This window comes from Sus scrofa, chromosome 9 (assembly GCF_054392235.1).
Source record: "Sus scrofa isolate SSC_HxYL_T2T_F1_AM1 chromosome 9, Sscrofa_HxYL_maternal_Yorkshire_Landrace_v2.0, whole genome shotgun sequence".
NCBI classification, from domain to species: Eukaryota; Metazoa; Chordata; class Mammalia; order Artiodactyla; family Suidae; genus Sus; species Sus scrofa.
Genome location: NC_139391.1, coordinates 68,633,410 through 68,705,498, shown reverse-complemented (window position 1 = coordinate 68,705,498; position 72,089 = coordinate 68,633,410). Strand labels below are relative to the sequence as shown.

The window sequence follows — 72,089 nt, the reverse complement described above, 5'->3', positions numbered from 1 at the left end:
TTAGAAATAAGTCATGATTTTAAGAAAAACTGTTCAGGACAGAAGGAATCAAGAGAGGCTTTTTCACTCTCTGCCTAGGATCTCATTAGAAAAATAAAAGAGAAAGATTAGGCAATATAGCATAATTTAAGTCCAGGTTTGAATGCCCCTGAGTAAGAGAGGGGCTGGGGATGCAGGTGTCCTGGTTAGAAGAGGGAGAGGTTAGAACTCAGCCTCTCTTCTCCATCCAGGACAGATCCTGACCTCTCTCATTCACAGTTGCTAACCTTGCTTGCTCCTTCTCACAACTTCCTGGGGTGCTAGCCAAGCCTCTCCCCCATCACCTTGACCAGACCCGCCCCCTGAACTTTCCCCCCTCCCATAGGCAGACACTGGCTCCCAGACTCAAGCGCACAACGATTCTCTCCAAAGGCACCTGGGGAGGCCACTTCCAAGCAGCTCCCTTTAAGGATTTTTTTCTTAAAAAAAATCTTTTGGTTTTTTTTTTTCTCCTCTTTTCTTAAAAAAAAAAATAATATATATATAAATAGCTCTTCATTTAAAATACAGTTCCCCAGGTTGAGGTATGCAATGGCCTGTTGTCACGGCAGGCAGAATGAGTACAGTAGAGTGCCAGGTGGCGGCCACAGGGGATCTAACTGGAGACCGCCATGACGTAGTTCTTCGAGGGGCTGCTCCTGCCCAGCATCATTTGGTTCTTGCAGGTGAGGAGCCCATAGGAGGTGGCCACCGGGGCCTCCTCGTACAGGACACAGATGGAGCCATCCTCCCCGATGCGATAGGACACTTCATAGGGGTCCACCCACAGGGTCAGCTCGCTGGGCAGCAGCTGGTGCAGCTGGGGCTGACTGAGTCCAATCTGGCTAGCCACTTTACTGATGATGGGGTCCATTTTGTGGTTGATGCGAATGCAGCGGTAGCCAGAGCCCTTGGATGGCTTTTCAGGAAACCAGTGGTGTTTGTAGTGCTCTGTGGAGACAGAACAAGGGGGATATACCCTGGTTAGAGCAGCCGGGCCATGGATGCTACCACAAGGAGGGTAGGGGTGAAGGAAGAGGAGAGGAAGGGACGTAGTAATTCTAAGTAAGCAACATGGTTTCTCATGAGTTTCAGGACCCTCCTGATGCTGTAGCAGGAAAAAAAAAAAATTAGGGAATCTGGAAAGACCCCTCCTCCAGGACAGGGGTGTATGTGTATTGGAAGGGTGTAGCCAGTATATTGTCTTTGGCACATCCCCGGTTTAAGGAGGAGGGGTGTGACGGGCTGGCATGTCCAGGCAAGGCCTCTGGAGACCTATGAGCTGAAGTTTCAGCCCAAGAAGGCTGCCCTTACTGCTGGACCCACCGTGTGCCTCAGCGGCCCCCCTGCCTCCTTGAAAAGTAAGGGACCAGCAGCAGTGGCTAAGAGAGGCAAAACTAGGATGTTTTAAGGAGACATAGGCTGTTCCTTAGAAGGCAGGATCTGTGTGGGCACGACGGGAGATGGCTATCGCTGCCCAAGACCACAGGCCAACCTGCTAGAAACAGCTGGGAGATAGGTCTCTCCCCAGCCAGCGGCTGCTTATCTCTTGTCAGCCTCCTGCGTCTCAAGCCGCCTCACAGCCCCCAGCCCCAACACACGCCAAGTCTCCCTTGGTACCATAATTGATGGCAGATGGCTAAGGGGGGGCCAGAGAACACAAAGGGGGCCCGGATTCCAACTTGGAGTGAGTCAACAACAGACCCAGGCACAGTGCAGCCCCGCACCACTGGAAGGACCACGGCTGGGACTCCAGGTCGTTGAGAAGGTTCAGTTGCTCCTTCTAGTTCCATAAGGACCCCTCGGACCGCCCGGCTTTGCCACCTACAGCGTCCCTTACGGGTCTCGGGGTCCAGTGAAAGAAATGAGCCCTCACTCAGACCAGCAGGTACTCCTCTTCCTCGACATAAGCCAGGAACTTGGTATCGCACTCAGACTACGGTTTGTGCCCGCTACAGCGTGGAGGGGCACGCCCAACCAGAACCTCCAAGGACCGGGACCCGACCCGAGAGCGGGGCCAGAGAGGGGAGACCTGACCCAAGGGAATAAGGGTAGATACTGAGAACCGCCTGGGGAGATGGAGGGAAACAGATTCCCGGAGCTGCTGGAGTGGGGAACTCTACCGCAGGTTGGGAGGAAAGATGCCTCAGGCAGGGAGGGGGGCCGAGTTCCGGTGGCAGGGTTCGCCTGGCGCCAGGACCCTCTTCAAGTGCTCACCTGTCAGTGCCTCCTGGAGAGCCCCGCTGAAAACCTTGAGTCGCTGCTCGCTCACGCAGCCCCGGGTCCTGAGGAGGCTGGAGAGGAAACCTACAGCGGCAGCGATCTCCGGGAGCATATCTGTTCTCTTCCCGGTCCAGCGGGCCTGGCTCATGTCTTTCGCGGCTCAGGGAACGGTGGTGGCGGCGGGGAATCAGTGAGAGGCTCCGGTGGGACGTGCGAGCTTGAAAGCCTAGGGTAGCTCGGCTGCCTCTCCGGCTCTGCCCAAACTTTACCCGAGAGGTGCCTTTCATACTATTTCGAGAGGAGGGGGAACCTGCGGCGGAGCCCATTGGCCGTCGCCAGCGGATAGGGGCGGAGCCCCGAGTTCGCCCCGCCCACTCCGCTCCGCTCCCTTCTTCCCCCTCCCCACCCCGCGCGCCCTCAGTCTCGGCGCCGCCCCTACCCCCAGCGCCGCTGCCACGGAGCTGAGGTCATCAACAGCTGACGTCAGTGCTGGGAACCTGAGCCTGGGTGCTAGCCGGGAGAGGGGAACCGGGGAGGGGCCGAAGGAGAAGGACACTTCAAACTGGGAATGCCTCGACCTCTCCGCTTCTCCTATACTTCAGGACAGATTAAAGGCCACCTCCTCCAAGAAGCCTTCGCTGACATCACCTTCCCCACCCCTTTTCTGATGCCCACATTTTCAACCACACACTGTTAGAACGACTCACCCAGACGCTTTGTCACTATTTTACCGCTTTGCTGCCGCTTTGTTAACTAGTCAGAATGGGTCCTCTAGGTTCTCTGGAAATGAGTACTGAGTCTTCTGTTTATTTCCACAGTAATATCAATTTCTTCAAGTTCTGCTCTTCCTCTACAGCCTTCTCTCTTGCGTAGAAACATCCGCGTTTCACCTAGTCTTGGGTGGGTAGAGCTGGAAGGAGTGGTGCAAGATTTTTAGGTTTTCCTTTTTCACACCGGGGACCAGGCTCAAACTGGCACCATCACTGGCACACCTAGAGATCTGTTGAATAGGGATAACTCCTAACCTGTACCCCGGGGTCTGGCATACCTAGGCGCCCATAATATATGTTAAATGAGGAGTCCCGCTGTGGCGCAGTGGGATCTGTGGCCTCTTGGGAGTGCTGAGATGCAGGTTCTATCCCCTGCCTGGCACAGTGGGTTATGGATCTGACTCACCTGCTTAGGTCACAAGTGCAGTTGGCTGGGGAACTCCATATGCCTTGGGCTGGCCAAGAAAATAAAAGTGGAAAAAATATGTTAAATGAATCAAACTCAATGGCCTCTGTAAATTCTTGTTTTCCTTGAACTCTGGGCCCTACTGACCACCTTTATCTGGAGGCAGTCTCCCATCCTTTTCCTTACCTCAGGCTTCTCTGCTTCCTTCCCTGGCCCTCTCTGCCCTGGATCCGTTCCTCCTCCCTGTTCTCTCACTATGCCCACTCACTCCTCTTCCCCACCTAATCTCTCCACTTTCTTTCCTCAGAGCAATCCTACCCATGTCCATTTTGACATTTACTTTTGAAAATTGACTTTCCTACACATATAGTCTGTCCATCTGTTCTTTCATTCTGCCCCTCCTACCACCTGCTCTGTCTCTCCCCTTGAAAGTCCAGCTACCACATTAATGTCAGTCTAAGTCCACTGTCTTCTCCAAGGCCAGCTCTCTTCCAGATCTCCATTTCTATCAGAGATACCATCATTTCTCCAGGCACTCCACCCAGAAAACTCAGACTACTCTTGGCTTCACCTTGGATTTTGCTCCTCAGATCCAGTCCCAAAACTTGTTGCTTCTTGATCTGGATGATTGCAGTGGACTCTTTCAAATCCTATCCCCCAATCATCCTTCTCACTGTTAATAGACTCCCCTTCCTAAAGGTCTGTATTTACTTGCTCTTCTTTTGGCTCAGATCATTCTGAGACACCCTCCATTTGTCTACTGCATTAAATCTGGACTCTATTGCCTAATAGTTAAGTCCTTTCATAATTTGGCCCCATTCTACCTTTTTAGGTTTCTGACACTTTGTGCTCCCCAGTCATTCTCTTCAGTCTTCTCTAAGCATCTCAGAGCCTTCAGCATTTTGCCCATGATCCCTGTCTGGCCTGGAAATATGGTCCCCATTCCTTGTACGCCTGAAATGTCCCGGCTGTGCTGCACCAAAGCTCATGCCATTACCTCCTGCACACATCACCATCTCCTTCCCATCTTTCACCATCCCTTATACTCCTGAAGGCACAGCTTAATCTCGGCCCTCCACCTTGAAAAACTGTGCTGACCATTCTCTCACTACAGAATTAATGTTATCCATGGCATTCATTTGGCATCTGTAATCTACTGTTTGATTTTGTCAGTGATATTTTTAGAGGTTGACATCTTGTTTGCAGGCTGCTTGAAAACAGTTTACTATGCTCATATGGCCTACGTTTCCAGAACAGCTCAGGTTTCAAATATTCTGCTCCATTGCTTCACATAGCTCATCAAAATGGCCTGAATTAATAGTATTTTGGCATTGAACACATCTCTCAGGTGACCTCTTCCCTGGCTCCTCCCCAAAGCTGGCTAAGGCCAGAGGAAACTCTTACACCTGCTCATTGATAGGGAAACAGTGCATTACAGGAAACTGGTTAGTACTGGAAACAAGATAACCTAGAACGCATCAAACAAAGAGACCAGGTATCAACAAAGGAGAATTGACCAAAGTTAACCAACGAGGAGCTCAGGGGAATAGGTCAGGGTATAGACAGGTGTACAGGGTGGTTTAACATTGAAATCTGAAAATAATTAATCAATTCCTGGATGTGCGGATGACAGGGGTCTGGTGTTCCAGGCCTTGCTTTAGTCCATCATTGATGCAAAAGTCTTGTCAAGGACTATCACTTGTTTTTTGTTTTTTGTTTTTTTTTTTTAATCTTAAGAGATAGAACTCTGTCCTTTTGTAGGTTTTTGTGATAAGAAATAACTCCCTAGGTCACACTGCTTGTTCTCAATAGGGCCAGAACTGCGGACTTCAAACATCATATCTTTTTCTTTAGACCATGGAGTCTCTGTGGTATTGTTACAATGGCCTCTGGTCCTTCCTGGTCCCACAGAGCTGTTATTCTAGATGATGATGTAATGAACTAGGGGGAAACAGTCTTTATTTGGGGGACAGAAGCACAGAAGTCTTACCCTCCACACACTCCCATTACCCAGGAAGTGTCTTATTAGTCTCATCATTGGTGATTAGTTTGTAAACTTTGTATAGAACATTGATAAGAGCCAGAAAGCACTTTACATTTGTTCTCATCCTTTTTCTTTCTACATTCAAGCCTAGGGAGAGAAAGTTGAATTTATCCAACATTCAAAGTTCTGAGGTCACTCTACAGTGTAATTGTACCCAACTCAGGATTTAGGTTCTTAATCAGTTTCTTTACAGTCCAAATACATTATAATAAACCAAATTGAAATTTTCTGACACTACCTTTAAATTGCTAGGACCAGGATCCTTAGACGCTCAAAAGTTCAGGTTTCACATCTTCTTCCCTTTGTGTGTTGCCTGCTGTCTCCCTTTTCTTGGCATAGTCAAGGTGTAGTTTGAGCATCAGGATAAAGACAGTAGGTCCCTCCCTTCCTCTTCTCCTCTTCTTTCTGCTCCTCTTCATCCTTACTCATCTCTTCCCCTCCCCACAAGGGCCTTGAATTGAATTTTGAACATTAAAGGCCCTAACACTCTGTGTTGATCTGTGACTCCATCGATTGCCAAATGGGCAGGGGGTGGTGGTGGTGGGAGTGGATGCCAGTTTATGCCTCAACTGGACTAAAAACTTCTTTGGTGCCATGTGACCCCAGTTCACTGGCTTCCCTTGCCCATCTCACCTACTTGCATCATCTACCTGTGTAGATGACCCACAGCACCCCAAACTGTCCTCCTGAGACCAAATCCCCACCTAGAACTTGGTTCCCCTCCTCAGGCCTCATCAGCTCTGGCCTTGTCTGTGGGTTCATCACACACACCTTGCTCTCCCCTCCCCAGTCAGGAACAACCAGACCGTTGTATGTGACTAGTATTTCCCAGCATCCTGGTGGGTCTTCAGGAACCTGGCTTGGTTGTCAAGGTTACCTCTCAGTTTCCTGACCACATGGAGAAACCTAAGGTTGAGTAAAGCTCATCTGCTGGCAGAGGTTGGGTTATGATATTCTAGGAAAATGACATCAGCTCCCTCCTACACTGTGCAGTATGTAGTTTTAGTGGGTCTGCGTGTGAGTGTGCATGTGTGTGTGTATGTGTGTATCAGTGTGAGCAGGAAGGTAGAGTATATACATGTAAACATATATATATACACACACACCATATATATATTTGAATGTACATACTTAACTGTGTATGATGTTTGTGGATAGGAGGGAATATGGTTATATAGTTGCCTATGTTTGCAGGTATTCTTATGTACTTATATATTGAAGATTATCATTTGTGAAGTGTGGATGTTTTGGTGGAATGTGTATTTTGGCAGGGAGAGCACATTTTGGCAGGTCTGAGTGTGGCTGGTATAGATGCTAATTTGACCTTTCCTCTTTGCAGGCCTCATTGGTGACAGCTTTGCTCTGCTGCCCAGAGCTGATAAGAAACATCACACAAGGAAGACAGATGCCTCTTCCTCACTTTCTAATCAGAGTGGAAATGCTGCTACATATATTCATAATTCTTTGTAAGCATCATTGGGTAATGTCCAGGACAGCTGTTAGAGTTCCCTATTTCTCACAAAGTTGTACTCTTTAAGGTCAGCTCAAGGACAGCCAATCTGGGAGTTATTCTTTAGAATCAAGAACAAGAATCAAGGGCAGAAGAAGCTGACATTGTCCCCAGGAGCTGTTAATGAAGATGGTAAGAAAGTGGGGATGTTGGCTATTTTTACAGTTTCTGTCTTTAACCCCTCCCCCAGCCCCAAAGTGAACTGAAAACAGGGACAGAAACAGATAATGCAAAGTTGGTTGGGGTTAAGTGTAAAACTACCCATCTGGACTGAAGGAAGCCTTGGTCAAATGTAAATATGAAAAAGGCTTTCTAATCCCAGGTCACAACAATTTTCAAATCCCTAAAAACTATTTCTGAGAACATGCTGGAGAAGAGTAAGCCAGCCAAAAAGTAACCTATTCCTCCCCTTGCTTTGAAGATAGAAGCAAAAAGAAGATTTCACTGTATAAGAAAGCACCACAATTAGGCAATAGAAGAATTTCCTGATAGGAAAATGAGGAACTAGGATGTGCTAAAATGAGATGCCTGCTCCGGCCAGGACTCAGACACTCCAAGGCACAGGGTATCTTTACAATGAGGTATGAAAATAAACCTCTGAGCATGGGGGTGGGGGGTAAAGGCTGATAGTCCCAAGTGCATCTAACCTGCAAAGTATCAGAACCTCAGCAGCTCCCCACATGATTTCCAGGTGATGGACAGAAATAGCTGTGGCATGGAGTTCCCGTTGTGACTCAGTGGGTTATGAACCTGACTGGTATCTATGAGGATACAGGTTCGATCCTTGGCCTCGCTCAGTGGGTTAAGGATCTAGAATTACCATGAGCTGTTGTGTAGGTCAAAGATGCGGCTCAAATCCCATGTTGCTGTGGCTGTGGTGTAGGCTGGCAGCTGCAGCTCTGATTTGACTCCTACCTTGGGAAATTCCATATGCCACAGTAGTGACCCTAAAAGGCAAAAAAAAAAAAAAAAAGAAAAGAAAAAGAAAGAGAAATAGCCATGGCAGATGCAGGTTCCACTTGCTACCACTACGACCAAACCTGGGAGCTCACCAGACACCCAGTGGCTGAGAAAAGCTGGTCCTCTCTAAGCCTTACTGGGCTGACCCTCAGGCAAACTTGAAAGCCTGGGAGGGTCAGGGTTCTTCACAGCACATTGTCTCTGGATTTCTTCTCAATCCTGAATACAGTGTGTATAGCTCAGAAATCACAAGTTGGAAGCCTGGGAGGCAAACCTGACTCATTCACAGATGTGTATGTATTGTTTGGTCTGTATAATGTTTAATTATTTAAAAAAATAGTTGTCAACATTTAACTATTAGGAAGTGTCATATCAAAACCCTTCCCTAGAATCAAAATTTCTCTTTCTTTCTTTCTTTTTTTTTTTTTTTTTGTCTTTTTAGGGATGCATCCACAGCATATGGGGTTCCTAGGCTGGGGATCAATCAAATTGGAGCTGTAGCTGCCAGCCTACGCCACAGCCACAGCAATGCCAGATCCGAGCAGTGTCTGCAACCTAAACCACAGCTCAAGGCAACACTGGCTCCTTAACCCACTGATGGAGGCCAGGGATTGAACCCACATCCTCACGGATACTACTTGGGTTTGTTAACCACTGAGCCATGATGGGAATTCCCTCTCTTTCTTTTTTTGGCTGCACCCATGGAATGCAGAATTTCCCTGGCCAGGGATCGTACATGTGCCACAGCAGTGACAATCCAGATCCGTAACTGCTAGGTCACAGGGAACTCCTATAATTTCTCTTAAAAATATCAGAGTATCTGTTTACATTGGTTCCACATTCCTATTTAGCAATGACTGGTCGCGAAGACAGGGAGTGTGTCCTTTATTTCGCCCTAGTCCCCACTGACTCTACTACATTGCTGCTGAAACCAAGTGGTGGTTATCATTTACCACAACTGTATGCTGGGATTTATTATTATTATTATTATACTTAATCCTGATTTGCATTACCTGCCTTGACTCTGGAGGAATTTGAATTAGTATCTCCTGATACAGAGTAAACCTCATACAATCATTTCTAACCCTAACGTTCCTGCTGAGCTCCCAACAATTTTTGCTCGTAGTTGAGAAGTGGACATTTTTGAAATATTTTTTCTGGTATTCTAGTCTCAATATGTAACAAATCAAGATATTTTTCTCCCTTCTTTCCTGCTTCTGATTTCATTCTCTTTCACAATAGCGTTGCCATTATTTTTCTGGTTACCAAGTTCACAGGCAGGCAGACATCTTTAACCCTGCCCCAGCTAATTGGGTGCCAAGGCCTAGAGTGTCTACACATGCCACATCTTTCTGGTTTTTGCCTCTTGCCATGGTCATTGCCCTCGCTCCCCTAGTCCTTCTGTCCCTGCTAGGGTATTGCCATAGCCTATTGGTTATTGTGCCTTCAAGTCTGTCCTCACTTCAATCCATGCCAAAGACGACTTGCCAGAGTAATTTTCTTTGCACAACACCCCAATCATGTCACTTTTCAGCTTTGAAAAACTTCAGTGGCTTCCCATTGCCTATGGCACTAATTAAGAATCTCTTATCTGGTATTCAAATCCCTACACCCTGGGATTTAGGACAGTGATTCAAATCACCTGGGAGATTTGGTAAAAATTCAGATTAAGCAGCCTCTCCCTCAGATTCTGATTCAGTAGTTTGAGGTGGGGTATGTGCATCTATATTTGTAATGAGAACCCAGGCCATTCTGATGTAGGGGGCCATGGACCCATTCAGCATACCCTGTCTCAGGGGCACTAGAGTGCCAAACCCACCTGACATGTCTGCCCAGACATCACGAGCTGTGCCAACTCCATCATCCCCTACAAGGATCCCCCACCTGGGTTCCCCTCCCCTGCCGCAGCACAGGGCACATACTCTTGGCTGAACTGAATTGGTGGGGAGCAGGCGCATGTGACAGGTGGGAGGAGTGAGGCCTTTACCCTTAGGCAGCATTCTGAAGGCAGCCCCCACACCACCGCAGAGAGACCTTCCCTAGAGGGAGGCCTAGTTTAGAAGAGCAAGCAGCAGTCCCTCTCAACAGGAGGTGTCTTTCATATTGGACATGAGACACATTCAGACACACTTGCTTTTTTTGACTAACCTGGATTCTAATCCCGAATCTGCCACCTTATCAATGATAAGGTAAATATTTATATTCTCTTATCCTTGACGTTCTCATCTTTATAATGAGGACAGTAAGTTCTTCACAAAAGCGTAGTTGAGTAGTAAGTAGATGAGTATTGAGTCTATGAGTAGTAACATGTAGAAAATGTCGAGTGCAATGCCTAACTATCATAGATACTCAATAACCCACAGCTTGGTAATATTGACTGTGAGAAGGAGGGTTTTCAGAAATCATATACACAAAATTTGTAATATTGTGGATGAGGAAAAAGAGGCCATGAGATAGGGAAAGATGGCCAAAGTTACACAGCTACTTAGTGGCAGGATTACTACGAGAATCTCCATCTCACCCAGTCTAGTGCTCTTTCTGTTTCTTTCTACATCCCATCATTCATTCACTCACTCATTTATTCACTCACTCAGATGCTTCATTCTTTTACTCACTCATTTATTCCCTTAGGGAATATTTATTGAGTGCCCTTGGGTGCCAGGCTCTGGAGGAACAGTCGTGGGTTTTGGAGCGGAGGTATTGGAAGCTGAGGGCCGGATACCATCAGATGGGGTCAGGAGAGCCCAGAAGGAAGGATGAATTCAGCTGCTCAAGCAGATATTGATGTTTCCTCAGGTGATGGCAGGAGTTTGGGGGAGAGATAAAGACTGAGAGCTTTGCAGGAGCAAGATCTGGGGGGTCAATGAGAAAGAGTGACCAGAAGGACCAAAGACGATGGTATAGCAGAACAAAATGAACTTCAGAGAAGGTGATGGGGAGTGGCAGTGGGAAGAGGTAATGCAGAGCAAGGACGATGCTGCCCCACCACGTGAGCATGAAGGGCATGGTGGGTGACAGAGGAACAAGCTCCCTGTGAGAGGACTCTTGGGGATGGCCATTTCAGATAAGGTCAGGAGGCACAGAAAATGCATGGACGGGGTTGAGGATATGAGGAACTTTGCTGGACCCAGAGGGCCTGGAAGGGAGGTGGTGGGGGTCAGATTCGCAAAGAGCCCTTCCACAGCGGTGTGGGAGGGAGAGCTTCCGCCCCTCGAACAGCGACCAGTGTGAGGAGAAGCATCGAGGATGTAGTCTTGCCTGGGCCTTGAGAGACAACTGAACCCAGAGTCTCAGGGGGAAGGCTCAGCCTCTAGACATGAGAACCAGCATGTTGGGCGGGGCCAGGAACTGCCACTTTTGCTCTCAGGGGGCAGCCAGGAGACTGCAGGTAGCCCCTGTGGCTTGGAGGGTTGAGGCCTCCAGGTTCCTAGACTCAGGCTCTGTGGGCCTGCTTTGTGCTCCCCAAAGTCACCTCTTCATGCCCTCACATCATCCTGCACTACATTAGCTCATATAGATTCACTCTGCTGGAAGTGAGTGCTGCAAAGTGTTACTGATTCACCAGACTTGTGGGGTTCCTGTTGTGGCTCAGCAGGCTATGAACCTGACTAGTATCCATGAGGATGCGGGTTCGATCCCTGGCTTTGCTCAGTGGGTTAAGGATCCGGCGTTGCCATGAGCAGTGGTGCAGGTCACAGACAGATGGGGTTTGGAGCTGCAGCTCTGATTCATCCCCTAGCCCAGGAACTTCCATATGCTGCAGGTGTGGCCCTAAAAAGAAAAAAGAAAAAAAAATATTCAGCCAACTCGTAACTGAAACTGACAGTAGCCATCTAGGGAGGGGTCTGCTCCCCCAAAGACAGCTACCCTCTTGAGGGGTGCCTCTCAGCTACTGAGCCCCTCGCATCCATGGCACAGAGGAATACCCTGGTTTTCTCCCCTCCTTTGGCAGCCTGGGCCTGTGGTAGCAGTAGAGCAAAGGAAGGCAGGATGGCTGAGGGTGTATGAAAGAGAGAGAGTGAATAAGAGATGAAGCAGGAAATGGGGGAGGGGAGAGATGTGGACAGATGGCCAGACCAGTATTTGGCTGGAAAGGTCCCCAGTGATGTGTTTTGCTTCTGTGACTCCCTAGGTGTATCATAGGAGCAAAAGGATGGAAACTGTCTGTTAAAAGTCTATTATCCTGGAGGCCCCCCAAGAATGTGACCTCCCACACCTTCACCCTCTGGGCCTTCTCCAATGGTCCTAGAAGGTGTGACTGAAAGTGCCGGAAACTCAACAGGGGAACACATGGACTTGGGGACGGCAGCAGATCTGAAGCTGAATTTATTGCCTCTTTCCCAAACTTAGAGGACAGACAGGCTGTAAATGCTACTCATCCTCACTCCCAGGATAAACCCCCTTCATCTCCAGACAGAAAACAAGAGCAGAGGTCCTGAGACGGTTGGAACTTCCCCAGATGTTGTTTTGGCAGAGCCCGAATGAGGCTGGGCCTCCTGGGGTTGGGTGTCTGGGGCAGGCAGGAAGCTGGCAAAACAGCTGTGACAGCCAGAAACCCCCTTGGGGTGGGGGCTGATTGTGGAGAAAGACAGACAGACTCAAGGAAGAGGGATACAAGGAAGAATCTAGAGAAGGGGTACTGCAGTTTCCTACTCCAGCCTCCTGGCTCTGGGCCCTAGGGATTTCTCAGCCATGGGAGGCCAAGCACTTGATCCACCGGGTTCAGAGGAGGGAGCCTGGTAGCGAGATTGGAAGTCACCTCCCTGAGCCTCAGTTTGCTTATTTGTAACAAGAAAGTGTGGGCCAGGAGATCCACCTCGTCTCTTCCTTAATCTGTGGAAATCCCAGTGTTGTCATCTTGGAACCAAGGAATCTGAAGCTATTCTCAGTGGCACTTAGTATGATCCTCAATTGGGCTTTAATGAGACCCCATAATGACAGTGGGAGTAATCAGGTCAGGTTACTGGCTGGGAAAATAACAATCAACATCCTTTCCATGTTTCCTTCTATCCTCGGCTCAGGGCGTCTTTCCCTTCCCCTTGGCCCAGGAAACTCCCTTGAGGCCAGGGGTTGAGTCCTATTGAGTCAAAGAGTCAGGTGGCTGCCAGTGTTGTCAGCTGATTTCTCTAGCATTAGAGATGTGCGGAAGCAAGGTGGGTCCCAGGTGAAAGCTCCTGAGGGGAGTGGAATATTTTGAAATAGGTTTCAGAGGGATTTGAGAAAGTAGAGCCCCCAGATTTGAGCAGAATGGATGATGACTGTAGTAGGAATGGGTAAGCTCCTAGAAAAAGAACAACTTCCTGCTCCCCAGGATTTTGAAGAATCTACCGTAAGTAAGCATCCTTATTTAAAAAGCGTGTGTTGAGTTCCCATGGTGGCACAGTGGTAATGAACCTGACTAGTATCCATGAGGATTCAGGTTCAAACCCTGGCCTCATTCAGTGGGTTAAAGATCCAGTGTTGCCATGAGCTATGGTGTTGATCGCAGATGTAGCTTGGGTCTGGTGTTGCCGTGGCTGTGGTGTAGGCCAGCAGCTGCAGCTCCAATTCGACCCCTAGCCTGGGAACTTCCATATGCCATGGGTGCAGCCCTAAAAAGACAATAAATAAATAAATAAATAAATATAAAAAGCGTGTGTAAGTCTAGGAAGATCACCAACCACCCACCTCCAATCTGGCTTGGCTTAGGAGGACGGACTCTGCCTAAGAACTTAAACACACAGAAGCTTTGGGCCCATCTCACTGAAGTTGTAGAGTGGCACAGGTAGGGGTCAGAAAGAGCTGAATTGTTCTTCAAAAGAAAACAGGATGAATCTGTAAGAAAAAGAGCTAAAATTCACAGCTCACATAGCAAGTGCGTTCATGGATCAGCAAGTAGATTCCTAAACTGATCTGACTTAAGAAAAAGAGGAGCTCAAAGCCAGAACCATCCCTCCTCAGAATCTCGAATATTCTGAGGAGGGGCATAGGGTTTCCAGCAGATCTGAGAACGAAGCTTTGAACCAATCTTAGCCAGCCCCTAAGCAGACCTCCGCTGACACAGTTCACCTTTGGGAGCATGGCCTTGGGTGTTACCGTCATTACCTCTAATGAGGACAACCACCTCCAAAAGGAAGGTACCTGCCTGCCCACTGTGCAATCCACTTCTCATCGACTCAGCACGGTTCTCCTTGGCAGGGAGGGGGTTCCATGGGGACTTGCTGAGCCAGGGAGTGGGGAAAGAGAGGGAGGTGAGTACTGAGGAGGTGTGCCTTGTCTGACCCTCCCAGGCCTCACTGCCATTTATATGTGGGTCATAAATCAATCACTTCACCCCAGGGTCTGAACACCTTTTGTCCTCCTTGTCTTAAAGTGATCAAAGGAGGAAGACTTGGTGCCCAACCTCTGGGGTGGTGAATGGGGCTTCTTCATCGAGTTTGGGAGAAAGGGTTCCTGCCCTCAGGAAACTCCAACTTCGGGGAGGAGGAGGGACACCCACAGGGGACACACACGCAAAGCGCCAGCAAACAGAGAAATGTGGGCAGATGACTGTGGAAAAACACAGTCTCAAACTAATGAAGGGGGTTAGAATGGAGGCACCAGCAGTCAGCTGGTGTCCTGCAGGAAATAGCTTGTTGGGGCTGGGAGTTCTGAGCTGGGTTTGGAGGTGTTACTAGCAGGGGCAGAAGACAGTCTAGAACTGTACAAGGCATTCACAAGACTGCACACCCACTGACTTTGGCAGTTCTGGTTTCCCTCCCTGGTTTACCTGGAAAGGTCATCTCAAGCATGCTGCCCACTTGCTCACTGCAGGGCCTCAAAACAGCCCATCACAGTGTGGGAGAGCAGCGGGCAGACACCAGATGACTTTGTTTACAAAGCTTAAGCTTTTCCACAGGGTCAAAGGGCATTCCCAGAGTGGCTGAGTGAGATCACAGACAGGCAGGTTCTGGAAGCCAAGTTAGCATCTGGATATCGCTGCTCCCTTCCCAGAAGGGGCACCTGAACAGGCTTCTCCAGGGGACAAGCGACCACCATACTTTTGCACAGCTTACAAAGCTCTTTTTACACCAACAAGTAGAATGCCCATCTGATCCTTACAGCCACTCCATAAGGTAAAAATCTCGACTTCACAGGTAAGGAAACAGGCTGGAAGCAACTATGAGTCTTCTGTAAGGTCACCCAGGGGAGGCAAGGCTGTCCTTCCTATTACCCACACTGGCCTTGGCATCACAGTCTTCTGGCCTTGGACTTTAGGGATCCTGAACATTAAGGGACCATCTGAGTGCATCTATTAAAGGCCAAGAGACACCTGCATTTCCCTCTCGCTCTGATCATTTCAAGAGATACAAAGAGGGAGGATGCAGGGAGATAATCTCTGGGAAGGGCCGCCCACCTGGGCTCTCCAGCTCTTAGGTGAAGCCACGTCTTCTTTCCAAACTGGCTCACCTTTGCCCGGGCCGGGCCGGGGAATCATTTGTGGGATGAGAGCCCAGCCAAGGACGTCGGGCAGCTGTCGGCGGCCCTGCCTCCCGCCCCAGCGGACCCATCCGGAGTCTGTGCCCATATAAGGGCATCGCTTCCCGTAGGTATTGACGCGCCGAGGGCCACGTCAGCTGCAGGCGGGGAGGGGGTGGCCCTGTGACACGAAAACAAGTGACGCAAGGGAGGGCGGAGAGAAGGGGGGGCGGGTGGGGGAAGGAAGAGGGAAGAGGGGGCGGGCGGGGGCCGCCGCGGCTTAACCCCTTCCCAGACGGCCACCCCTGTCTCGCCTTTACGCTCTTTGTGTAAACGCGGGTGCAACACTGGGGGTCGCGTGCGTGATCGCTTTCTGTCCCCGTGTGGGCGCAGGTATCTATTCTGGGCGATCTTATCTTTGGACGTTCAAGTGTGTTTGCTGGCTGTTTTATCTCACGGGTGTCAAGGATGTGCATTTCACGTTACAGCCATGGTGTGTATTTTTACGTTGGAGACAGAGGAGGAACTTGGCTGGTGGATGTTTGAGAACAATCACATCTCTCCACGTTTCTTTGTTAAACAAACAAACAAGACTCTTGGCACTTGTGCTTCCAGAGAGCCACAGAAAGTCTAACTAGAGGCGCTGCTGTAAGGGACTGGCTTCTGTTTTTACCGAGCCGTCTCCCACCACTTCCCTAGCCAAGTCAAACAGAAAGAGGTGGGCCCCGAGGCGCTGAAGGGGAAGAAGCCTAAAAGAGGAGGGTCAGGGGTCTAGTGCCAGGCAGAGGCCAGGAAACAGAAAATGAAGAAATCCCCAGAGAAGCCCAGGACTGTCATTTCAACCAGGCTTCTTCATGGAGCCTCCAATGAATGGGAGCCTCCAATGGGTGTGGGGGGTGGAGGGGGGTGTCTCATTTCTGAGTCCAGCTTGATCAGGTGTGCATAGCCTGCCTCCTCTCACCTGGAGTTGAGAGGTAGGGATGGGCGAGGGGAGAAATGAGTACTAAAAGGTCTAAGACGCAGGAAGAAGGGGTACTTTGCAGAGGGTGTGAGGGCAACAGGACATGGATGGATGGGAGGGTGTTGGGAGCTTGGCTGCCCTGTGTGGGGGAGGAGCATAGGGGAAAGTCCCCAGGGCCTCCCAAACTGTCCCTTCCCACCCACTGTTCTCATCCACCCACTCTCCCTGCCCTACTTTAGACCCACTTCCTCTCTTTACTTCCCCTGGTGGAGAACTGCCTGGGTGAAAACCTCACTCTACCCCAAGCTCCGGGCCCAGTCAAAGAGTGGGAATCCCAGGTCTGGGGGGCAGATAGTGGCTCTCCCTTGTCAGGGAATCTGCTTAGGACCTGGCCACTTTGCCTTGGCTGTGAACCTTGTCTTGCCCCTGAGGCCTAGCTAGGCTGGGGGTTGGGAGTGATGGGGAGTAAAAGTGGTTTTAAACCTGGGAATTTAAAAGAATGCAGAACAGAGGCCTTTCTTCTTCAGGGGCCAGTGTTCTAGGACGGGACGATGATAAAAGTATTGAGGAATAAAAGCACGGGGTGTCCCACCTGGGCAGGGCTGACTGTGGCTAAGAGTGTGGTCTTGGCAATACAGGCTTTCCTCAAAAAAGAAGAAAAATCTCCAATTGACAACTTAACCAACCATCTAAAAGAATTAGAAAAAGAAGAACAAACAAAACCTAGAGTCAGCAGAAGGGTAAATATCAGAGAAAATCAGTATAATAGAAATTCAAAAAACAATAGAAAAAAATCAGTAAAACCAAGAGCTGGTTCTTTGAAAGGGTAAACAAAATTGACAAACCACTAGCCAAACTTACCAAGAAGAGGAGAGAAAGAACTCAGACAAAGAGTGTGGCCTTGGGAATCCCAACTCTGCCACTCCCTAGGAGTTTTCAGGCAACTTTCTGACCTCTCTGAACCTCAATTTTCTTGTTTAGAAAATAGAAATAAAAGTATTTATCTTGTTGGTTCTTTTGAAGATGAAAAGGGATCATGTTTCTAAAGCATTTTGTGCATTAATCTCTTCTGCAATCTGTATATACATTTGGCACAAGGTAAATAATAAATGGTAACTGTTATTACTGCTAGTAGCAGTAGCAGTAATAGAAGTTCTCTCCAGGACCTCACATGGAAAGTTAGTGAGGCTCATCAGATGTTCCAGGGTTGACTTTAGGGGTCCCCTGTCCCTCAGTTTTCTTCTGCCTCTAGAACCTCATCACCTCTGCCATTTCCTCCTCCGTTCAGATCTCAGCCTGGCCCCAGATTAAGGGCAGTGAGGGCCGAAGCAAAAGAGAGGTGTTTCTGTCCTGGCTGTGCTCTCTCCCAGGCCTCAGTTTCCTTATCACTAAAATGGGGAGAATACTTTCTGGCTGCTTTCCCCTTTTGTGAAAGTCAAGGGAATCAAAATTTGTGAAAAGTCTTTGAAACTGTCCTCATGGACCAGTTCTCCACTTAGTGAATTCTCTTTTCTCAGCCTCAGCGCCAATTCTTATTGCTCTCCCTGCTCCTAAGTGTTTTTTTTCATAGCTTCAGGGCATTTTACTTACAGCTCTCTTGATGGCTTTCCTTTCATCTTGTGACTCTCCTTTGCCTCATGGACCACTCCTCAGTGTGGGAAATATGTCCCTTTTTCATTTCATTTCATGACCACCGTGCCTAGCCTAGGAAGGGTATATATTCAGAGCTAAATAAGAGCTAGTTCCTTTTTGTCTGTTCTGGTGATGGCCTTAACAGAATTTGGGAAGCGGGCTCTGCTCTTTGGGAGGAAGGGGAAGAGAGGAGGACAGAAAGAGCAAAGGAGGGGAGCCAAGTCCTGGCACTGCTCAGACTCAAGGATTCCTGCTGTTCCCATCACCCCCGCCCCCCCATCAGCTGCATCTATGCAGGGTGACTGACTAGTTTTTTGGGCTGCCTAGTTTTAGGCAGGGTTGGGAGAAACCTCTGAGTACCTGGAGCCCACACCCACCAGGAGGAGTGCAAACATTCTGGCTAACAGGGAAATTCTTTGACAACTCTTTCCACTTCCTTCCAGCTAGAGCTCTAATCCAACTCCCCCTCCCCTAACCTCTCCCCCTTCCCCCCAACCCATTTCCTCTTCCGCTGCTGGTTCTTGGAAACAAAAAACAGCCGTCCTCTCTTTGACTGGCTTAAAAATAAGAGACTGGCTTTATCTTATCTTTACCCGTGGTCATCAAAGACCTGGATACAGTCAGGCCTCCCTCAGGCTAGGCCCCCTGCTCCTGGGCACAGGGCAGCCCCTAGGCCAGTCATAGCCTCACTGTTCTCCTTGGGCACTGAGCCACACCCTGGGTGAGTAGCCTAGTCCAGCTCAGCCCCCTAGTACCCTTGGCTGCTCCTGCCGCTATCCAGCCACCAGCCCTCATCAGCGTGGCCCCCTGCACACTCCCTTTTTACCACCATGACTTTGCATCAGCCGTGGGCCTTGCCCAGGGTTGGGAGGAAGCCGTCTCTGTAGAAGTCATGGTTTCCTGCTCTGTGAGATTTTGCATGACTTCCCCAGGCCAAACTGCCGTGTAAGGGAAAGACCGTGTGTCAGAAACCCTGGGTTTCTGGCCACTCAGAAAATTCTGTGAGCCTCAGTTTCCCTCATCTGAGAAATGAGGGTGAGGAAGCTACCTAGAGAGTAGGCACTGGGGTCACATGAGATGTGTGGAGTTTCTGCTGTGGCTCAGTGTGCGAAGAACCCAGTTAGTATCTGTGAGGATTTGGGTTTGATCCTGGCTACGCTCAGTGAGTTAAAGGATCTGGCGTTGCCACAAGCTGCGGTGTAGGTTGCATATGTGGCTCGGATCCCATGTTGCCCCTCAGCTGCGCAGCAGCTCTGATTCCACCCTGAGTCCCAGAACTTCCATATGCTGCAGGTGTGGCCCTAAAAAAAAGACCAAAAAAAAAAAAAAAAAGGATCAAATGAGATGTGGTTGGTTATGAAGGTGTGGTATTGTAAACGGTGCGACCACACACGTTGTTACATCTGCCTACCACCCCCACAGAGCCCAGGTCACCGTCAGGTACCATTTCCACAAGGGAGATGCCTTCCTTAGACCTCAAATCAAGCTTCTCCTTAGGCAGCCGAGGGCATCCATACCCCTGTGTGGTCAGGGCTTACTTACCTAGGTTGCACCCCAGAGGGATGTGCCTGTTGCTTGGGGTGTGGAAAGTATCCTTAAGTTTTTCTCCATGGTTTGTGTGCTTGACTTATCCGCTCCTGCCCTCTTCTCAGCATCACGAGAATTTAAGCTCGTTCCCTGTTGATCCACAGAGGGTACCCATTTAGTCCCCACAGCATAGAGTAACAAGTGGATTGAATTGAAGTGTGTACTTGGCAGAAGGCACACAGCCAGCTGGCTTCTTGGGGTAAAACTATTTCTAACACAATAGGGCCACACCCGAAGTATATGGAGGTTCCCAGGCTAGGGGTCGAATCAGAGCTACAGCTGCTGGCCTATGCCAGAGCCACAGCAACGCCAGATCCGAGCTGCATCTGTGACCTACACCACAGCTCACAGCAACACCGGATCCTTAACCCGCTGAGTGAGGCCAGGGATCAAACCTGAAACCTCATGGTTCCTAGTCAGATTCGTTTCCTTTGTGCCACGATGGGAACTCCTCTAACACCTAAGTCTTTAAAGACAAATCACTCTCTGGCTATAGATGGGTTCTGTGTATTTTCCTCTTATGAATCAAGCTAATTTGGGATTCACTGGGCATTCAAGAAGGAGCTGCCTGCAGGAGGAGCCCAGAGAACTGAGCAGAGCCAGGCCCTGGGGAGAGGGACTGGGAGAGTCCTTCCTGTTAGAGCAGGATAAAGGTCTCAGGTGCCATGGTTCCAGCTCTGCAGACTGCCCCTCCCATCCCACCTTACCTCTTGGAGCTCTGGCAGAGGGCAAGCACACCCAGCAGCTTTCCATCTGAAAGGTGGCTGGCACTTCCCACCATCTCTGGGCCACCTCTAGTTGCTGAGGCAGATGAGCCTCTGAGGTGTGAATCCCTGGCCGAATAAATTCCCTGCTATCTTGGAGCAGAAGGTTATGGAAGGCACAGGATAGCTTTATTGTTGGCTTAGCAAGCCGACCTAGAACTGAGATGGAGAGGCATTGTGAATTTCCTTCTAAAGGTCCAGAGAAATTTCTTTGGGGTTGAGTCTGTGACAAAGTTCCTCCTCCCCCAGCAAGCTTCCCAGGGTAGTCTGCTTAAAAGAGGCAGAACTGTGTAATGAGGGGGTCGGGGTTCAGGCTGCTGTGTCAGACTGCTTGGGTTCAAACCTTAGCTTGACCAACTTACCTAATATTCTTGGGCCTCAATTTCTTCATTTATAAAGTAGGAATTACAAGTGTTTCTATCACATAGGATTGTCTGTGACTAATAAGGTAAGACCCACATAACACTTATGACTCAATGAATACTGCTACTATGAGAAAAGACCTTACTTATGAAGCCTTCCAGGAGTTCCCATTGTGGATTAGCAGTAATGAAACTGACTAGCATCCATGAGGATTCGGGTTTGGCTCCTGGGTTAAAGATCCAACATCCATTGTGCAGACACAGCTCAGATCTGGCGTTGCTGTGGCAGTGGTGTAGGCCAGCAACTGCAGCTCCAATTTGACCCCTAGCATGGGAACTTCCATATGCTTCGGGTTTGGCTCTAAAAAGACCAAAAAAAAAAAAAAAAAAAAAAAAAGCTTCTAGGGAGTTCCCTTGTGGCACAGTGGGTTAAGGATCCAGTGTTGTCACTGCAGGACTTGGGTTGATCCCTGGCCTGGGAACTTCCACATACCATGGGTGTGGAAAAAAACAAAAACTTCTGTTTCATTATTTTTCTGATATTATAAGGTGAAGTCCTCCCTGATTCTGACACTTTTGAATCCAGCTAGCACCTATCTACATGTCTTTCTTTTGACCTCTGCACTCCAGCTTCAGTGAGAGGAGAAAGCTCCATCCCTTCCTCTGGACCAGATGGAGGATAACAGCCACTCTGGGGCACTGGGAGATGGAAGGTCTGAGAGTCTTTTCAGTGTAAGAAACCTGCCTGGCCGAGTGTCCCTGACTTGGTTACTTTAGTCCCTCACCTGCCCAGCGTTTTTTGTAATGATAGTGTTTACCTCCCAGAACTTTCACATTTATTGTGGTTTTTAATCTTCACAATGATCCTGCAGAATAGGTTGTAAAGATATTATCAGAGAGGCCCCCTGGGACCAGACCACCTACTTTCTGTTCCCCTGCTCCAGCTGGCTACTTAGGGGTGAGGAGGGTCCCATCAAGTTTGGCCCCAGGCTGCTCCACTGAAGAAGCCGCAAGGAGGCTCCATGGGGGCAGAGTTTAGGGTCCCAAGTGACAGGGTAACTTAATAACAGATTGATTCAATGGGTTTTTTGGGAGCAGACAGGGTGAAGGGACAGGCTCATCCTTTCCCCTCCTCAAATGCTCCCACTTAACCCCTGAGCTCCCATAGAAGGACAGGACACAATTGCTAGAACCCTTATTGAAAAGCTCAGTGCCCCTCTAGTCTGCAAGCAAGAAATTCCAGGTGCTGCAGGCGAGGTGGTGCTGGCCTGGATGTTCAGAGAACTGGCTGGGTCCAGGTTCACCTGGGGCTGACGCTATGTGGCCGTGACTCAGCCACATAATGTCTCCAGTCACCTGGGCAGGGGTGGGGTTCGTCCTCACTCAGAGAGTGGGAGACAGAGCCTGGCAGTCCCAGCCCCAGCCCTCCAACGTGGAGCCTGCAGTCGGGAGCCCTGTGAACTGCAGCCCCTGCCACCAACTTGCTGAGCCTCAGTCCCTTCTATTATCCAGTGAGGGTGTTGGACCAATCATTCCTAAGATCCCTGTGAGCCTGGACAGCCTGTGATGACCTTCTCTGTACAAAATTACCCCAATTCCTTTCATCTTCTGTTATTTGCCTTCAGTTTGTTGATCTAATTTATATCATTTGTATCTTTTTTTTTTTTTTTTGGTCTTTTTAGGGCTGTGCCTGAGGCATATGGAGGTTCCCAGGCTAGGGGTTTAATTGGAGCTGTGGCCACTGGTCTACACCACAGCCGCAGCAACTCAGGATCCGAGCCATGTCTGCGACCTATACCACAGCTCATGGCAACACCAGATCCTTAACCCACTGCGCAAGGCCAGGGAACGAACCCTCGTCCTTATGGATACTAGTTGGGTTTGTAACCCGCTGAGCCATAAGAGGAACGCCCTCCCTCTATCCATTTTTAATGGCCCAGCTGCTGTGGTCTCTCTGCTTCCGCATGGACTAGAAAGGGAGTTTCACTGCAACTGAGCACCAGGCCCAGACCTGTCAATGTTTAATGGCAGCAAGAATCTTATCTCAGTTACCGAGGTCATCTAGATTACCCTGATGCAGGGGCCTGGGTATAGAGAGGCAGCAGATGGTAGATTCTTCAGTGCCCCCTCTGCTAATCGGAGAGAAGAGAGATTATTTGAATGAAAAGTGTAAGAGAGCAGGAGCCAGGGTGGTATGAGAGACACACTCTAATGGAAACAGAAGACCCAGCTGCCCATTTGGTATGGCTCCAACCACATTCTCCTCCACGCTGCCTCTTCTCAGCCATCTCCATTAGCCAGTCCTTAGGGTCTTTGCACTGCCCACTTCCAGAGCCTTGCTGGGAGAGCAAAACCCAAGAGGGTGAGTGGATGAATTTCTGTAGGGCTTAAACACAGATTTCTTTGGGGTCCCTCCTGGTGTCTTCTGAACATCCGAATCTCTGCTTATTTTCAGGTTCAAAAGAGCAACTCTTGTTATCCTTGTGAAATATTGAAAACAGTTACGTAGGCATGTTGCAAAGGTCATACTTACCATACTTTTAGCAGAACCCTGCCATTAACCTATGAGCTGGGGGGCCCCCTGCCCTGGCTCCTGGCTCCAGAGGAACCTGTCCCTCCCCCAGTGTCCATGGAATGCCTGGAGCAGATAGTCGAGGTCTATTTGGGGAATAGAAAGTCACAGTTCAAACACAGCACCAGAGGCCACTCAGATGTTATTTACAGACCTTGTCTAATAACCCAGCCTCCAAAGTGGGAGGGAGGGGAATGGACTTACTGCCTTCTCCAATTTCTTGTGCTCTCTCACTTTTTCACACCCTGTCACCATTCCTCGCCTTCCCATCTTCTTTCTACCCAGCAGCACCTCGTGCCTCTGTAGCTGATGTGTCGCCTCCCGGCTGGGAACCCAGAAATCGTGTTGTCAGGACAGAAGCAGGTGCTTTGGAGTGGGGCAGAGGGCCCGCCACTAGTGGCAGGAGGATCAAGAGTGATTCCTACAAAACTTTCATTCAAAAAGATGCACACCCCCCAGTGTCCATAGCAGTGCTATTCACAATAGCCAAGACCTGGAAACAACCTAAATGTCCATGGACAGATGAATGGATTAAGAACATGTGGTACAAACACACAATGGAATAGTATTCAGCCATTAAAAAGAACAAAACAATGCCATGTGCAGCAATATGGCTGCAACTAGAGATTCTCATACTCAGTGAAGTTAAGTCAGAAAGAGAAAGGCAAACACCATGTGATACCACGTATATGTGTAATCTAAAATGTGGCACAGATGAACCTATCTTCAGAACAGAAACAGTCTCACAGACATGGAGAACAGACTTGTAGTTGTCAAGGGGGAAGGGGGAGGGAGTGGGATCGACTGGGAGCTTGGGGTTAGTTGATGCAAACTATCACAGTTAGAATGGATACACAATGAGGTCCTACTGTATGGCACAGGGAAGTGCACGCAGTCACTTGTGATAGAACAGGATGGAAGATAATGTGAGAAGAGTGTGTATATATGTATGACTGGGTCACTTTGCTGTACAGCAGACATTGGCAGAATATTGTAAAGCAACTATAATACAAAAATTCAAAAAAGGGCAGTTCCTAATCATAGGGTTGGTGAGGTGGGGAGGGGAGAAGAAGTTCCATTGAGTTGGATCGGGCTTCCTGTCTGGTGGGAGTTAAAGTGAAAGAAGGAAGGATACTTTTCTCAGAAGGCTGCTTGCATAGGTGGCAACTGTGGCTTAGATCTAATCCTTGACCTGGGAACTCCATATGCCTCAGGAATGGCCATAAAAAGAAAAAGAAAAAAAAAAAAAAAAAAAAAGGCAGGCTTCTGTGGGAGGGGGGTGAGAAACAGGGACAAGGAAGGGCGATTTTTTTTTTTTTCTTGGCTGCACTTACAGCATACAGAACTTCCTTGACCAGGGATCGAACCCATACCCTAGTGATAAGAAGAGCCACAGCAGTAACAACACTGGATCCTCAACCCGTTAAGCCACCAGGGAACCCCCGGAAGGGAGATTTCTTACTTATTTCACTCCCAATTCAAATGAGAAGAAAGCCATTTGAATGGATCAAAAAAAGGCCAGCATATCAAATGTTCACAAAGCTTGGACCCTTGATTCCTAGGTTGGGTTTTTGAAAGTTGTGAACACTGGGACATTCTGAATGACATTCCTGAGATGGGAGGTAGCAGAGTTGAAGGTATGATAGAGGTGGTTTCTCTGCTCTGAGAAACTCACGCTACCTGATGTGTGTTTCCACACTGATGAAGTCCCTCTTCCTGATCCCTTCATTGACTTCTCAGCACACGTGCTTGGCCTCTCCACCAGCATTTCATATCCTTTATCACCCAGATAGCCCTGGTCCTGAAATGCAGGTGATATGTTCAATAATTGTCCCTATCTTGAAATGTTATGAGCATTGAAAGAGGTGGTCCCTGTGGAAAGCTTGGAACAGCACTTAGTACACAGTGAATACTGAATAAATGTGAGCTGTTATTTTTCAGGGTAGTAGTAAGAGGAAATAGGCGGGCAACTTAGTTTCAACATCATGTTGCTGTGTAGCCTCCCATCCCTGTTTTTTTTTTTTTTTTTTTCATTTTGGTCTTTTTAGAGCCACACCTACGGCATATGGAAGTTCCAGGCTAGGGGTCAAATCGGAGCTGTAGCTGCCAGCTTACACCACAGCTCATGGCAACACTGGATCCTTAACCCACTGAGTGAGGCCAGGGATCAAACCTGTGTCCTCATGGATACTAGTTGGGTTCATTGCTGCTGAGTCATGATGGGAACTCCTCCCATCCTGTTTTAGACCTTCACATTAAAGAAAACTCCCACTGTTCAGCCTCTTCTGGGTCCTGGCAGACACCAGACATTGAATATAACTGTGTTCCATGTGCTTTCCTTTCATAAAGCCACAGGCTCTTGACTCATTGGGCACCTACCGTGCTCTAGGTACTGGCAGATGAAGGTAAATAAGGCAGGGTCTTGGATTTTCCCTTGTGGTGCAGCAGGTTAAGGATCCAATGTTGTCACTGCAGTTGCTTGGGTCACTGTTATGGTGCAGGTTCAATCCCTGGCCAGGGAACTTCCCCATGCCAACAATGTGCCCTCCCCCCCACCCCCGCCACCCAAAAAAGGCAGCGTCTGTACCTTCAGCAAAACTCCCAGTCTATTTAGGGAGGCAAGAAGGACAACTTTTTTTTTTTTGACTTTTGTCCTTTTAGGGCCACACGCATGGCGTATGGAGGTTCCCAAGCTAGGGGTCAAATCAGAGCTATAGCCACCAGCCTATACCACAGCCACAACAATGCAGGATCTGAGTCACATCTGAGACCTACACCACAGCTCATGGCAATGCCATATTCCTAACCCACTGAGCGAGGCCAGGGATCAAACCTGAAACCTCATCGTTCCTAGTCAGATTCGTTTCCACTGCACCATGATGGGAACTCCAAGAAGGACATCTTTGAAGAGTCTACTGGCAATGCAGCAGCCCACTTGGCCATCCAGTGCTCTTGGTGATGGGACTGGCCCCTAGTGCTCCTTAAAGCCCAGAGAAGGAGGAGAAAGGGGGCCTACTGGGTGGAAAGGGGCCTATAGGATGAATGGAGTCTTGGGAGGGAGGAAAAGGTGCAGCTTGTCTTGGCCCCATCACAACATGTCCCTACTCTGTGCACAATGATCCATTATTCAGGTTAGCAGGTGAAAGATGCATAGGTGGCTTAGATGGAATTCTGCGGCCTGCTCTGCATGTGGCCTCTGGGGGTCCCCTGAGGGCAGGAGTGAAAATACTGTCAGAGGATCACTATCTCCCCAGCCTCCTTTCCTCCCAAATGAGATCTTATCATGGAGGGCCTTGGATAAGGATTTACTCATTCGACAACTATTTATGAAGCACTTACCATGTATCAGGCATTTTTCTATGTATTAGAGATACGGTGACTAAAACAGACCAAAAAATCCATTCCTAGTGTGCATAAGGGGGTGGTGAAAGGTCAAATAATAAACAGGAGGAATAGTGGAATATGTATGTTAGTATTTAGTAAGTAATTAATTAGTTAGATTGGATTGTGGTAAGTGCTAAGGAGGAAAATAAAGCAGGGGAGGAGGTGAAATTTGAAGCCAGGTGGCTGGAATGTGGGAAAGTCACAAACCCACCCCAAGAAGGTCATTATCTGATGGGCGGCTCTCATTTGAGTATAAAGAAGAATCTGGGAGCTCCTGTTGTGGCTCAGCAGGTTAAGAACCCAACAAGTATCCCTGAGGATGTGGGTTTAGTGCCTGGCCTTGCTCAGTGGGTTATGGATCTGGTATCACCGCAAGCTTCAGTGTAGGTCACAGATGCAGCTCGGATCCAGAGTTGCTGTGGCTATGGTGTAGGCTGGCAGCTGTGGCTCTGATTCGACCCCTAGCTGGGGAACTGCCATGTGCCACAGGTGTGGCTCTAAAAAGAGAAAAAAGAAAAATGGAAAAGGAGAATCTGCGGGTGGACTTGCAGCTTGCAGGCCCTACCTCAGGTCCAGGCCCAGAAATGTGGTGCCATGGACCCACTCTGAGGAGTGTTGCTTTCTTGATTGCTTTCCTTCTTTTCTTCTCTTCTCTTCTCTTCTCTTCTCTTCTCTTCTCTTCTCTTCTCTTCTCTTCTCTTCTCTTCTTTCTCTTCTCTTCTCTTCTCTTCTCTTCTCTTCTCTTCTCTTCTCTTCTCTTCTCTTCTTTCTCTTCCCTTCCCTTCCCTTCTCTTTCTTTTCTTTTCTTTTCTTCTCCTCTCCTCTCCTCTCCTCTCCTCTCCTCTTCCTTCCTTCCTTCCTTCCTTCCTTCCTTCCTTTCTCTCTCTCTCTCTCTCTCTCTCTCTCTCTCTCTCTCTTTCTTTCTTTCTTTCTTTCTTTCTTTCTCTCTCTTGTCTTTTGTCTTTTTAGGGCTGCAGGCACCTGAAGTATATGGAGGTTCCCGGGCTAGGGGCCGAATTAGAGCTGTAGCTGCCAACCTACACCACAGCCACAGCAATGCAGAATCCGAGGCACATCTGTGACCTGCACCACAGCTCATGGCAACACCAGATCCTTAACCCAGTGAGCAAGGCCAGGGATCGGACCCACGTCCTCATGGATGCTAGTTGGATTCGTTAACCAGTGAGCCATGACAGGCACTTGGAAGTGTTGCTTTCTTAGGAAACCAAGTCCAAGAAGGAGGGAAGTGATTTTTTTTTTCTCCCTGAGGAAGGTGCCAGTGGGAATCCCAAGAAAACTGGACAAAGGGCAGCTTCAGCAGCATCACCCAGCCCTCTACCTTCAGGGCATACTCACATGCCTCGCCCTCTTCCTGGGGCCTAAGCTCCAACCCAGCCTCTCCAGAGGAAGGGAGGAGCTTGGAGTTCCCAGCCAAACTCTCTTTGGGACGATGGGGTGGGACACAGCTGGGTTGGGCTAGAAAAAGGGGAAAATCCAGTATGAGGTCAGAAACAGGGTTTGGGGTTCTGCTGAGTCAGGTCTGACTACCCAGGGCCAGTGAAGAGTGGCCCGAACTCAGCCGAGATGCTGCAATCACAACTCTCATCTCGGCAGGCTCAGGGAGCCCAGTTCTTGCGACAGAAGGAAAATAGACTCCAGCAAATCTTCTTGGAATGATCTGTTTATTCAACAGAGTACTTAGAACACTTACTCTATGCAAGTTCTAGATGCTGGTGATACAGAAGTGAGCAAAACAGGCAAAATTTCTGCCCTTTTAGAGCTTATCTTCTACTGGGGATAATAATAAATAAAATATGTATTTCCGTTGGTGTTAAAGAGGGAAGCAGGATAAAAAGTGTCAACAGGAGTTCCCGTCGTGGCGCAGTGGTTAACGAATCCGACTAGGAACCATGAGGTTGCGGGTTCGGTCCCTGCCCTTGCTCAGTGGGTTAACGATCCGGCGTTGCCGTGAGCTGTGGTGTAGGTTGCAGACGCGGCTCGGATCCCGCGTTGCTGTGGCTCTGGCGTAGGCCGGTGGCTATATCTCCGATTCAACCCCTGGCCTGGGAACCTCCATATGCCGCGGGAGCGGCCCAAGAAATAGCAACAACAAGAACAACAACAACAAAAAAGACAAAAGATTTAAAAAAAAAAAAGTGTCAACAGCCAGCATATTGTTGAAAGTTTAGGCTTCTGGAGAGGATGGCTTGTTTTTTGTTTTTTTTTGTTTGTTTGTTTGTTTGTTTTTGGCTGTTCCCCATGGCAGGTGGAATTTCCTTGGCTATGGATCCATCCCATGCCAGAGCTGTAACAAGAGACACAGCAGTGACAACACTGGATCCTTAACCTGCTGAGCCATGAGGAAACTCCTGGGAGGGTGGCTTTTACTGAAGACTTTAAGTAAGAAAGGGAGGCATAAGGCTTTCTGGAGAAATCGAATTCTAGGCAAGTGCAAAGGCACTGGGGCAGGGTGGGACAAGGCGGGTCTGAGTTACAGCATGTTGCTCAGTGTGGCTGAAGCTGGGAGCACAAGGGGAAAGGTGAGGAGATGGAATCAGAGGTAGCAGTGACCTTGTTGGCCACAATGGGGACTTAGGCTCTTACTCTTAGTGAGGTAGGGAAGCCAAAGGGGAATTGTGGCAGAGGAGCAACCTGATCTGACTCATATATACATTTTTTTTTTTGTCTTTTTAGGGCTGCACCTGTGGTGTATGGAGGTTCCCAGGCTAGGGGTTGAATTGGAGCTGTAGCTGCCAGCTTACACCACAGCCACAGCAACGTGGGATCTGAGCTGCTTCTGCAACCACAGCTCACTTCAATGCCACATCCTTAACCCACTGAACAAGGCGAGGGATTGAACCTGCATCCTCATGGATGCTAGTCAGATTTGTTTCTGCTGAGCCACGACGGGAACTCCTGATCTGACTCATATTTTTAAGGGATCCCCTGTGGCAGCCGTGTTGAAAATAGATGAGTGGGTCAAGGGTGGAGGCAGGGAGACCAGGTCAGAGGCCCGCAAAATATGACCATGGGAAATGATGGTAGTTTGGATTGGGTTGTTAGCAGTTGAAAGCTAAGAAGTGGCTGGATATTTTAAAGGAAGAGCCTTCAGGGTTTGCTGATAAACAAAATATGGGTTGTGAGAAAAAAAAAAGTATGTGCCTATGCTAGGAAATCCTTTATATGCAATATCATTAAAATTTCTCAATAAACATATAAGTGAGGTTCTATCATTATATTCTACTTTACAGATTAGGAAACTGACAGAAGGCTAAGTGACTTGAAAAATCCTGTGGCTAGCAAGTGGTAGAGCTGGTATTTAAATCCAGTCTTCCACCAAACAGACCTTAGCAGCTATACTGTAAAAATCTCATCCATTCACTCAACAGATTTCTAGGGCACATCTACCCTGCAGCAAGCATTAGCCTAAATTTTGGGGGTGCAAAAATGAATGAAAGACAGTTCTTGACCTTGAAGAATGTATGGTTTGGAGGAGGAGACAGATAGGAATAGAAATACAGCAGTGAGGTCACAGACACAGCTTGAATCTGGTGCTGGGGCATAGGCCTGGGAACCACCATACATTTTTAGGGTGCAGCCCTAAAAAGATAGAAAGAAAGGAAAGAAGACAGACAGAAAGAAAGATAGACAGACAGTAGTGAGGTAAGTTTGCAGAGTCCTAAGCCCTCCGAGGAGTGGGCAACTGTGCCCACTGGGCTGGAGACTGAGTAGGACTCTGCCAGAAGAGAGGATGCCGAAGCATTCCTGGCTGAGGGAACTGCATGTGCCAACAAGGGAAGTCTAAGGGGTCGGGAGCTGTCAGAGGTGTGCACTACAGTACTTTGCATTAGGAGGAGTTCAGGGAGTCCTGGGAAGCTGGGCAGGCAGGTGAACTGGAAGGAGCATACCCGAGGACAAGGTGAAATCGCTCCAGTCTTCCAAAGGGCAGAGAAGTGGTCAGATCCGTTTTCCAAAGATCTCTCTTCATGTGGCAGGTGGATGCCGGGAATAAGAAGACATAATTTTCCCTGCTTCAGGATGATGTGATTTGGGAAATCTGGCAAGTTGGCAAGGAAGGGCATGTTTCCAGGAAACAAACAGTACGTTTGTTCCAGGGCACGTTTCCCATGCCTGCGTGTCTGTGTGTGTGTGTGTGTCTATAAATACACACAGCACTCAGCTGGAGTCTTACACAGGGTCATGACAGCATCCTGCCACACTCCCTGAGCTGTCTCTGCTGTCTTCTTTCCTCTTCTGGGCAAGGCTTAGCTCCATAAAGCACGCAATTCCACCACCCAGCAGGCAGGGAGGGCCAGAATCTGACCTCTGTCTTATCACTTCCCCTAGGACTCGAAAGCGAGCATCTAAACTGTAAAGTTTGGCCAAAGGAGGAAATGGGGCACTGTTAGAACAAAGCTCAGTGTGGACTGACTCTCCAGGAGTGAGAAGTGGGGGTCTGTTTCCAAAACTGACCCACATCCAGTGGTTCGAGGACCATGCTGGTAGTGATGGTATGAGAAGACAGCTATAGCTCCTTGTCCCATCCACCTCTGTGAAGGATCAGATTAAAGGAGGAGACAGAGAAAGACATTACATACATATCTCTCTCTCTATGCACATACGTATGTACGTATATGTATATATAACGTATATAGATGCACAGATATACACATATATGTTTATTTATATATATGTAGATAGACAAAGACAGACACAGGAAACAGGGACAGAGACAGACAGAGACAGAGAGATGGGGCAGCCGAATATTAACTCTGACAATCTTCAAGGCTCCAGCTAGGGCAGCTCTGCTAAAACTGGTGCACAGAACTGATGGTTTTTTTTTGTTGTTGTTAATTACTCAGTGAATTTTATTACATTTATAATTGTACAACGATCATCCCAACCCAATTTTATAGCATTTCCACCCCAAACCCCCATCCCATCTCCCCACCCCCAACCTGTCCCCTTTGGAAACCATAGTTTTTCAAAGTCTGTGAGTCAGTATCTGTTCTGCAAAGAAGTTCATTGTGTCCTTTTTTTAGATGCCACATGTAAGTGATAGCATATGGTGTCAGTGTCTCATTGTCTGACTGGCTTCACTTAACATGATAATTTCTAGGTCCATCCTTGTTGCTACAAATGCCATTATTTCTTTCCTTTTAATGGCTGAGTAATATTCCTTTGTGTATATGCCACCACATCTCCTTTTTTCACTCCTCTGTCGATGGACATTTAGGTGGTTTCCATGTCTTGGCTCTTGTATATAGCGCTGCAGTGAACATTGGAGTACACGTATCTTTTTGAGTCATGGTTTTCTCTGGATAGATGCCCAGGAGTGGGATTGCTGGATCAAACGGTAATTCTATTTTTAGTCTTCTGAGGAATCTCCATGCTGTTTTCCACAGTGGTTGCACCAATTTACATTCCCACCAACAGTATAATAGGATTAACATTGTTTATAAACTCCTATTGTTTGTAGATTTTTTGATGATGCTGGTACACAGAATTGATGCTGATGTGCAAACGGAGTCCAGCCTAGTTCACCTTCCACAACCCCAGCTTAGAAATTTGTATTGGTTTCTCCCCCACCTTGTCAGTGCAGGAAAAACAAAACAAAACAAGACAAAACCAAACAAGAGTGACAGTGAAACAGGAAAACTCAGACTCACAGGGATTCTTACAGTGAAGTTTCCTCCCCAAGGGCCTCCTCACCCCTCCGTTCCAGGCCAAGGGGGAAACCAGCCCTTCCTGAGCCCCATCCCAGCCATCAGGGCCTGGTGGCAGGGGTGGGGGCTGGGGGTAGGTGCTGGCCACCTACCTGCCCCCTGGAGCACTAGGATTTGGAAAGGTTCACTGGGCAGCTAAAGCGAGCCCTCTGCAGGCCAAGCTACCCTCCTTAACCACCCAACTTAACAGGAGCCCCAGGGACTGTGCCTGCCTTGGTTGATTATTGAGTCCTGTTCTCCTCATGACTTTAGAGGGAGGGATATGGTATCTTCCCTCTTAGGCCCCAGCCTCTGCATCTGTAAAATGGGAATAAAAACATCTGCTACCATGTGATTTCGCTTATATATGGAATCTGAAAAAAAAAAAAAAAAAGCAAAAAACAAGCTCACAAATACAGAGAATAGGGTCGTGGTTGCCAGAGATAGGGTTGGGTAAAATGGGTAAAAGGGGTTAAAAGGCAAAAACTTCAAGTTATTAAACAAATAAATCATGGAGAGTGATACAGCATGGTGACTGTAATTCATAATACTGTATTGCATATTTGAAAGTTGCTAAGAGGAATTCCCTGGTGGCTCAGTGGGTTAAGGACCTGGCATTGTCACTGCTGTGGCTCTGGTTACATCTGTGGCGTGGGCTTTATCCCTGGCCTGGGAATTGCCACATGATGTGGCCCCCCCCAAACCACCAAAAAAGTAAAGTTGCTAAGAGAGATCTTAAGCGTTCTCATCACAAGAAAAAAATTTATAACTGTGTACGGTGACGAATGTAGTGATCACTTCACAATATATACAAACAAAAAATCAGTATGTTGTACAGCTAAAACTACAGTGTTATGTGTCAAATCATACTTCAATAAAAAATTGCAATTGGAATTTTTTTTTTTTTTGTCTTTTGTCTTTTTAGGAGTCACACCCGTGGCATATGGAGCTTCCCGGGCTAGAGGTCTAATTGGAGATGTTGCTGCCGGCCTCTGCCAGAACCCTAGCAATGCCAAATCCGAGACGCGTCTGTGACCCACACCACAGCTCACAGCAACGCTGGATCCTTAACCCACTGAGCGAGGCCAGGGATTGAACCTGCAACCTCGTGGTTCCTAGTCGGATTTGTTTCCGCTGTGCCAAGATGGGAACTCCTGGAAATTTTTTTTTTTTTTTTGGTCTTTTTAGGGCTCCACCCACCGCATGAGGAAGTTCCCAGGCTAAGGGTCCTATTGGAGCTGCAGCTGCCAGCCTACACCACAGACACAGCAACATGGGATTTGAGCTGTGTCTGAGAACTACATCATAGCTCACAGCGATGCCAGATTCTTAACCTACTGTGCAAGGGCAGGGATCGAACCTGTGTCCTCATGGATGCTAGTCAGGTTCATTAACCACTGAGCCACGACAGGATCTCCTGGAATTTAAAAAAATATGCTCTCCCTGAAGCCGAGACCCAGAGAGGTTAGGTAACTGACTCAAGTCATTCTCCCGCCCAGGATTTGGACACAGGCAGTCTGAGGCTATAGCCTATGCCCCTAACAACACTTCTTTGCTACCTCTCTGCATTCCCAGCATCAATGAAGGGCTGCTGCAGTGTCATGAAAGCTTTTGCTCAAGGATATGAGACTTCAGTGTCTGAATAGGACCACTCACTTTACACTAAGCTTAAATTCCAATTCCTTCATTTGCATGGACTTGGGATTGGAAGACAGTTGCCTTCACCTTGAGGTTGGTGTAGAGCAAATCTTTGTGTTACCCAAATGTTCAAGTGCAGAGTGTATAGAGTGCCCTTTCCCCAAGCCAGAGCACTGCACCTGTAGAAAGCGAAGAAGGCAGTAAAACTCACAGCATTAGGAAATTGAGATGGTTGAATACAGTCTAGAATTTGGAAGAACTATAATTGAATGCTCGATAGAAATCTCTACACCCTTAGTACTTTTCTTTTTTTTTAAATTTTAAAATTTTTATATATTTATTTATTTTTTTATGGCCACACCTGTGGCATATGGAAATTCCCAGGCTAGGGGTCAAATTGGAGCAAGATTACACCACAGCCACAGCTACACCAGATCTGAACTGCATCTGTGACCTACACTGCAGCTTGCAGCATCACCAGATCCTGGTGAGAGAGGCCAGGGGTTGAACCCTCATCCTCGTGGACACTATGTTGGGTTCTTCTTTTTGTCTTTTTTTTTTTTTTTTTTTTGCTATTTCTTGGGCCGCTCCCATGGCATATGGAGGTTCCCAGGCTAGGGGTCTAATCGGAGCTGAAGCCACCGGCCTACGCCAGAGCCACAGCAACGCGGGATCCGAGCCGCGTCTGCAACCTACACCACAGCTCACAGCAATGCCGGATCGTTAACCCACTGAGCAAAGGCAGGGACCGAACCCTCAACCTCATGGTTCCTAGTCGGATTCGTTAACCACTGTGCCACGACGGGAACTCCCACTGTGTTGGGTTCTTAACCCACAGAGTCAAAATGGGGACTATTTTTTTTTTAATTAAAATATTAAAAAAAAAACTTTGGCCATGCTCACAGCAGGTGAAATTCCCAGGCCAGGAATTGAAACTATGCCACAGTGGTGACCCAAACTAAATTCTTAACTGCCAAGCCACCAGGGAACCCAGACATTTAGTACTTTTCAAAAAAAAAAAAAAAAAAAAACAACAACAACAACAAAAAAAAACCAAACCTCTTTTGATTTTTGTGGTTTAGGGACTATTAATAAAAGTTTCTGAAATGCAAAAAACCAAACCTCCCCCTACCCCCCAAACACCTGCTCTGCTTACCCCACAGGACTGCTCTCTGAGCAGGGATATTTATCCCTGGGACAGCTGGGAAAGAACTTTGTTTTCTTTTTTTGTTTTATTTTATTTTATTTTTTGCCTTTTTAGGGCCGCACCCATGGCATATGGAGCTTCCCAGGCTAGGGGTCAAATCAGAGCTACAGCTGCCAGCCTACACCACAGCCACAGCAACTCCAGATCCAAGCGCGTCTTTGACCTACACCACAGCCGGATCCTTGACCCACTGAGAGAGGCCAGGGATCGAACCCGCAACCTCATAATTCCTAGTCGGATCCATTTCCGCTGTACCACGATGGGAACTTCGGTGAAAGAACTTTGTAAGGTGTTGTGTAGAACCCAAGCACAGGGCCATCACTGTTCTATCAGATCCAGGCTGGTATGTGCTCCCATCCCCACCCCCCACACCCCCGCCCACCCCTACAGTCTCCAACCCTCAGCTGGGACGGGGAGCAGGCTTGAGTGTGCTTTCTTGGAGGGTGTGCTTGAAGTGAGAAGACCTGTTCTGCAACTGCCTGCCTCCCTTGGGGATTTGTGTACACAGAGTGCTCCGGAGGTAGGGGCAGAGGCAAGGAAGGTTCAAGGGGAGAAGGACAGCTCTTCAGAGGGGCCTCAGCCTCCCTGCCCCAAAGGCCTCTTCTCCAGCCATCCCACCCCCATCTCCAAAGTCCTGTGGGCCCCTCAGGTCTTCAGGCTAGAAAGGCTCTGGGGGGCTCTTGGGGAGCAGACCACTCTTCAGGGGGGTCCTCTTCCCCCTCTCCTTTCCTCAGGTAACATGTTCTGAGTGGACCATCTGAAACCTCCCTGCTGAAAGGGGGAGGCGAGGGATCTCCTGATGGGGGAGGACACAGGAAGGGAGGGGCAGGAGCAGATCTGGTTCACATGCTCACAGGAAACCTCCTCTGTCATCCTGTTTGTGAAGTTGGTCTTTTCTGTCCACCAGTTTTAACAGCAGCCCATTTGTAAGGGCTTGTCATCCCTTGACACCCCAGTCACACCATGGTTACATAAACAAGACCTCTGAACTTGAAGCAAGTAAAACGCCACTATCATAAGGACAAAACAGTTACTTTTATTAATTAATTAATTTAGTTAGTTAGTTAGTTTTCTTAGTGCTGTACCTGTGGCATATGGAGCAGGTTCCCAGGCTAGGGGTCCAATCGGAGCTATAGCCACTGGCCTACACCACAGCCACAGCAACTCAGGATCTGAGCCGTGTCTTCAAACGACACTACAGCTCATGGCAATGCCAGATCCTTAACCCACTGAGTGAGGCCAGGGATCGAACCTGAGTCCTCATGGATACTCATCTGGTTGGTTTCCATTGAGCTACAATGGGAACCCCCCGGTTACCATTTATTAAGCTCCCCCACATGCCCAGCAAGGTGTCAGGTACATTGCAACTCTCATCTCCCCAACCACTCTACGGGTGACAGGTAAGGGAACTGGGATCCCACAAGGGGAAGCTCCCATACTGTCGTCAACCAGGGCTCAGGCTTGGAAGCCTGTGTTCTTGGTTAACAACGCTGTAAGGGAGGGAGTAGGGTTGAGGGAAGTGAAGTGTCTTCACATCTCCTTGAGGAATAGAGAATATCATCCATCAAGGGCAGGAGCATCCTCAGGAGAAGAATGTCACAGGATAAAGCTGTAGCCAGCGCATTATTCAGGCTCCTGTCTGGAGAGACACTGTGTAAAAGAAAGGATCAGGGAGAGCGAGAATTTGAGTGGATCCAGGGCTGACGGGGTGAGGATGATCTGCTTCTAGAGAGTAACTAACTCTTGTACAGACTCCTTCTGCAGGGATAGGGAAGTCGCCCAACCACCCCGAATGACAATGTATAAATAGCATTTAATTTGTATCGTCATATACGTTATCATCTCTTTTGCTCCTCCCAGCAGTTCTGGGTTGTTCTCTGATTATCTCCATCTTGAAGATGAACGAGCTGAAGCTTAAGTAACCTGCCAAGGTCACACTGTCAGAGATGGGTAGAGCTGAGATCTGCACCCAGGGTGCTCCAGAGTCACCTTTCCTGATTCTTCCCAGGATGTCAAGCGTCTCTGTCACCTGGTCCTTCAGGATGGCTGGCTCCCTTCGCACCCTTGCTCTGCATTTGCGGACATCACCAGGAGGGAATTGGTGGCTCCAGCAAATTCCTGACACCAGCCTTAATGACAAACCCACTCTCCCTGTAAACAAACACGGTAGTTTTCTGTTTGCCCATCCACCTCCTGTGTGGTTGGCATGAGCTGGGCCTCCAGATATTAAGCAACTCTGAATGACCTAAAAACGAAATCAAGTTGTAGACCTGTCAAGCTAAGACAGGCCCTGTTGTTTTCTCCAAGGTTTCGCCTCTGGGAATTGGGGTGGTGGTGGGGCACAGACTACCCAAAGAACAAGTTAAGACTTGGAACATGGAATCAGAGCTACTTGCTGTGTGTCCTGAGATAAGTTCCTTAACTTCTCTGAACTTCATCTTCCGATTTACCTCACAGAATAAAGGTAGGTGAAATAACTTGGTGAACTAAAGTGCTTTGTGATCTTCTCTGCTGCATCATTGGCAACTGTGTGTGCCTGCCTGGCCAGTGGCCCCTTCAGAGGTGCGGTGGGGCCTTGCTCCTGTCATCTACCTAGAAAATTCTTCTGCCTTTTTATGACTCCGAGTGAGTGTCTTTTCCTTCAGGCTCTGGGAGGCAGGTTCTGTCCTCTCTCCCCAGTAGGAGGCTCTTCAGGGCTTGTCACTCTGTGGAGATGGTCCAGCATTCATGCTCCTCTGTAAGCTCCTTATTTGTACTCTTAACTTTGGAAGGAGGGGTTCATGGTGATCCTTTTGTAAGTGTTTAAAAGGGGCTACCCTGGGCAGTCAGGAAGCCGGAAGAGAGCTGCTGATGGGGCAGTGGGAAGGGACTTAGCAATTTGTCTACTTTGCGGTTTGAATTCACCTTCTCTGCCCTGTGTGGCCACAGGCCCTTCTGGACACAGCCTGATTCCTTGGTGGAATATCATTCTGCAAGCTGTTCTTGCCTGTGGTTTCCAGAGGGGAGAATGGCATCTCCCTCTCAGGCCAGAGAGGCCCTGTCCCCATCAAATGCCCACTTGCAGGTTCATTCCTGAGGCTCAGCAGGTGACAGAGGCCAGGCTGGCTGCCCTGAATTGAGCAATCACTTGCCTCTGGGTGAGACAGTGATCTAGCTGAGCTTTTTGTTTTGCGTTTCGTTTTGTTTTGTTTTGCCTTCTTGTCCAAGAACCTAAGGGCTGTTTTGCAACCCCTTGGCTCCTTTCCTTTGGCCAGAGAAGCAAGGGAGGCTTCCTCCATCCTGGCCCACGCTGACCTGGAGAGCAGGAAAGAGCAGCGGGTGGGGGGTTGCTTCAGAGGTCAGGGGCTGGGCCACGTCCAGGGACTGTCTCCTGAGGCGGCCCAAGTGGATCCTCCCTCTTGCAGGATCTGCAAGAATGACTCCTTTCTGGGCAGAGCAAGGAGGTGAGTGGTTCTGGACTCATCTGCAGCACCAGCAGCATCTTCTCCAAGCATAGAAAATGTCTGGCCTGGCCACTGCTTGTGGCCCAGGACCTGAGATGATCAGAGAAGCCCCCTCCCACCACTCAGAACAAAGCCTGGAGGCACCCAGGCAGTCCCCCAGACTGCCACTCACAGGCTTCCCTGCGCTCAAGTACTTCCAAACATACATGCCCGGGGGAAGTCAGATGGTGAGAAACAAACAACAATCAGCCATAGAGACTTCTGGGGACCAGATGTTTTTTTCTGGGCTGCCTAGGACTTACCTTCTCTGGAGCAACACCTGCTGAGAGCCAACTTTTCTCAACCCCTGGCCAGGCCACTTCCAGCCAGGGCAGCTCAAGGACCAAAACAGAGGCCTGGCTCCCCCTGCTGATCAGCCTAGGCACCCACATCAGGTTTGGTGACAGCAAATATCACCTCTGGATCCTATCACCTGTACAGAGACCAATAAGAACAATTCACGTCTTCCCCCTTCTCCTTGTCTTCCAGGGAATTAGAATAATTTGGAATTTGGAATTAGAATTTGGGAGTTCATTCTCCCAAAGTCAGGATTCACCTCCCTATAGCGTGGAAGGAAAAATGAGGCTCAGAGAGATTAAGTGACCCTCCCAGGATCACACAGCAATTTGGGGCCAGCCCTGGGGTTGGCCTCCTCCACTGTAGATCAGTGAGGAGGCAGACAGGGAGGCCCCTCAGACTCTGTGGTAGGAACAGTCCTCAGGTTGCTTTGGGTGACCCAGGCAGTACCCATCCTGTGGAATAAGTGCCTAGTCGGTTGGGGGTCCTGGTGTAGGAACCAGGGGCCCAGGAGAAGGGACCTGCAACACCCTCACTGGGAACTCTTACTTATGAGGGAGACAGGACAGGTGGGTCTACCAAGAAGTCACATCTCGCCCCAAACGTGGAGCGGCGCTGAATTTACACAATGGTGGCTGGGGCACTTCTGATGCTACAGCTGAGCATTTTTTGGCAGGGAGTGGGTGCCAAGCCTAGATCATTGCCTCCTCATAGGGAGTCCCCTGTGTCACTCTCCTCCATACTCACCATTGCCAGGATTCTAAGAGACACTTTTGTGTCCTTCTGGTAGGGGCCACTCCTTTTTTCGTTTTTGCTTTTTCCTTTAAGGGCCACACTCTCGGCCCATGGAGGTTCCCAGGCTAGGGGTCAAATGAGAGCTATAGTCACTGGCTTACGCCACCAGCCACAGCAACATGGGATCCAAGCCGCATCTGCGACCTACACCATAGCTCATAGCAACACCAGATCCTTAACCCACTGAGCGAGGCCAGGTATTGAATCTGCTTCCTCATGGATCCTAGTCAGATTCATTAACAGCTGGGCCATGAAGGGAACTAACTCCTAGGGGCTCCACTTTTTGAGGCAGGGTCCATGTCCTGCTTTTCTTGGGTTGGGGCCACCTTGGCCTCTGTTCTTCTGAGTACCCCTGGACTCCAGGCTGGGATCAGTCCTCATGACTGACTGTGGTCACAAAGCATCTTTCCCCTTTCAGGATTCTTGACCAGAGACAAGGGGTTCTCCCCACTCCTCTCTGGTCCTGGCTCTCTGCCCTTGAGGTTAGGGTGACCCAAGAATGAGTTCCAAGCCAGTCCCATGCTATTAGTTGAAGCAGCTCTCCAGCTTCCAGGCATCTTGCTAGTGGAGGTCACTCCTGGAGTCAATGGCCTGCATCCCCCAAACTCATCTCCTCACCTACAAAGGGGCTTCCTTCATGGTGCCCCCTCCTTGCCAATTCCCCTGTGTGCCCAAGCGCCTAGGCAACAGATTCCATCACTAGGTGGTGGGTAAGCCCTATTTACTTACATGATGATTACAGGGCAAGGATTTAGAACCAGATGGACCAGGATCTGAATCCCAGGTCAACCAGTTACTCTCAGACGATCTGCATACTCTCTCAACCTCGGTTTCCAAATGTGTCCATCTGTATAAGAGTTCATATTGCATGGGGTTGTGCGGGAATGAAAGGGGGTGGTGCAGTGATTCCCGGGGACATGCATGCTGGGCCAAGGACAAGTGAAGGTGAAGGATAAACATGGTATATCTTGCTGAAGTGTTAATTTTACTAGAAGTATTTAGGGAAATATGTTTTGAAGTAAAGTAATAAAATGTAAAATTTCAACAAATTTTAAAAAAGAAAGAGAAGACTGAAAGGAGTTTTTATTCAGTTTTTATTCATGGTTATTGCTTTGGGTTATACTCTAAACTTGGGAGTCTGGGGTTATCTGGTTAAAGGCCACTCTCTCTGCCTTACAGAGTCTTTTGCTAGAAGAGTCTGAAACTGATGTGTGTGAGGAGTTGGTTCCTGCCCAGCAAACCCTCTTCAGTGGAGCTCTCTCAGCTTTTCCACAGGTTTTTGCACATTTGAGGTCTTTGAATTAAGTCCCAGCTCTCCTGGGCTTCGACCACCAGTATCAAGGCAAGAAGCAGACCTGGGGCTCCAGGGAGGGCTGGGGCAGGTGTTTTCTTGTGCAAAATTACTAGCAGTATCAAAAAGAGAAGCAGGGAGAGTCTCTTTTCACAGACTCCAGAGTGGGTGGGCATGAGGATAAGGCAGGTCCCTGTGGCTTACTCTAATACTTGGAGGCCCAGCTCAAGGCCCTGGCAAGTTGCAGGCTGACTCTGAGAGTTCAGCTTGGGACAATGCTCAGACATTGGCTGCAGGAGCTATGGACACATTTGAGAGGAAAAAAGTATGCACTCCAGAATCCTGGAAATGGGGAGGAGGAAGAAGGGGGGTTGTGCCTAGTATGTTCCAGGCTCTGTGCTAGATGACTTGCATGTGAGGTTTCAGTTAATACAGCAATACGCTTATGGTAAGATAGCAATGTCCCCATGCCAAGAGAGGTCATGAGGCTTCTGCTAGAAGTTACTAGTGGTTCCCAATAATTTTCTACTCCCTAATCAGAGCTTTAGCTGGAGCATGACTGCCTAGAAAGAAGACTACATTTCCCAACCTCCTGTGTGGTTAGGTATGGTCATGTGACTGAGCTCTTGCCAATGAGAAGTAAGTGTAGTGTCATGTGGCTGATTCTAGGATCCTTCCCTAAGACAAACTTGTGTTTATTCTTTTTGGCCCTTCTTTGTTCTCCCCTCTATTTTGCTGTTTGGTAGGTGGTGGGTGACACCTTGAACCACAAGGACAAGGGCCACCCACTAGGAACCTCAGAATAATAAGCTGGAAGGAGACTGGGGCAACATACCAGTCCCAGACTCCCACCGTCAGGCTTTTATGTGAGAGGAAAATAAAATTCTACCTTGTTAAAGCCATTGTTGTTGTGGGTTTTCTGTTACCTACACTTGTACCTCATCCTGATGAGATGCCTAACCTAGTAAGTGAGGGAGTTAGGATTTTTTTTTTTTTTTTTTTTTTTTTTAAGGGCTGCACCCATGGCATATGGAGGTTCCCAGGCTAGGGATCAAATTGGAGCTGTAGCCACTGGCCTATGCCACAATCATGGCAATGCCAGATCTGAGCTACATCTGCAACCTACACCACAGCTCACAGTAATGCCGGATCCTTAACCCACTGAGCAAGGCCAGGGATTGAACCAGCGTCCTCATGGATAGTAGTCAGATTTGTTTCTGCTGAGCCACAGTGGGAACTCCAGGAGTGGGGGATTTGAACTCAAGTCAATGAGATCTTAAAATGCATGTTTCCCACACCATGATGTGATGTTTCTGGGTCCCCTAGATGTGCTCCATCAGCTCTTAGGTGTGAAGAATTACTCAGAACTGTGGTGGGTTGGGAATTGGAGGAGGGGAGCTTGTCTAATGCAACTCTTCATACTCATTCATTCCAAAGACAGCTCAGGGACCTTTGATGGATCCACAGGCAACTTGGGGGCCAAAGCCTAAGACCCTGAGAGTTTGGTGGAGATGACACTCGCATAAGATCCAGGAAACTCTAGCTCTCTGCCATAGGACTTGGCACACAGTCACCCCTAGTGGCGAGTGAAGGCTGCACTCAGGTAGCCCTGGGACCCCTAGTCTCCTGTGACAGAGTCTGGTCATTGGGACACTTCTAATGCGACCTGGCTAGGGACCTGCTGAAACAGGTGAGCAATGTCCCACGAGCCTCCTCCTTCCATGCGGGAATTTTACAGGAACTTTGTGAGCCCAGCAAAATGTCAGGTAGGCAAGGAATGGTCCCTTCTGGTAAGGAGGTATATTTTCTCTTACCTGATCTCAGGTGGGGTGGTTGACAACTTCAGGGCTATATAGGACTTTGAGTTAAAAGAGCCGTAAGATCCTACTGGTAAACTGTCAGAGCCTGCATATCACAGAGTAGAGTCTGAGCCAGGACACACAACAGTTGGCTATGCATCTGGGAAGGTGCTAGTCACAAAGAGAGAAAACATATTTAACCGGCTGGTTGATCTTGAGGAAATCTCCTACCTCGTCACTCTCCTGGTTTATAAAATGGGCATAATGATTGCTACCCCAAGATAATTGCAACATTGTATGAGATACTGATTATGAAATCTCTCCAACATCTGTAAAGCATCTACAAATGTAAAAGATTATGATTCTATGTTTGTATATTAAAAATAAAAATACTGTTGTTGACAGTTGTGCCCAACCAGACTCCCTTTCTTTGGCTAGCACATGCACCCCTCAGCTGTGTAAGGATTGGTACTCACAGCTGACAGCCCATCCCTCACCGGAGAATTCCCTCGGCTGAATGGGAGCTGCCTTGCTTGGGAGTCTGCAGCCAATGAGATTGCCCGACACAAGGGTAGGAAACGCCAGCCCCATTTACTTCAAGATAGGATTAAATCTGGTGTCATCCATGTTCCAGAGCTCCCTGTGTGATCATGCTGAGGCAAGGCCACAGCTGAGACCATAGCCTCGCTTCGCACCTTCCTTACCCTATCTGGTCCCCTCCTCTTTCTCCTGAGGGTTCTTCCTCAATAGATAACATGTACTGAAGTCTACTTTTATGGAATGTGACCCAAGTGTCTACCTTATGAAGTTTCTGCAAGGATAAAATGATGTACTGTAAAGAAATTTGTCCTATGCCTGGCATATTGTAGGTGTTTAATAAATGTTATAGATGGTTATTCCAGGGACCTCAGCACCAGGAAACTCTTAGTGTGATAGCAAGGGGTAGAAATCTGGTGGCATGAATTTTACCTGCTAAGGGAGTGACATGAACGGAGAGGGGCAGATGAGTTTTCTTGGTTCTCTCAGCTCTGGGCAGTGATGAAAAATACAATCCTTACACAGCTGATGAAAAATACCAAGTCATTATATACACTTACCAACAGAGAGCACCATTTCCACACAAATAAGTGCTTTCTTTTCCTCTGCTATTCTGAACTAGATTTCATCAAGGCAGCCCAGGTTGGCTGGGAAGATCCATTACACAGTAGAGAAGATGAGGAAAGTGCTGTAAGACCTGCACAGAAAATAGGAGAAAGCAGAACAGGAAAAACTCTGAGTCAAGCTGGTGGGGAAGATTTCTGGGAAGTGAGGTTTGAACTGGGCACTCAGGAACCTCTGGTGTGCAGGGAAATCCCAGGGGAATTCCTAGGCTAGGTGATCAGAGCCTGGACAGGGTCACGTAGCTAAGGGATCATATGAAGGACACCAAAGAGGGAAAGGGGATGATGATTCCAGTCAAGGGTCTTAGGAAAACAGTGGGCCCACTGATACAGAATGGACATATTTTTTTTGTGGAACACTGACAGAACTTTCTCCAAATGGTTTGATTGCCTGTTATAGCTTCATTTGCAGTGTCCTTGCACTACATAGCACCTATCCAACAAGCTATACTTCTGTAGGATTCCTGTTCTGAGCATATTTCAGAAACAAATGCAATACCCAGAGATGTTAAATAGCAAAAAGATTCCATTACTTCCCATTTTGAGTCAAGAACGTAAGAAGTTCCCCACAGCTGTACCTTTCCTCTGAGTTCGTGGTTGTGTTTCAGTTACAGTTGAATTAGGAGAGAGAAACTGCCTCGTCATTTAGACAGGGTAGGTTTGATATAAAAATTAACTGTTTTTAGGGAATTAAATACACAATAGAAATAAAAAGGAATGTTCAAAAATCTCCTAAGCCTGATAGAGGGTACACAGAGAAGGAACACACTTGAAAGAGGAGAGGGGCTCCCCAAGGCTGAGGGTCAGCCCTTGCTGGGAAAGGCGTGGTTGTAGCCCATTGGATGGCAAGGAAGTTCTCAGAAATGGTCCTTAGTCAGAGGGCCAAGGCTGGTAGGATGGGGCTGCCATCTGGAAGCTTCCTGCTGGGTACCCACACAGTTTCCCTGGAAGTTGTTTTGAGGGATGCTGCTGAACTCACGGCGAAGCTACCTAGGCCTCCTGCAGAATTCCTTCAGAAGCCTCCTTGGGAGAGAACTGCCTGCTGGACTTTCCAGAAAACTGGTTGAGTCACCCCTGCCTTTCATCAGGCATCCACCCACAGGGGTGCAGCTAAACTTGTCACTGGGATGTGGGACACCCACAAAACTAGCCATAGAGATGACAGCAGGAATGCTGCTGAAACTCTCTGGGAGTAAGCCGCACCAGAGTCCCGGGAGCAAGTCTCAAGGATAAGTGCAAAGGAACCAGGAAGATGTTCTTCTTCTCTCCTCCCTCCAGCGCCCTCTACTGTTAAAGCATAACATGTGCCGGCTGGCAGGGGAGAGGTGTTCCACACATCTATAAAGGGTGCATTTGGAGCTGAAAGGTAATAAATTGATAACTGGTACAGGATGTTAATGGGATAAATTGGGGGTCGCAGGGAATTTTCATAAAATCTTTTTGAAATATTTTTAGGAAATATTTTAGGAAATATTCTTGCCAGCTGAGAAATGAATCAAAATGAAGAGCCCCAAAGAAAAAAAATAGTGTAAAAGGCAAAAAATAATTAAATCAATAGAACTGATAATACTATGTAATATACATAATTGTGATTAATATTATATGAAACTCAAGAAATATAAGATGAAAATAATTCTTATATGTAATAAAGATTTCATAGTTATGAAATGGGATTTTTATATCACAAATTACTTTGACAAAAAATGGATGGTAGCAAAGGAGAGTGTGTTCCACTTTTCATCTATCACAGGACATGGCAATATCTATGATTTTATTCTTTTTTTTTTTTTTTTTTTTTGGTCTTTTTGCCATTTCTGGGCCGCTCCTGTGGCATATGGAGGTTCCCAGGCTAGGGGTCTAATCCGAGCTGTAGCTGCCAGCCTACCCCAGAGCCACAGCAACGCGGGATCTGAGCCGCGTCTGTGCCCTACACCACACCTCACCAACACCACAGCTCACAGCAATGCCGGATCCTTAACCAGCTGAGCAAGGGCAGGGATCGAACCCGCAACCTCATGGTTCCTAGTCGGATTCATTAACCACTGCGCCACAACGGGAACTCCTGATTTTATTCTTTTTAAAATAGCTTTACTGAAGTATAGCTGACTTACAATGTTGTGATATGGTTTTATTCTTGATGTCAATATGTCTAAGAGATTTCAAAAATAAGATGTATTAGAGGTATTAGTAATTAGAGTATGTGTTAATATATTTGTAAGATATATTTAAAGCAAAATGTTTCTCATTGGTTAAAAAAATGAGCAGAGGCAAAAATGTATGAAGTAAATGAAAATATATTAAAAAAACAGAAGTAGAATTTAAGGCATTTCTTTCATACTTAACTCATAACAACTCATTTGTATATAATATTCATAAACATTAAGGGACACAATTATATTACATTAAAATCTAAAATATATTAAAGTTCAGAAATTGATAACATTGCAAATGGTATGGGAGAAGATAAATTTAAAAACACTACTCTCAGATTTTGGAAGATTGAGTGAAGAAGACTAAGACAGAGATGACAGCTTTTGATAGCAAAAAATTAGGTAATTTAGGCCAACTCTCCCACTGAGAATAACCAGAAGAGCTGAACAAAAGAACAAAATAACTACTTGAAAGCATAGGAACACTAACAAAGTATTGAAGAATCACGGGCCAAGATTGGGATGAAAACATATCTGATGAGAGGTGAGCCTTGCATTTGGGCCATTTTTTTTTCCCCTAGGCATCTTTGCCAATCAAGAAAACACAGACCAGATGCTAAGCATTGCTTTTGACAGCTTCATGGGGCTGGGGACAGGAAGTGAAGTCTGGAATTCACCAAGGATAGGGGCCTTGGTAACATTACCTCTCCACCCAACACACACACACACACACACACACACACACACACACACACACACACACACACACACACACAGTTTGAGTTGGAATCCATAGGCATTAAGTCATCTAGTCCTTGTGTACTGCAGTCCAGCTCCAAGTCATCTGAGGGACCCAAAAACATTTCCACTTCTGAAACTGGATTATAGTTATCCCATACTCCTAGTCTTTCTAGGCTTGGAAAAAGCAGATAAGCTGGGAGAAGGAAGGAGAACTGAAGTAAACTGCTCACAAGCAGGCTGGTCTTTCACTGAATATACTCCCTCATCACTCTAAGGCCAAGGGTGGGGAATCAGGAGAGAGAGGGCTCTCCTGAAGCTCAGAAAGCCAGGGGTTGGTGTCCAGAGCAAAGAAAACTCTGTAGGAACCCAAAAGCTAGTGGCCATTTTTACAAACAAAGTGATATATTCCCACAGTTCAAAAAACAATCAGCTGAACTTTAAAGCAAAAAGAAATTTCTGGAAACTCCCTAGTACCTGTTAAAGGAAAGTCCCTGATTCTGCCTTCAAATCCTTTGAAACCAGCAGTATGCTGAATCAAACTAAAGTTACAGCGAGCCCGGACATAACTCTGTTACATTTCAGGTTAACTTGGTCGACCACACTAAGAGCCTGACAGAGGAAGGAGCACGCCCTTTTTAAAGCATATGTTTTATTTATCTAAGTATACTGTTCTTTTACACACAATGTCTGGCATTTAAAAAAATTATGAGCCATGCAAAGAAGAAAATGTGACCCATCATCAGGAGAGAAAATAGTCAGTAGAAGCAGACCAAAAGATAGCCTAAGTGTTGGAATTATGAGATAGGAATTTTAAAATAATTATTTTCAGTATGTTAAAGGATCTAGAGGAAAATGTGGATATTATACATAAGTACATGAGGGGATTTCAGCAGATTGATAAAAACTATGAAAAGAGTCCATAGAAAATTCTAAAAGTTATAAGGATTATATTAGAGACGAAGAATTCATTTGAATGGTCTTAACAGCAGGCTAGAAACATTGGAAGAAAGAAGCATGTGAATTTGAAGACAAGTCAATGGAAGTGGAACAGGATGGAATAGGTCAGAGTTTGAAACAGACCCACACACCATATGGTCAAATAATGTCCTACATAGGATACCAAAACTCTAACTATGAAAGAATTTCTTCTTTTATGAAGTCTTAATCACAAGGAAATAGGACTTACCCAAAATTAAATTCTGCTATTCATCAAAAGACTCAACTTAGATTAGAAATAGACAAAACCACATACTGTAAGAAAATAGCTGCTATACATATATCTGAAAATGGACTTTTCCCAGGATATATTGAAAACTCCCATAACTCCATAATAAAACCAAACAACTCGATAACAATATGGATGACAGACTCAAAAAGACACTTTTGAATACATGCAAACAGACAAATAAACACAATAAACACTTGAAAAAGTGTTTAACATCATTAGTCAGCAAGGAAAAGCAAAAGCACAATGAGATATCACTACATGCCCACCAGAATGCTTACAATTTAAAAAACTGAAAACAATATATATTGGCAAGTGTTTGGTATAACTGGAACTCTCGTACATTACTCTTAGATGTGTAAAATGGTACAACTACTTTGGAAAACTGTTCGGCAGTTTATTAAGAAATTAAACATACATCTATACAATAACCTTGTATATTCCACACACATGTATTTATTTGAGTGTTGTGGATTGAAAATTTGAAATGCTGTGTACCTCCCAAATTCATGTGTTGAAATTCCAACCTCCAAATAATGGTATTAGGAAGTGGGGCCTTTGGAAAGTGATTAAGTCATGAGGGTGGAAATTTTTTGCAAAGAAGTGAAAACAAACCTACAAAATGAAACAACTTATTTTTAAAAGATTCAAGTGTAAATTGTAAAACTAAAAAAATAATGGCATTCCCGTCGTGGCTCAGCAGTTAACGAATCTGACTAGCATCCATGAGGATGCAGGTTCCATCCCTGGCCTTGATCAGTGGGTTAAGGATCTGGTGTTGCTGTGAGCTGTGGTGTAGGTTACAGATGCAGCTTGGATCCCACATTGTTGTGGCTGTGCTGTAGGCCGGCAGTTGTAGCTCTGATTTGACACCTAGCCTGGGAACTGGAGGATAAAAAATAAAACTGAAAATAAAATAAAACTGAAAGAAAAAGAATGGAAAAAAATGTACTAGGCAAACACTAACCTTTCTAAAACCTGTGTCACTGTATTGGCATCACACACAATAAACTTTAAAGCAAAAATATTTCTAGAGATAAAGATGATGCTTCATAATGCTAAATTATTTAAATTATTTAATTCAAACTTACAGACATTCTAAATAATATCTGATCACTATCCCTCAAGACTGTTAAGGTCATCTCACACACACACACACACACACGTCTGAGAAATGATCACAGACCAGAGAAGGCTAAGGAGATACAACAACTAAAACAGAAAATAACTTCAGGGGAAAATAAGCGAAATCCAAATAAAGCATGGGATTTAGTGAATTAAAAAAAAATAGTTGGACTGAATGGAAAAATAAGTTAGTCTACAATCATAATTGAAAATTTAAACATACCCCTTTCAGTAAAAGCTTACAGCAAACAGAAAAAATCAATAAGAATTATAAAATACTGAAGAAGGCAACTAACAAACTTCACCTAATTGACATATGTAGGACACTACAACCAACAACAGAAGGTGCATTGCTTCAAACAACCACAAAGGATTTACTAGAATTAAGTATACACTGAGCCATAAAGCAAGCCTCGACAAGTTTGAAAGGACCGAAATCATCCAAGAGTCTGTTTCCAACCACAATGCAATTAAGCCAGGAATTACTAATACCAACAACAAAGATGATAAAAAAACTTATTTTTAGAAGATAGAAACTACAGTTCTAAAAAATATTTGAAACAAGAAAGAACTCATCATGGAAGTTAGAAAATATTTTGAAGTGAACCATAACAAAAAACTACTATGTATCAAAACTTGCATCAGAGATGCACAGAACCAGTCATGCTGGCCCAGGAGTTGCCAGCCCTGTGGAAAAACAAAATACTTGTGAGCTGGAGCTAAACAAGGCTTAGAGGGATGTTAACAATACATGTTACATAGAAGAAGGGCGAAAATTAATGATCTTGCATCCAACTCAAGAAGTTATAGAGAAACACTCAAACTCAAAAGAAAATAATAAAGAGCTGAAAATGATATAATAGAAAGCATGAATGAAGGTAGTTGACAAGGCCTAAAAAGTTGGCTCTTTGTAATGACTAATAAAATTAATAAATCTCTGGCAAAACTAAGCTAAATAAAAAGGAAAATGACACAAAAATACAGTCAACAATGTAAAAGGGTGCATCATTACAGATTATAAAGCCATTATAGATAACAAGGTATTACATTTGAAAATTTGGGTGAAATGAATAAATTCCTTGATAAAAGGAATTTACCACAACTGACAGAGAAAGAAATAAAAATGATGAATAGTTCTATAAATAACAGAAAATTAAAAATCTATAATGAAAACATTTTCCTCAAAAAAAGTGCAAGTAATTTCATAGGGAAATGCTACAAAAAGCCAAACTTTCTTAATTTCTCCCAAGGAATAGAAAATAGGAAACTCAGCTCACTTAATGAGTCTAGCATGTTCTTGCTAGATATTATGAGAAAAGAAAATCACAGTTTAGTCTCACTCAAGAACATAGAAGCAAAAGTTCTAAATAAAGTATCAAGAAATTCACCTTGCATCATACGTAAGAACACTCCCACCCAGGCAGGTGTATTGCAATGATGATAGCTCAAACTCTCCAGTAAAAATTGATCAGTATAAGGCACCATCATTACAGAAAAGAGGAGAAACAAAAAAGTATAAACATCTCTGTAGATGAGATAATAATTTGATAAAATTTAGTATCTATTATTTGAAAAAAAATGTTTCACAAACTTGGAAAATAGAGAAATCTTTAATTTCATAAGGGTATTTACAAAATATCATTCTCAATGGAGAAACGTTGAAAGATTTAAGATTGTGGGCATACCCAGGATGCTCTATTTGACCACTTCTATTCCCCAATATTTATTTTTTTAATTAGTAAATTTTACTATTTAGAATAATTTTATTTTTATCTTTTAATTGAAATATAGTTGATTTACAATATTATATTAATTTCAGGTGTACAATGTAGTGACAATATTTTTTATAGATTATACTCCATTTAAAATTATTACAAAATAATGTCTGTGTTTGCCTGTACTGTACAACATACCTTTGTTGCCTATTTATTTTATACATAGTAGTTTGAGAATAATTTTAGATTTATATAAAAAGTGAGCTAATGACAAAAGAATCCTCATATCCCCTCTCCTGCCACAGTTTCCTCTATTATTAATATCTACCTTACATTTGTGTGGTACATGTGTTATAATTCAGGATATATTACTATTGATAATATTGACACTATTGGTACATTACTATTAATTAAAGTACATAGCTTATTTTTGTATTTTTTCTACTGTACAGCAAAGTGACCCAGTCACACATACAAATATGTATTCTTTTTCTCACATTATCCTCCATCATGCTCCATCATAAGTGACTAGATATAGTTCCCAGAGCTAAATTAATGCATAAGTTATATTAATGGTTCAGTTCTATGGTTTTGACAAATGTGTAATGTAATGCTTCCACTGTTACAGTATTTCACGGTATAGTTTTGCCTCATAAAAAATCCTCTGTGCTTCACTTATTTATCCTTCCCCTTTTCCTCCTGAATCCCTGGCAACCACTGATTTTTTTTTTTTTTTTTTTTTGTCTTTTTGCTATTTCTTGGGCCGATGCCGCAGCATATGGAGGTTCCCAGGCTAGGGGTCGAATCGGAGCTGTAGCCGCCTGCCTACACCACAGCCACAGCAATGCGGGATCCAAGTCGTCTGCAACCTACACCACAGCTCACAGCAACGCTGGATCCTTAACCCAGTGAGGAAGGCCAGGGATCGAACCCGAAACCTCATGGTTCCTAGTTGGATTCGTTAAACACTGAGCCATGATGGGAACTCCTGGCAACCATTGATCTTTTAACTATCTATAGTTTTGCCTTTTCCAGAAGGTCATATAATTGTAATTATAGGGTATTTATCATTTTAAGACTATTTTCAGGCTTATTTCATTTAGTAATGTGTACTTAAGATTCCTTCATGTCTTCTTGTAGCTTTGTGGTTCGATTCTGTTTATTGCTGAATAATATCCCATTTAATGGAGATACACTGTAATGGTTATTGACTCACCTATCGAAGGACATCTCGACTGCTTCCAGTTTTGGGCAATTATCAGTAAAGCTGCTATAAACACTTAGGTTTTGAAGTTCCCTTCAGGGTGCAGTGGAAACGAACCCGACTAGGAACCATGAGGTTGCGGGTTTGATCTCTGGCCTCACTTGGTGGGTTAAGGATCTGGCACTGCCATGAGCTGTGGCGTAGGTTACAGACGTGGCTCACATCTGGCGTTGCTGTGGCTGTGGTGTAGGCTGGCGGCTACTGCTCCGATTAGACCCCTAGCCTGGGAAGCTCCATATGCGGCCTTAAAAAGACAAAAAAAAAAATTTAGTTTTTTGTGTGTATGTAATTTTCATCTTCATTGGGTAAATACCTAGGAGCACGATTGGTATGTTAAGTCTGTTTTGCTTTTGTTTAAAATGACTTTTTCTGGAGTTCCCATTGTGGCTAAGCATTTAACAAACACGATTTGCATCCATGAGGACATGGGTTCAATCCCTGGTCTTGCTCAGTGGGTTAAGGATCTGGCATTGTCATGAGCTGTGGTGAAGGTCGCAGATGCGGCTTGGATCCTGCATTGCTGTGGCTCTGGAGTAGGCCTGCGGCTATAGCTCCGATTCAACCCCTAGCCTGGGAACCTCCATTTGCCATGGGCATGGCCCTAAAAAGATAAAAAGTCAAAAAGAAAAAATAAAATGCCTTTTTTACATCTATCTGATAATGTAATTTTTCTTCTTAGGCCTATTGATTTGAAGAATCACATTAATTGATTTTCCAAATGTTGAATCAGTTTTGCATGGCTAGAATAAATCCCATTTGGTCATGGTGTATAATTATTTTTAAACATTGTTGGATTTGATTTGCTAATATTTTGTTGAGGATATTTGCATCTATGTTCATGAGAGGTACTGCTCTGAGATTTCCTGCTGTAATAGCTTTATCTGGTTTCAGTATCAGAGTAATGCTAATCTCATAGAATGAGTTAGGAAGTATTTAGTCTGCTTCTATTTTATGAAGAGATTGTAGAGAATTTGTATCATGTATCCCTTAAATGTTTGATAGAATTCACCAGTGAACCTATCTGGGCCTGGTTGTTTCTTTTTTTGAAGGTTACTAATCATGGATTCAATTTTTTAATCAGTAAAAGCCTATTCAGATTATATATTTTTGCTAATGTGAGTTTTGGTAGTTTGTATTTCTCAAGGAATTGATCCATTTAATCTAAGTTATCAAATTTGTGGGCATAGAGTTGTTCATAATATTCCTTTATTATCTCTTTAATGTCCGTGGGACCAGTGCTGATGATCCCTCTTTCACATACTTGTGGCACTGGTAACTTCTATCTTCTCTCTCTCTCTCTTTTTTTTTTCTAGTTTAGCCTGGCTAGCAGTTTTTTAAATTGATCTTTTCAAAGAACTGGGTTTTGATTTCATTGACTTCCTCTATGGATTTCTTGTTTTCAGTTGTATTGATTTCTGCCCTAATTTTTCAATTTATTTTCTTCTACTTGCTTTAGGCTTATATTGCCCTTATTTCTCTAGTTTCCTAGGTTGAGCACTTAGAGTAGTGATTTTAGAGCTTTCTTTATTGTTAATAAATACATCCAATGCTGTAAAATTTCCTCTAATCATTGCTTTCATGGCATCACACAAATTTTGATTTATTTTCATTTTTATATAATGTACTATTTTTTTCATTTCTCTTGAGACTCCTTTGACCTATGTACTATTTAGAAGTTTAATCTCCAAATATTTTGTGATTTTCCAGCTCTTTCTGTTATTGATCTTTAGTTTAAGTGCATTGTAGTCTAAGAGCATAGTTTGCATAATCATTATTTTAAAAAATATGTTAGGATATGTTTTATGGCCTAGAATGTGTCTTATCTTGGTGAATGTTCCATGTAAAATTTAGGAGAATGTGGATTAGGTTGTTGTTGGATAAAGTATTCTGTAAATGTCAATTAGCTCAGCTGATTAATGGTGCTATTCAGTTCAACTGTATTCTTACTGGCTTCATGTCTACTGGATCTGTCAATTACTGAAAGGGTGTTGAAGTCTCCAACTATAATATTGGGTTTGTCTATTTCTCCTTGAAGTTCTCAGTTTTTGCCTCACATATTTTGAGGCTCTATTGTTAGGTTTACACATATTAAAATTGTTATGTACACACCCTCTCCACTGTAAACCAGCTATAATGGAAAAAATAAAAATTACTATAAAAAATAAAAAATAAAAATAGTTATGTATTATTAGAGAATTGACCCCTTTATCATTATGTAATGGCCCTCCTAAATCCCTGATAATTTTCCTTGTTCTGAAGTCCACTTGCTCTGAAGTCTGAAATTGATATATTCACTCCAGCTGTCTTCGATTATTATTAGCATGGTATATCTTTCTTCATCCTTTTACTTTTAATGTATCTTTATTTATTTATTTATTTATTTATTTATTTATTTATTTATTTTTCTTTTTTTACTTCCTATGGCAGGTGGAAGTTCTGGGCCTGGGCCAGGGCCAGGGATCAAACCCATGCCATAGCAGTGACCTGAGTTGCTGCACTTACAATGCTGGATTCTTAATCCACTGAGTCATGAGAGAACTCCTGTGTTTTTATACGTAAAATGAATTTCTTATAAACAGCATGTAGTTGGGTCCTGTTTTTTAATCAATTCTGACACTTTCTGTCTTTTAATTTGTGTATTCAGACCATTGACATTTAAAATGAATACTGATACAATTAGATTAATATCTGCTGTAATATCCACATGTTTGTAAATATGTTCTATAGGTCACACTTGTTCTTTTTCTATTGTATGCTCTCCTTCTGCCTTCTCTACTATTAATTGAGCAATTTACAGGATTGCCTTTGTCTTTTCTTTTATATTAGCTGTACTTCTTTTGAAATACTTTTTGTTGGTGTCCTAAGAGTTTGCAATATACATTTACAACTGATATTAGTCCAGATTCAAATAATGTTATACCATTTCATGAGTAGTACAGGTGCCTTATAATAGAGTATTCCCAATTCCTCCCTCATGTCTCATATCCTTGCTGTCATTCATTTCCTTTATCCTTATGCTATAATCACCCAATACATTGTTGCTACTATTATTTTGCAGTTATCTATTAAATTCATTAAGAATAAGAAAAATAAAAGTCTTTTAAATGAATATTTTTTCCTTCTCTGATACTTTTCATTCTGTTATGTAGATCTGAGGTTTTTGTTTTTGTTTTTGCCACACCTGAGGCATGTGGAAGTTCCTGGGACAGGGATTGAACCTGCACCACAGCAGAGACCCAAGCCATAGCAATGGCGATTCCAGATCCTTAACCCATTAGGCCCACTAGGAAATTTCTAGATCTGAGTTTTTGACCTATATGATTTTCCTTCCCTCTAAAGAACTTGCCTTTAAAAGACCATACCTGTGCCACAGCAGTGACCTGAGCCACAGCAGTGGCAATGCTGGATCCTTAACCTGGCTGAGCCACCAGGGAACTCTTTTTATTTTATTTTATTTTTTATAATTCTTTTCTTTCAGCATTTCAGTTTGGGTCATTTACATTGACATATCTTCAAGCCCACTGATTCTTTCCTTGACTGTGTCCAGTCTACTGATGAGACTATCAAAGACGTTCTTTCTTTCCGTTACAGTATTCTTGATTTCTAGCATTTACTTCTCATTCTTTGAATTTCCACCTCTCTGCTTACATTACCCATCTGTTCTTGCATGTTGTCTACTCTTTCTTTAGAGCCATTAACATATTAATCATAGCAATTTTAACTTCTATGTCTTATCATTCAAAATTTGTGTCTCAGAGTTCCTGTTGTGGCGCAGAGGTTAATGAATCCGACTAGGAACCATGAGGTTGCGGGTTCGGTCCCTGCCCTTGCTCAGTGGGTTAACGATCCGACGCTGCCATGAGCTGTGGTGTAGGTTGAAGACGCGACTCGGATCCCGCGTTGCTGTGGCTCTGGTGTAGGCTGGAGGCTACAGTTCTGATTGGACCCCTAGCCTGGGAACTCCGTATGCCGCGGCAGCAGCCCAAGAAATGTCAAAAAGACAAAAAAAAAAAAAAAATTGTGTCTTATCTGAGTTTAGTTATCTCCAAAATGTTTTTACTTGCCTTTTACCATGCATTGTAATTTTTTGTTGAAAGCTGGACATGATGTATCAAGTAATAGAAACTGAAATAATTAGGCTTTTAGCATGAAATTTTATTTTAATGGGGCAAGGAGATGGACTGAGTTTCATGTTTGATATAGCTGTAAGCGCCAGAGACTTCAGTGTCCTCTAGTTTCCTTGCTTTTTGTTTTTTTTCCTTCCTTGTTATCTTTGAGTTTCTCTACTACTCCTTAAATAGACTGTCTTACAGCTTTTTCATTTGTAGTTCACTATTACTTGTAACATTTGTAATCCACTAGAATTTTGTTGCTATGCAGGCAAATTGTTGGGGGGGGTGCATTCTATAATCTTATAATTAAATCTCACCTTCTTGTTGGATCTCAGTCTTTGGGTTGTGCCCTTTAAAGTAATTTCTTAGTCTTTGTGTTTACTCCCATCACATGATATATGAAGGCTAGACAGAGCTGGAGTTGGCTAACTGATTCCCTCCAGCTCAGATATGGCTCTGGTGAAGTAGTTTCTCTTAGAGGGAAAACCTTTGTTATACTCAATGTTCTAGGCATACTTCCAAATAATTGCTTTTCCTCTTCCTCTGCAGGAAACATGAGATTTTTTTTCCCCAGTCTTTAAAGTGAGAATTGAGTGGAGCTTCTGGAGGTGAAAGCCACAAAGCATGCCTCACCTTAGACTGAGACTCCAGCAATTTTTAACTCTCAGGCTAGTTCACACCGAGTCTCCAATAATTCACCATAATCACTGTTTAATGTTCCTACCAGTTTATTAAAAAAAATCATAGAATCAATTAGGAAACATATGAGCTATTTCCCTTAAAAGATGAATGATATACACAAAGCTTTGGCAATGCTAATTAAAAAAAAACAAACCTCAAATGCCTGGAAGTAGGAGAACTATAAACAAGTATATTAGGGTACAATGTTAATGTGTCCTGCCAGGCCCAGTCTAGAGCCTGTGATAAAACATCACATGATGATCTTGGAGAGCTCACGGGAGAAGAAGTTGTTAGTTAGAATCTCTCAGCCATCAGGCAGCACTTGGGTGGAAGCACCTGAAACAGAAGCACAGCCCCTGAGTGGTAGCTGAGATTTTGTATTAATGGGGCAATGGGCCAGAGCCAAGATCCTCCCATAAGGAGCCTTTTCTGACCATCCCTCCCTTCTGCCTCTCCAGAAGCCAGGTGGAACCCATCTCAGGTGGACCAGCAGGCCTGGCCCAAGGCCCCAAGCTAAAATCCATCACCCTTGCCCATTTAAAGCCTTGAGTAATAACAAGTCTCAGCTTCAACAAGATTTAGGGAAGATAAGAAAAGCCTCAGGGGCTGCAGTGGGGATGGAAAATTCTCCCTACCAGTGAGAAGAGGCTGAAGTGACTCTCAGGGGGATTTGCATACTGAGAAATGACCCCAGTGAGAAGCAGCCCTTAACCCTGCAGGCTGCAAGCCCCACAGGGTCTGTGAATACAACTGGCACAGAACTTCTCATCTAGAAGGTGTCCAGCAAACAGGTACATTAATTATTTTAATAATAGGAGTTCCTGTTGTGGCTCAGTGGTTAACAACTAGGAACCATGAGGTTGCGGGTTCGATCCCTGGCCTCGCTCAGTGGGTTAAGGATCCTGCATTGCTGTGAGCTGTGGTGTAGGTCACAGACACGGCTCGGATCCCATGTTGCTGTGGCCTTGGCGTAGGCTGGCGGCTATATCTCTGATTCAACCCCTAGCCTGGGAACCTCCATATGCTGTGGGCACAGCCCTAGAAAAGGCAAAAAGACAAAAAAAATTATTATTGTTATTATTTTGTTGTCTTTTTGCCTTTTCTAGGGCCGCTCCCGTGGCATATGGAGGTTCCCAGGCTAGGGGTCGAATCGGAGATATAGCCGCCAGCCTATGCCAGGGCCACAGCAACATGGGATCCGAGCCGTGTCTGTGACCTACACCACAGCTCACAGCAATGCAGGATCCTTAACCCACTGAACGAGGCCAGGGATCGAACCCGCAACCTCATGGTTCCTAGTCGGATTCGTTAACCACTGTGCCATGACGGAACTCCCCCCCAAAAATTATTTTAATAATAATGTTGGAGTTCCCATCACGGCTCAGCAGAAACGAATCTGACTATCATCCATGAGGAAGCAGGTTCGATCCCTGGCCTTCCTCGGTGGGTTAAGGATCCGGCATTGCCGTGAGCTGTGGTGTAGGTCACAGATGCGGCTTGGATCCTGAGTTGCTGTTGCTGTTGCTGTGGCATAGGCCAGTGGCTACAGCTCCGATTCGACCCCTAGCCTGGGAACTTCCATATGCTACAGGTGCGGCCCTAAAAAGACAAAAAATAATAGTAATAAATTTTAAGAAGTAAAAGTAATGTATGCTTACTATAAACAGTCAGAACATACTTGTTTGAGGATAGAAAATCCGAAACCATCACTGCTACTCATTGATTTCTCCAAGTTCCTGTTTTCTGCTTGCTTTGGTCTGTTGTTCATCTGAGGAAACTTCACTCAAATGTCTGGTGATCCTGGCTTCCATATGCAATAGTGAGTCATCACTACTGGAAGCTCTGGGGGCTTAATCTAAGGGCCCTGCCTTGAAGTGATGAGATAGGGACATGGCTATTCCACGGAGGACCCTAAGGTGTCATTTGAGTTTTGGTAGTCTGAGTTTGGGTAACTTTTCTCTTGGTTACCTCTCAGGTTTGTTTTCCTGAGAGGATTTTTAATACTCTGCCTGGGGCTCCAGTGGAGGGACGGGCTAGTTGGTATGAGCAGCACACATTCAGAGACTTTCTTTTCTTTTTTCTTTTTTTGCCTTTTTTTGGGGCCACACCCGTGGCATATGGAGGTTCCCAGTCTAGGGGTTGCATCAGAGCTGTAGCCACTGGCCTATACCACAGCCACAGCAATGCCAGAGCCAAGCCTTATCTTGGACCTATGCCACAGCTCACAACAATGTCGGATTCTTAACCCACTGAGTGAGGTCAGCGATTGAACCCGTGTCCTCATGGATCTAGTCTATCGGATTCTTTAACCACTGATCCATGACAGGAACTCCTCAGAGACTTTCATTTAATTCCCTAGTCATCAGTCTCAGTTTCCAGTCTGGAATCCCCCACCCTATCTGCACTCCACTCTCTGCTGGGCAATCTGTTCCCAAGTCTACCATCACTCTGGTTCTCCCTGTGTTTTACGGAGATGAAGAAGATCTGGAGGTCTAAGAGTTCACTCACACACTCACATTGTTGTCAGTTTCACCCCACTTCACACTTTTCTGATAATTCCTGAGCCTTTCCAGGGCACCTTGACCTGAGTTCCATGCTTCCTGTGCATTTCCCATCTGCAGTCTGAGATTTCAGCTTATTCAGGTCTGGTAAGCCAGTTCCACTTGTTCATTCTGTTTCATCTTGCAAACAGGGTTTGACCTCTCTCATCTATTTTGGTCCCCTCTTCTACTTACTTTATCTGGTTTTTGTTGTTGTCTTTGTTTGTTTTTTAGGGCCGAACCCGCAGCATATGGAGGTTCCCAGGCTCGGGGTCCAATTGGAGCCATAGCTGCAAGGCCTTTGCCACAGCCACAGCAATGCGGGATCCAAGCCACATCGGTGACCTACACCACAGCTCACAGCAATGCTGGATCCTTAACCCTAAATCCCACTGAACGAGGCCAGGGATTGAACTGCGTCCTCATGGATGCTGGTCGGAATCATTTCCACTGAGCCACAATAGGAACTCCTACTTTATCTGAGTTGATTTATACCATGTTAATCCTTTAACTGCTATTTTGGGTGGGAAACTGGAGATAAATACCTGTGTTTGATCTGCCATGTGCAATGTACACCATGCTTTATTCCTTTAACAATATATTGGGGAAATCTTTACTTCTTTTTAATGGAATATAAAATTCCAGGCACCAATGGGCAGCGCATAAGCCTACTTTAGGTTTACGAGTTTTTCTTTTTCTTTTTTTCTTTTCTTTTTAGGGCTGCACCTGCGGCATATGGAAGTTCCGGGCTAGGGGTCAAGTCGGAGCCAAGTAAGTGGGTGGATGAGGTAGGGTGCTGGGTCTTGCAGGTAGTAACTAAATAAATTAGTAAAAAATATATTTCATTAAAAGGTGATAAATTCTACAGAAAAAAAGTAAAGCAGGAAAGAGGCATAGGGAATGCCTGTGGGGAGAGTTGCAATTTTTTTTTAATTAATAGATTTTATTTTTTAGAACAATTTTAGGTTTGCAGAAAAACTGAGCAGAAAGTACGTTCTCATATATATTCTCTCTCCCAACAGTTCCTCTTATTAACATCTTTCATTAGTGCGATACATTTTTATAATTGATAAACCAATATTAAATAATATTACAAAGTCCATAATTTACATTAGGCTTCCCAGCAACCCACACAACACGAAGAATGAAACCTAGGATTGTAATTGCTGGTATTGTCTATGTTTATGTTTAGCTTTCTAAGCAACTGCCAAACTGTCTTCCGAAGTGGCTCTAACTATCTTGCATTCCCACCAGCACTGAATAAGCATTTCTGGTCCTCACCAGCATTTGATATTGTCAGTCTTTGAGGATTTTAGCTACTCTAATAGGTGTGTAATTTTATCCCATTATTTTATTTTATTTTATTAATTTTTTGTCTTTTTGCCTTTTCTAGGGCCTCTTCCCACGGCACATGGAGGTTCCCAGACTAGGGGTCTAATTGGAGCTGTAGCCCCTGGCCTATGGCAGAGCCACAGCAAAGCGGGATCAGAGCCGCATCTGTGACCTACACCACAGCTCACGGCAATGCCAGATCCTTAACCCACTGAGCAAGGCCAGGGATCGAACCTGCAACCTCATGGTTTCCTAGTTGGATTCATTAACCACTGCGCCACAATGGGAACTCCTATCCCATTATTTTAATTTGCATTTCCCTAATGACATATGACGTCGAGCATGTTTTCATGTACTTACTTACTATTTGTATATCTTCTTTGGAGAGGTGTCTGTTCAGATCTTTTGTCCACTTGAGGGTTGTATTTTTTTGGGGGTAGGGAGGGTTACAGCATGCAGTGGCTTGATGTGGACCTCAGTTCCCAAACCAGGGGTTGAACCTGGGCTGCAGCAGTGAAAATGCCAAATCCTAACAACTAGACCACCAGGGAACTCCCAGAGGTTGTTATTTTATTTTATTTTTTATTTTTATCTTTTGGCTCACCTGCAGCATGTGGAAGGTTGAAGGCCAGGGGTGGAACCCATATTGCAGCTGTGGCCTGTGCCACAGGTACAGTGGCAACACTAGATTCTTATCCTTTTGTAACACAAGGGAACTTTTTTTTTTTTTTTTTTTTTTTTTTTTTAACGGCTGCAGGTGAGGCATATGGAAGTTCCTGGGCTAGGGACTAGATCCAAGCCACAGCTGAGAACTATGCTGAAGCTGTGGCAATGCTGGATCCTTTAACCCACTGCACCAGGCCAGCAGGCCAGTGATGGAACCCAGGCATCTGCAGCAACTGGAACCACTGCAGTCAGATTCTTAACCCACTGTTCCTGAGCGGGAACCCCTGCAATTTAATTAATTAATTTATTTATTTATTTTTCTTTTGTCTTTTTGCTATTTCTTTGGGCCGCTCCCACGGCATATGGAGGTTCCCAGGCTAGAGGTCTAATCGGAGCTCTAGCTACTGGTCTACACCAGAGCCACAGCAACTCGGGATCTGAGCCGTGTCTACAACCTACACCACAGCTCACGGCAACGCCGGATCGTTAACCCACTGAGCAAGGGCAGGGACTGAACCCGCAACCTCATGGTTCATAGTCGGATTCGTTAACCACTGCACCACGATGGGAACTCCATGAGCGGGAACCCCTGCAATTTTAAATAAGGTGGTTAGAGAAGGTCTCACTAAGACTTCTAAACATAAATTTGAAAGAGGTGAGGGAAAATGCTGTTTATAACTCTAGGGAACTAGCATTACAGGAAGCAGGATAAACACCTACCTGCAAAGCCTGTAAATAAAGGGTGTGCTTGATATGTTGTAGAATAGCAGGTGGCCAGTGTGGCATGAGGGAATGGCCAAGGGAAGGGATTAGGAAATAAGACTAGAGAGGAAGCTGGTGGGGGTGTGTCCAGCTCATGTGGCCTTGTGAATCATTAGGACTTTGATGTTTTTGTTCTGTGTGAGATGGGAAATCAGAGGATCTGGAGCAGGAATTGATGTGATCTGACTTCTGTTTAATAGGATCGTTCTGGTTGCTGTGGTGAAGACAGACCAAAGGCAGGCAGATGCAAAAGCAAAAGAGACTGGTTAAGAGACTGTTGCCAAAATTAGGCAAGAGGTGCTGGTAACTAAGCCCAGGGTGGTATTGATGGAAAGAATGGCAAAGGATTGAATTCTGTGTATATATGGAAGATTAAAGGATTAGATATGGAGGTACAAGAGAAAGAAATCAGGGGTAGATTATGTTAAAACATAAACTGAAACATATTAAATATTTAAATTTTTTTGAGCCAGCACTGATTTAATTAGGCGGTGCCAAATCACAAGTGTTTAGGAGCACTCCACCATCACGACCAGGGCGAGAGGTTTTTACAGAGGAGACAAGAAGGCAAAGCAAAGTAATTATTTGAAAGGCTGTAACTTAAGAAATGTGTTATTTGGGAAACCTAGTTGGCTGTGTGTAATTGTGTAATTGGCTGTTCTTCTAAAGCCTGAGACATTTACAGGATTGACTCTAGCTAAGGTTTGCTTATATAGGCTACTGAGGCTTTTGAGCTACCTCAGCCTAATGGCTTTTTTGTTTGATTATTTTAACAGTTCCAAGTTTCTTTTGTTTGTTTTTCCTGCTAGGCAACTGAAAGAACAGCATCACTCACACTCTATCATCTTAGGTCTATACCAGGCCTCTTTTTTCATCTTTATTCCTGCTCCCCGTTCTCATCACTTCTATATCTCTCATAGGCTTGAGACTTAAGTATTATTTAGAGTGTTTTAAATTTACATTGGTAGAGTGCCTACGAATTTTGTTTCTTACATTTTTCTCACTTGACACTATGTCTTAAGAGCTAACCATAGTATATCTGGTTCATTAATTCTGACTGCTGCCTAGTTTCCACTGAATTCATTGCATCACAACAGACAAAATTAGATCCTTATCTATTAGCCCTTAGATGGCTTCCAACTCTCTGTCGTTGCAAACAATGCTGAGATGCACATCCTCATACAGATTCCCCCATAAATATCTGTGTGCAGGTTTTTGTGTGGTATATTCCCACGAGTGTGATTGCTGGAACATGTTTCATTGTATAACTAATGGTAATTGACTCTGCAGTGTGGCTGCATCAGTTAACAGCTGCAGACCGATAGCATTTGAGAGTAACCTTCCCCCATGTTCTTACCAATTCTTGGTATTAAACTTTAAAATGTTTATGAAGTGTTACCTCATTGTTTTTTGCTTTTTGTTTTTAGGGCCACACCTGCAGCATCTGGAACTTCCCAGGCTAGGAGTCAAATCAGAGCTGCAGCTGCCCACAGCAATACCGAATTCGGGCCGCATCTGCCACCTACACCACAGCTCACGGGAAGGCCAGATCCTTAAGCCACTGAGTGAGGCCAGGGACTGAACCCGAAGCTTCATGGATCCAGTTGGGTTTGTTACCCCTGAGCCACGATGGGAACTCCTCCTTGTAACTTGCATTTTTTTTTTTTTTTTTTTTTTTTTGCTTTTTAGGGCCGCACCCATGGCACATGGAGGTTCCTAGGCTAGAGGTCAAATGGGAGCTACTGCTGCGGCCTATGTCACAGTCACAGCCCCAACTGCAACCCACACCACAGTTCATGGCAACAACAGATCCTTAACCCACCGAGCGAGGCCAGGGATCGAAGCCACAACCTCATGGGTCCTGGTCATACTCATTTCCACTGCACCATGACAGGAACTCCTGTAACTTGCATTTTTCACTAATAGAGAGTTTGAGCATCTTTTTTATTTTTTTTTAGACATTCAGATTCCTCCTTTTGTGATTTGCCTCTTCTAATTCTTCATCCAGTTTTCTGTTGGATTTCCTTCTTCTTACTTTTTTTTTTTAGGGCCACACCCACAGCATATGGAAGTTCCCAGGCTAGGAGTCGAATCAGAGCTGCAGCTTCTGGCCTAGCCACAGCCACAGCAACTCAGGGTCCAAGCTGTGTCTTCAACCTATACCACGGGAATGCTTGATCCTTAACCCACTGAGCGAGGCCAGGAATTGAACCCGAGTCTTCATGTATGCTAGTCGGGTTTGTTACTGCTGAATCATGAGGGGAACTCCTCGTTTTGCTTTTTAACTGGTTTCTTTTTTTTTGGGGGGCCACACCTGTGGAAGTTCCCAGGACAGGGATTGAGCCTGTTCCACAGAAGTAATTTTTTTTTAACTTTTTGGTGTGTCTTTTTTGTTTTTGTTTTGTTTTGTTTGAACTTTTTTTCTTGCTTCTTACTTCTTGCTATACAGAGGTTCTCTGTATATTCTACATATGAATTCCTTGAATTTTAGGGATAGCCAGTATATTCTTCCAGGCTGTCATTTGTCTGTTTAATTCTGTTTATGATGTTCTTCTTTGAAAAGAAATCCTATTTTTACATACTGAAATCCAACAAATTCTCCTCTACCCACAACAATTTGTGGTTTTTAGGCATTCCTTACTAACTCATCCATTTTAAGTTCGGAAAGATATTCTTCTATACTTTCCTTAGCTTTACTGGTATCTAATATACTACAATTAGCATTTTTACATAGTATGACGTAGGAATCCAACTGTATTTTCTCCATGTAGTGAGTCAACTCTCATAGCGTCATTTCCTAATTAATCTTTCCCTTGTTGATTAGAGATAGTACTGCTATTGATTAGGAAGTTTCCATACACATGTGGGCATGTTTCCAGATTCCTATTTTATTCCTTTGATCAATTTGTCTATTCTTATGCCAGTATTAAATTATTTTCATTGCTCTGGCTTTGTGGTATGTCTTAATATCTGGAAAGAACATTCCTCTGTTTTTGTTTTTTTTCAAATTTGCCTTAGCAACTTACGCCTTAGTTATTCTTTATTTTTGTTTTTTCTTTGTACTTTTTAAGAATCAGTTTGTCACACTCCTCTCAAAACCATGCTGGAAATCATGACTGAAAATATAGGAAATATATGCTATTTTTAGAAAAACCTATACATTTCTACCGGTAAACTGCATAAATATTGTATTCTTTCTTTTCTGGCCCTCTTTTATGCTTTAATAGACTATGTAAGACTATTTTTAGGACTTTTGGGTATGGGAATCATTAAAGATAATTACATGGGGGTAGTAAATATTTGAAAACTACATGTTCAATAATAGAGGAATGGTTAAATAAATTGACAAGAGTTTGATGTCTGCACTAATAGAAAATATATCAATAAAAGCCATACTTTCAAGGAATCATTAATGGCATGACAACATGTTCTTGCTAAAAGATTACATCTTTATTTGGTGAAATTACAGGGATTTAAATTATCTTTATTACGTATTTTTGGATATGTCCAAAATTTTCTAAAGTGAACATGCTTTGTTTTCGTAATAATTATGTTCTCTTTAAAAAGTTGTTCAAAGCAAATAAGATTTGCATTTGCCATCTGACTGTACAAGAACAAGGGAAAATGGTTTTTGACTCATTTGATGAGTTCGTCAAGTAAGAAAGGATAACTCATATGTAAATTTCCTAGCTTGACTCTCGCCTGTTCCGTCTGCTGGGACTCCTTGTACTTTTTTAAGCCACTTGACTCAGCTAAGCATGAGTAATTGTAATTTCATACATTTGCCTTTTTCATGTAACAAATATTTAATAATCTCCTGCTATGTGCAAAGCACTCTATTAGACTCTATTAATAATAAAGGGATGAGTTAAATAGCTTTAGCCCTGAAGGAGTTTAGCATGGCACATAAAAACCAAGAATTTTCCAGAATTTCAGACCCACCTTCTGTGCTCTCAATTCTTCTATGGTCCAGGCATGCTCATTTTTTTTTTTTTCTTTTCTCCTGCTCTTCCCTCACTTAGAATTCCTTTCCCTCCTTATCCACCTACAAAAATGCTGCTTATTTCTCACAGATCTGGGGGGATTGTCCTAATCCTCCTAATTCCTCTGACATTCCATCAACACTTGGTTTATTTATTGCTTTTTAGGGCTGCACCTGAGGCATATGTAAGTTCCCAGACTAGGGGTTGAATCGGAGCTACAGTTGTTGGCCTGCACCACAGCAATAGCAATGTCAGATCTGAGCCACATCTCCCACCTATGCCATAGCGAATGGCAATGCCGGATCCTTAACCCACTGAGCGGGGCCAGGGATTGAACCTGTGTCCTCATGGATACTAGTTGGGTTCGCTTCAGCTGAGCCACAATGGGAACTCCCTTCACCAACACTTTAAATGAAGCTCAAACTTGGCACATTCTTTGTGGTTTTTGCTTTTTGTTTTTTGTTTGTTTGTTTGTTTGTTTGTTTGCTTTTGGCTTTTTAGGGCCACACTTGTGGCATATGGAAGTTCCCAGGCTAGAAGTTGAATTGGAACTGCAGAATAGTTGGTGGTATTCTTATTTTCATTTATATAAACATGGGAGAAAATGGAGACAGCAAGGAATGACAGATCACTGGAATTTTGGAGGAACGGAAGAGAAAAGACTTTGAGGTGTTAAGTCAAGAATTTTTTTTTTTTTTTTTTTTTTTTTTTTAGGAGAGGCTTGTTTATATAGTCAGAGGTCTTGTTTATAGGCCAGTAGTTCTCAAACTTAAGTGTGTATCAGAGTCATCTAGAGAGCTTGTTAAAGCACAGAAACTGCACTCTCAGTTTCTGCTTCAGTAGGAATGGGGTGGAGCAGGAAAATCTGCATTTCTAACACATTTTCATGTGGTGCTGATGCTGATGGATTCACACCCTGGGAATCTCTGTTTTATATAGGCTAAGGCAGAGGTTGGGAAAATATGACCCACTGCCTGTTCTTGTATCAGTTATGAACTAACAGTGGTTTTTAAATTTTTAAGTGGTTTTAAAATTCCAAAGAAGAATAACATTGCATGTGAAGTATGAAATTCAAATTTCATTGTCCATTAATAAAATTTTATTGGAACCAAGCCACACTATTCATTTTGTATTGTCTATGGCTGCTTTCATGGTATGAGAGCAGAGTTGAGTAGTTGTGACAGAGACCGTAAGGACTGCAAAACCTAAAATATTTACCATCTAGTCCTTTATAGAAAATGTTTGCTGTCCTCCTGCCCTGGCCAGGAAGTCAATAGTGATGAAGAGGTTAGTCATATAGGAAGCAAGGAACTTACTGAAGGGACAAAGCATTCTGCCTCAGGTAAGAGGGAATGCAGTTAAGAAAGAGGATATCTCATTCTCTAAAATTGGAGGGAAGTTGGTGATGATTAGGGTGAAGCTAAGTAAAGTTGTAGATGTGCCAGTTAGTTGGAATTTGATAAACATCAGTTACTGGAAGTGAGGAAAGGAGAAGTCCTAAGGTTTAGAATAATATTTAAGGGGAAATAAGAGAAATCACAAAAGGCCCAGTTGAGGCTAAAGATCATTACTCTTTCGTGTTCCATCTGTAGTGTTTCCAGTGCTGTACAGTAGGTATCCTTCTATTCAATTTGGCCTTTTGTCCCAATGTAGGATCAGAGAAGACAATCACAGACAAGAAGATAATCATAGACAAGAAGATAATCATAGACGTAGAAGATAATCTGTAATGTAAAGATCAATGTGACTTGGAATTGATTTCATGAAAGAATTGTGCGTATGATCAATTATATGAGTATCCTGGGTTCAGAAGGGGAAAAGGCTGATTGAGAGAAATGAAAGGATCAAAAAGTAGCTCCGTCCAGTGGGAGTCAGAAAAAATGGTGCTTAAAAGTCCACAGTCAGAGAAGAAATTATTATAGTTAATAAATTAAGGACCTACTATATAGCACAGGGGATTATATTCATTATCTTGTAATAACCTCTAATAAAAAGAATATGAAAAGAATATATATACTTTATATATCCATGTAAAATGAATCACTTTACTGTACACTTGTAACTAAGACAATGTTGTAAATTAACTATACTTCAATAAAAAAATTAATCAGTGGAACAATTCCAGGTAGTAAAATGTCCAATAGAAATAGTCATTACTGAGGTATCAAGACACTAGAAAACTAGAATATTAGAAGGATTATCCAAATGGACATCTAGGACTTTCAAGATGATGCCAACTTAACAAGTATTTCAAGAATGTGAGTATGGAAAGTAAGCAGATGTCAGAGAGAGAATAGCTGTCACAGGACAAGTGATACTTCTCCTACAGTGAAGAACTGCAGGTGCTGTTGGGAGTGAGAAAGATCTTAACCTCACCTTTAGGTGCATAGAGTGGGAAAATGTCCCACCACCTCAGTGAGGTGGCAAGAAAGCGGTGGTTTTAGACCAGAACCAGGTTTTAATTATGACTAAGAGATTAAAGAAGCAGTCTATGAGTTTGGGTACAGAGAGTCTACAGGTCTAGTAGAGGAAGAATCAGTGGAGAAATTTGGGCATGAGGGTATTAGGGGAACTGAATTCTGGATACTGGCCAGTTTAGCCATCCATATGATGCCTAGTATGATTGAACCGCTGTAGGGCTGTTCCATGCAATTGTGAGTTGCATGGTCCCTGAGTCTCAAGTTCAGAGGTGAGGTTTAGATGCTGAGCCTTGTGCATTTAAAGGCCTCAGATGGTTCATTGTGTACCTTACCTCTTAGAAATTTTAGGCTGATACAGGCTGAAGACCGGTAAGTGAATTTCATCATGAAAATTTCCTTTATCATTTTTCTTTTTTTTTTGCCAGTGCCTGTGGCATATGGAAGTTCCTGGGTCAGTGACAGAACCAGAGCCACAGCAGCGATCCAAGCGGCTGCAGCGATAATGCCAGATCCTTAACCTGATGCACCATAAGAGAACTCACAAATGATTGACAAATGATTATTGAATTATTTATGTTCCAGGCAGTGTAAGGTATTTAGGGCATAGAGATGAGTAAGACAGGATCATGGCCTTTGTGTACGCAAAGTTTAGAGTATAATAAGTGAACATCACATCATATTAAAAGTGCAGTGGATGTTCTCATTGTGGCGCAGTGGAAATAAATCCAACTAGTAACCATGAGGTTGCACGTTCAATCCCTAGCCTCTTTCAGGGTTAAGGATCTGGCGTTGCTGTGAGCTGTGCTGTAGGCCGGCAGCTACAGCTCCGATTCGACCCCTAGCCTGGGAATCTCCATATGCCTTCGGTGCAGCGTTCCCCGCCCCCAAAAAAAAGTGTAGTGTAGGAGGAGTTCCCACTGTGGCAACGTGGGGTAAGAATTGGATTGTGGCAGCTCCAGTCCCTGTGGAGGTGCATGTTTAATCCTTGGCCCGGCATGTAGGTTAAAGCATCTGGCATTGCTGCAGCTGTGGCTCAGGTCACAGCTGTGGCCCAGAATCAATCCCTGGCCTGGGAACTTCCATATGCCATGAACACAGTCATAACAAAGAAAAAAAATTGTAGTGGAGAAGTTCCCTGGTAGCCTGTTGGGTTAAGGATCTGGCATTGTTGCTGCTGTGGTATGTGTTTGATCCTTGGCCTGGGAACTTCTGCATGCTGCAGGCATGGCCAAAAAAAGTGTAGTGGTGGGTGTAGGGGAGTGCATGGGAATGGCACATACCCTGTTTGAGAAGAGCAAAGAAAGCTTCCTGACTGAGGTCTTCATTGGACGCAAGATATTAGTTGCCTTTAGGCCAAGCTAGGTAGAGTGGAGGTGATGTGGGTTGAGGAGAAGAGGAAATGGAGATTGTAAGCAAAATGAAAGTGCAAAGGCCTAGAGGCTTAAAAGATTAGGCATATTTGTAAGGAGCTGAGAATAATGGGGTGACGCGGCTGATGGTGGGAAGAGTTTGGAGATGAGGTAGGTGTCCTATAAGCCAAATAAGCCTGTAAAGTGTTTTTTGTGAGGGTTTTGGTGAGTTAGTAAGGATTTTTAAAGCTAGGAAAGGATGTGATGACATTTACATTTTTAAAAGTTCATTGTGGTGGAAGTGGAATTCTTTTCTCTCTAATCAGTCACAATAATTGACACTTTTTTTTTTAGGTCCGTACTTGCGGCATAAGGAGATTCCCAGGCTAGGAGTTGAATCTTAGCTGTAGCTGCCGGCCTACGCTACAGCCACAGCAATGCAGGATCCCAGCCACATCTGCTACCTACACCACAGCTCACAGCTATGCTGGATCCTTAACCACCCACTGAGCGAGGCCAGGGATGGAAACTACAACCTTGTGGTTACTGTTGGACTTGTTTCCACTGTGCCGCAATGGGAACTCCAATAACTGAAACATTAATTGCAGCACTTCTCACGGCCTGCTGTATATCAGATATATTCATATAACCTGTCTTCTTTATTGTTTTATGAACTCTCAGATGCCAGGCTCTCTCAGGGCCTATTTTATTCAAAGGTAGAATATCCACTCCCATCATTTAGCATGTTCTTGAACCTAGCAGATTCTCAGTTAAGTGTTTGTGTGAATATTGATATACTCTCTCATGGATGACAATTGTTCATATTTATCCTTGTTTCCCTCTTCTCCAGTCTCCAGTTCATGCCCTACACTCAGATATCAACATAGTTCCTTCTAGATAGGGGACCCAAAACTAAGACAGATAATCTGGTTGATAATATATTTTTTCTTTAATTTTGAATATATATATATATATATATATATATATATATATATATATGGATACATAGATAGAGAGAGAGTCTGCAAAGAATGTTACATTTGATTGTATACTATTATTTTGGCCTTGCTTTGAGAAAGCCCAAGATGGAAGGTGTCTATGCTTTTGTGCTTCAGGCCCTTACGATGTGATGAGGTCATTCATTTTGTTTGAGGGGCCAGAGGGACTTGTGGGTTTCTTGGGACCTCAGGAAGAGGGAAGAAAGTGGATTCTCTGGAGATGGTCTAGGCTGAGACTCCTGAGAAGTACTCTGAGAAGCAGTTTAGCTTCCACCTGAAAAATAGAGTTGAGGTCAGCCCTCTGCCAGGCACCAGCAGTGTTGAAAACTACTAGTGATCTGAGGGAGACAGAGGAAAGATTAAGCAGAAGAATCTATCTGGGTAGGGGTGCCAGGTTCCTGTGAAGCTGTGACTGGGGGGAGGCAACGAAGTGAATGCAGATGTCAGGAGCTTGAGGCCATTTGCAGTGGCTGGGAAGCTGCAGGACAGGCTCGGAAGGACACAAGGTGGGACGCACAACGGGCCCCTAAAGAATTCAAGACAGAGCAAGGGGCCAGGACTAAGTTGGAAGTTCCCAGTGTGGAAGAGAGGATTCAGAGGCTGAAGAAGAATGGGTGGTAGAAGTGGTAGAAACAGCAGAAACCATCTCTTCCCCCCTGCCCCGTATTCACAGGTTGTTGTGTCCAGCAGAAAATACACTGTTACACAGTCACAAACTAGGACAGGAGGGAATTATGGTTATCGTTATATTTATATCTAATTTGTAGCTAGAATTTTATCATGGCTAATAGAATAATATGAGATTGTGCTCATTGTCTTGTATGGGAGAGGGGAGAAGGAGGTTTACTTCTAGCTTCTAGAATTAAGGTTTTTTTAAAAAATGATTTTTATTTTTTCCATTATAGTTGGTTTACTGTCAATTTCTACTGTATAGCAAAGTGACCCAGTCCCATATACACACACACATATATACATTCTTTCTGTCACATAATCCTCCATCATGTTTCATCATGAGTGACTAG

At 45.0% G+C, this 72,089-nt stretch overlaps 1 protein-coding gene and 1 long non-coding RNA gene across 2 annotated transcripts in view; one reads left to right on the top strand and one right to left on the bottom strand.

The window, feature by feature from the left end:
• BTG2 (BTG anti-proliferation factor 2) overlaps window positions 1-2,488 on the bottom strand; it is a 3,943-nt gene extending 1,455 nt beyond the window's left edge. Inside the window, 2 exon segments of the mRNA NM_001097505.2 lie at window positions 1-969; window positions 2,236-2,488. The exon segment at window positions 1-969 is cut by the window's left edge and continues 1,455 nt beyond it. Of these exon segments, the coding sequence (NP_001090974.1) occupies window positions 635-969; window positions 2,236-2,389 (489 nt within the window). The 5' untranslated portion in view covers window positions 2,390-2,488 and the 3' untranslated portion in view covers window positions 1-634.
• Window positions 2,489-15,347: 12,859 nt separating this feature from the next.
• LOC146399958 (uncharacterized) lies at window positions 15,348-43,259 on the top strand. The gene is made up of 3 exons (XR_014816801.1): window positions 15,348-15,495; window positions 37,044-37,644; window positions 40,934-43,259. It is a non-coding gene; the product is annotated as an uncharacterized LOC146399958 (long non-coding RNA).
• The last annotated feature ends 28,830 nt before the right edge of the window (window positions 43,260-72,089 follow it).